At 37.3% G+C, this 72,089-nt stretch overlaps 1 protein-coding gene and 2 pseudogenes across 1 annotated transcript; 1 reads left to right on the top strand and 2 right to left on the bottom strand.

The window, feature by feature from the left end:
• The first annotated feature begins 244 nt into the window (after positions 1–244).
• LOC132283400 (small nucleolar RNA R71) lies at positions 245–343 on the top strand (annotated as a pseudogene).
• Positions 344–30,089: 29,746 nt separating this feature from the next.
• LOC132274029 (uncharacterized) lies at positions 30,090–32,180 on the bottom strand (the record flags this gene model as incomplete). Its single annotated transcript, XM_059775177.1, has 4 exons — positions 32,049–32,180; positions 31,127–31,322; positions 30,548–30,925; positions 30,090–30,313 (listed from the first exon to the last, which is right to left on the bottom strand). Coding segments are annotated over exons 1-4 (930 nt in total), but the record flags the coding sequence as incomplete, so codon positions are not given.
• A 5,512-nt stretch (positions 32,181–37,692) lies between these two features.
• On the bottom strand, positions 37,693–50,604 carry LOC132274019 (subtilisin-like protease SBT5.4; annotated as a pseudogene).
• Positions 50,605–72,089: the final 21,485 nt, after the last annotated feature.

Raw genomic sequence — 72,089 nt, 5'->3', positions numbered from 1 at the left:
TTCGGCGGCAATTTCATTGGAGTGGTTGACTTGATGTAAGCCAACACTCTTCCTACCACTAGAATTTCTACCATTCTTTGAAGATAAAGTACGATGCAAAGAATTTTCACTCATGCTCTCATACAGACGCCACACGTCATCCTCATGCCTATCAATACAAAAGCCACCCATGGAAGCATCAACCATACCCTTGTAATTATCCGATAAGCTCTTAAAGAAATATTGAACTAATTTCTATTTGGGCATGTCATGATGTGGACACTTCCTAAGTAATTCATTAAAGCGTTCCCATGCCTCATGAAATGTTTCCCCATCCCCATGTGAAAATTCTCGAATTGAGGTTCTCATGGCATTGGTCTTAGAAACCAGATAGTACTTCTTCAAGAACTCTTGTTGTATTTCCGCCCAAGAAGTTATTGAAAAAGGACTAAGATTATTAAACCAATATTTTGCCTTATCTTTAAAGGTGAATGGAAAAGGTTCAAGCTTGAAGACCTCTTCCGGCATGTCCGTGTATTTTATGATGGAACATACTTCAAGAAACTCATCCAAATGCTTGTAAGGTTCTTGACTTGGAAGTCCGTGATAGTTAGGAAGCATTTGAATGGTTTGTGGCTTGATTTCATAGTAGTGTGCTCTAAATGGTGGCAATTGAATGCATGTGGGTGCATTATATTCATTAGGCACATAGTGATCTCTTAAAGCGAGGGGAGGATTAGCAATTGGAGGTGCAACATGGGCACCTTGGTTGCCTTGAATGATGGTAGGTGGTGGAGTATAGATTGGCCTTGGCATTCTCAATGGAACTTGGCCTTGTTATTGTGGTGGATGAACAAATGGCCTTGGCATGCCTAATGGGACTTACATGTTATCATGACGCACATTGGGGTGGAGGATACCTTATTGGTTTATGTGACCAAGGTCCTCCAGATGGTCCTCATTGTGTCCTTCCATTGATGAAATGGATTAACTAGAACTACCTCTTCCCCTAGGGTTTCGAACAATGGATTCAAGATGAAAATTTAAAAGGACAAGAGTGGGTCTCAATGATCTACGACCATGCATGCACAATGCAACACAACAAGAATTAATTATAAACACTTCACCTTCATAACAAGTCAATATTCAACAAACTTCCTCCACATACAATGTTCCCATACTCCCATGCTTTAATAACAATATGCAATAAAAGTAAATTGCCTCCACGCGGGCTCACGATTTATCTAGGAATTGAATACAAGCCTCCATGCGAGCCGACGATTTAAGTAGAGATTGAGTAAGAAAAAGCTCAGAAAGGTCCTTTAGCACTTTAACTCCAAATTTTTAACTTTTAGCTTAGCAATTTTTTTATGATTTTAGCCTTTTTCTTTTGCTTGCTTAGCTCATTTGCTTCAAATACTCCTTTGCTCACTTTCTTAGCCCAATGCTCCCAGTCAAACAAGAACAAACACAATAAGTAACAAAAATTGAAAATAAAGTAAAGACACGATCAAAAGAGTACTAATTCCTAATTGATTCCAAAAATATGACGTTGCCAATCAATCAATCCCCGGCAACGGCGCCAAAAACTATGGTGGCTTCCCAAGCGTGGGCACAAAATAATGCACAACACTTTGACTTTGGAAATTAGTGTCAAGTGGGCACCATAATTTAAATTTATAAACCGCTTAATACCTATACTATGTAGTATGAGTGAGAAGGAATCGTTCCAAGGGATTGAGGTGTCGTACTAGGTTGAGGAATCAAGATTAGGGTTAGTAGGTCGAGTGATCAAAGTAGAGGTTGGTTGGTTGAATTAAACTAGATACCATTTAAACTAAAGTAAATAATAATGCAATAAGGCGAATAAAAGAGAGAGATCTTGGGGTTTAGAGATCACCACCAAGCATAGCTTTTCTACACCTTTAATGAATGATTAACGAGGGGAAGAACATGTATTGCAACAAAGTGTATGTGTGTGGTTGTTCCAACAAGCATGGATAACAAATTAAGTATATATATTGTCTAAACAACATGGTAGATAGCACAACATATCAAATTAAGCCATTAATCCTTTCTTTAAGCTCACAATCCAAACACATCACAAGGTTAGAGATATATGTTACTTGCTATCATAAGTATGGAACATCAACAACAAGCATAGATTGTCCTCCCATTTAACAACTACACTACAACTAAGCTAATGACATGAAATTAAACTAATTAAACTAAGGGAGAGGTACAATCCATCAAGAAATGAGTATGAACCATCAAATAAACCATAAGAACATGTCATTAAGCATTATGTCTTGACAATCTCTAGATTTATAGCATCAATACACATAGACATGCATCAATAACACAAGAAATAGAGACAAACATATGAACATCTATTCTAGCATACATAAACATATGGATAGAATGAAATGATCAATTGGAAGCATTAAACCACATAAATCATTGAATAAACAAGATCTATATATATAAAGTATCAAGACATGAATCACAATACAAATCCCCTCAAAAAAACATAAATCAAGAAGTAGAAATCATGTTTAGGGCTAACTCTAGCCCGAAGAGGATGTCTAGCCACTCAGGGATAATGTCCTCCAACCCTCAAGGGCAAGCTCCATAGAAGAAATCTGCTCCTTGGGTGATGAAGAGTCTCCAATGGTGTCTCTAGCCTCCTCATCTCCTTTGTTTCCTCACTAAGTATTATCTTTTCTAAGAATGTGTATATATGTAAAAGTGGCACATATTCCTTATATAGGTAGGTCAAAAATTACCCCAAATAAGCTGGGCTCATACACCAATAATCCGCTAATGATTGGATGTGAGAAAACTTTTAATGAGCTGGAATTTGGATTTTTCTCGGGATTTACGAAGTTCGATCGATCGAACTTGAGGTGAGATCGATCGAACATGGTTGAGATCTATCGAATTGGAGTTGGATCGATCCTCAATGGCGGCGTCTTTTTGGATAAAAACAAATCTGAGATATTTTCAAGATATTTTTGGGAAAAGGACAAAAGTGGTTGGTAGGGTGGTACAGCTAGATAAGATCTGACATATGGATAAGGACAAGAAAGTTCGATCGATCAGAGAATGATGTTGGATTGATCGAACTTTTGGGATCTCTGAAAATGACACCATGGCCTGGATCTGTCTTAAAGTGCTGAGATCGATGGAAGTTGGATTGATCGAACTTTTCTTGAGATCAATCGAAGTTGCTGAAATTCCACCTTTTGCTTCTTTTTACTCTAGTTTGCTTCTTTCTTTGATTTATCCCAGAATTGCTTCATTTCTGCTCCTATTTGGCTGAGTTAGCTTATTTTGGGGATTAGTACCTGAAAATGGAAATAACACGAAATCAATAAAAAATGGTAAAATAAGATAAATAAAAGTTCTAGAATACCTAAGCTTAAGGGGTTTAAATATGCACTTTTCAACGCTCATTATTTAGGTTAATAATTGAACGTTGAAAAAAATAAAAAAAAATAAATAAATAAAAGTTGCGAAAGTAATAAAAAGTGAAGACTTCTCCCAAAAGGTAAGAAGTAGGAAATGATTAGATGGCGGTTGTTTTGATTTGTAGCTTAGTTGATTTGAGCTTGTAAGTCTATAAGAGTGTTTGAACACCTGGTGCCCTAAAGTCGTCTGGTTTGGTAGTCATCGACCTAACGCTCGACCTTATGGATCGCTAGAAAGCTTAATAGATCACTACATTGTACCATGCTTCCATCTTTGATCCTATAAAAAAAAAAAAAAAAAAAAAAAAATTGAGTGCAAAGAATAAGTGCACCTAGATCAATAAAGCTTTAATAAAAGGTCCACTATTTGTTTTGATGATCGGGACTAAATTTGTGTGCTAGTTTGAGGGTAAGGATGTGATCATTTCTTTAGTTGGCTTAGATAGCAACATATTTTATGCCAGTCCACTCAAAAAGGATTCTAGTGTTGTTTTGATCATTTTCTTGATGTGTGGAGGACCATATTTGCTTGCTTGGTGTTCAAATTTTGGGAGATTGCTTGGAAATGGTTAAAAAATTGCATACTTGAGGTAGTTTTCTCCCGATACTTGTTTGTAATATTGGTGCCTTTTTAGTGAGAAAGAGCTTAATGTTTGTGGGTATCATTTCTGGAAATGCTCATGAGACTTCACTCGTCCACTAGGGGCAACCTAGGGGTTTAAAAAGCTTGTTGCATGCACTAAATGCAATCGTGTTCCCTACGAAAGTGGCGTTATCCATTTATTGCTTTCTAGCTTATACTCGTATAGATGTTCATTTCATTTCTTTACTTCATAGTTCATTGCTAGGGACTAGCAATATATAAGTTTGGGGGTGTGATGAGCGCGGAAAAGTGCGTTTTTAAACCCCTTAAGCTTGAGTGTTCTAAGATCTTTATCTATCTTATTTTTCCGTTTTAGACTAATTTCGTGTGATTTCCCTTTTTAGGTCAATAAAGTTAAAACGAGCTAAAAATGGCTTCTTAAGGCCTTTTTGGAGTCAAACTAAGTCTTGGAAAGAATCTGGAGCAAAATGAGGCTGATGCTGAAAACTGCCAAGTGAGATAGATCGCAAAAAAGTGAGTTCGATCAGAGTTAGCTAGATTGAACCCAGATCGATTAAAAGTTGGATTGATCGAACAAACTCTGATCGATCAAAGAAAAGTTGGATCGATCGAAAATGTGCTGGCAGTGAGCTATCTTATTCCCGAGCGCACCGATTTCTACCTACCAAAAAGTTGCTGGAATATATATTTTTGGGCTATATTTCCGACTTAGTGACTAAGGAAATGACCTTGTATTTAAAGGGAATTGAACCATTTTTGTAGAGAGCTTTTTCATCATTTTATTTTTACATTGTAACTTTTTATTTTTCTTTCTTTAGAAAAGTTAGAGATTAGGGTTAGAAGAAAAGAGAAGAGTGGAGGCTCCAAGAACACATCTCAACATCTACACATGCACTCTCTCTAGAATTCAACAAAGAATAAGAGGAAGAAGATGAAGCCATGTTTGGGGATTGCCTTTAAGGGTTCCAAGATCACATCTACCTCCTCCATGATTAACTAGACTTCTCCTTAGGGCTTGGATGAGTCCCAAGTTTATAATCTAAACCTCTATCTCTTTCATGCTTTTTGGGGAATAATATCTTGTGATTAGTGTTATAGCCTTGTGAATTTAATGAATCTTGGTATATTTCTTTGATTTCTATGGTTTAATTCTTCCTATTAATTCTCTAGTTTATTTACATGTCTATGTGTGATTAAATTGGGAATTATGTCTCACATGATTCATATGGATTAATTTTTTCTATTGATTCTCTATATGATTACATGTTGTCTTATATGTGATTATTTGGGAATTGATTTCTACACTAGTTTTTCTATATTAATTGCATGTCTATGTGTGGTTGATTAAGAATCTAGTGATGGCTAGACATGGTTTTTATTAGATGGGTTTGTCAATTAATTTGATAGATTATACTTATGCTTGATGGGTTATTCTATAATTTAATTCATGCTTGTAGGTAACTAGACAATCTTTACTTGCTTTGATATTTCATGGCTTATTATTGCAAATTCCATGATTCTCTAGATTGATGTGTGCTACAATTGTGACTAGTTTGATGGGTCATGCTTAGAATTGATGGGTTATGCTACACTTAATTTATTTGTCGGTTAGGTAGACAATTCATATATGAATTTGATAGACTATGCTTAATATTGCAATTGGTAGTCGCATTTTGTTCATAAGAAGGTTTTCCCCAAATTAGTTGAAAGTATGTGGTTTGGTGAACAAGCTTGGTGGCGATTCCAATGCACCCCAAGACCTCACTTTTCATCTCTTAAATCCCTATCTCAACTTAGTTTATATTAATTGCATTTTAATTTCTTTGCATCTTAGTTTAATCAATCAATCTCTTTTTTTTTTGCAATTAATTGATACATTAGAGTCGAAATTAAATTCCAATACGTATAATCTCTGCGGACGATCCCTACTCACTATACTTCATTAGTTGTAGTAGTGGTTTTATAAATGTAAATTTGACTTGAAAGGCTTCTTAAACCACAATCATATTTTGACCTTGCGAAGCGACCTCTCGCATTAAAAAGTCCATTTTCTAAACACTTGGAAAGGGGCCCGTCACATATTAATTCCAATGCAACATTCTATTAATTATCACTAAATGAAGATGGAAATATTAGTACACAAATACAATTGCAAATGATTTTAACAAGTGTGTGTTGCAATTACTCTTCAGGAAGCTCACGCGATGCCGCATAAGTCAATAATTTCTTCTCTTTAATGCCCAATCGAATCTTCTTACCTCCTTTATAAACAAATGGAGAGAAGTAAAATTTTGTTCGCTTTTTTTTTTTTTTTTTTTTTTTTTTCTCTTCCTAATTCATCTAAGATTTGCCAACAATTCCTCCTCCTGTGTCTGGAACATTCATTGCATTTTCAGGGCCTGTAACATTTATGTCTACCTGATTGTTGGAAGATGCAACTACTGTTGCACTTAAGTCCTACTCCACAGCCATGGCGACAGCCATTTCGACCTCTTCCCTTTGTTGGTCATTCATTTTAGGGTCAGTGGTAGGAGTAAGGTGGCTAACATCTCTCTTGAATAACTTACCATCAAATGTTTCCCCCTTACCAACTGTTGCAATATCCTCCCTATCCTCTTCATCTCTTACCTCAGTAGAGGGTTACTCCTTATCTCTACAATCCTTTCTTGACTTCTTATTCGTTAAAGTCTCTAGTTCCTTAACCTTGCTCTTCAATGTCTTTATATTTTCTGCATCTTTTCTTCTTTCCTTTTGCATAACCTTTCTCCTCAACGTCTTTAATTTTTCTTCATCTTTTCTTCTTTCCTTTTGCATATCTTTAATTCAACACTACCATACACATGTCATAATAGGTGAATACTAATCAAAATACAATTACAAGCCAGCCTATTCATACGTATATAATCATCTCCAACATTCACATATATATTTACCTCCATTGCAGCATTGGACGAGCCTAGCTAATATTTGGACGGACCACATTTAGTTGGGCCAACATTGACATTTCTCAAATATTCTCTGCCCAGAGTGTGATCAATTGTTCCAATTTCAAATTACACATAATGTGCAACTATTTTTGTTGCTGATGTTGGAATCATAAAATAAAGATACGCAACGACTTAAATTTGCAAAGTAGCTAACAAATACTACAATACTTGACCATTTCCAAAATCTCCCATCCATTCCTCCCATTTTAATTGATCACCTATGAGGTCATTGTCCTAATAAGCTAGGTTATTTCTATCTCCAGTAGGATAGCATGGGTACTTTACTTGACACCTCATCAAATAAAGTAGTTATTTTGTATGAAACAAAATAACAGATTAGATATGATACATATTATATACAAAACAAATTAATTTTATAAATTTCAATTTGCAAATGGACTTAAATTTAAACTTATATACCTGCAAGAAAAGCAAGCACCCAACATACTCTCTTTTCCGCTTCCTATCACCCAAAATATCCACCACATAGTCCAACACATACGTGCACCAGTTCTAAGAACTTATTGCTTTCACATTGTCAACGATTAATAACTCTTGTACATGGATATGATAATGACCGTTTGGGGTTAGTATAGTTATATATGCAAATAATACAAAGGCCCTTTTGAATTTATCTCTAGCTTCATATTCTTCAACCATTTTCATTAAATCGCCTAACGACAAGGCGTCCCAATATCCACCCTCGTCTATCCAGTCTGCATCATAATGACGGGATGTACGCACTGGCACTAAACCGACAGGTAACCCAAAAATGTTATGCACCTCAAAAGCATTTATGGGTAGAAACTGATTACCCTGTAGTTTTATGCCACATTTGTCAGCCTCAAATTGCTCTATCAAGTAGTTGAAGAGTGGAGTCGACAGATGCAAACACTTTAGGTCCAACAAAAATCCAAAACCAATATCCTCCACATCCTTCCTTTCTAAGACTTTAGTTTTGTAACTGTTTGTATGAATTTCGGAATGAAGCTTCTAGGGAAACTGGCCTTAATCTTGTATTCTGGCTTCTTCTAAACCATTCAAAAACTAATAACATTAACATTCAATTTTCAAGTGTATATCATATGCAATTAATACAAACACTTCAATTTAATACATTACCTTTTTTCTTGTTTTATTATTTACACCATTATATCCGGACCTTCGGAACTCCATTTTAAGTCTACTTTTTCCCTCATAATATGAGGTATTTTCTTCAGTGGACATTAATTTCCATGCATCCGGAGCTTCAGTCTCTATTTGTCTTTTTAGGGACATCTTATTTTTCCCGGCAAACTATGTTCTTCTCGGTATTTCCTCATATATGCAGGTCTAACAAACCATGAATAAACCAAGTATAAAGATTTAAATACATATACATCACAACTTACTTTTTATGTTCTCCACTGTGAAATACCATATATTACTTCCCAATTTATTCCTACATTTTCATTACTTTGAAATTCTAAATTAATCACCAATACTAATACGTAATTCATATAATTATTTAAAGTTGAGAATTATACATATACCAACTGTCCTGCTAACATAACCAAACTCTTCTCCTTTATTTTTGGTTACATTTTTTTGAAATTAGAAATTATACATATACATCACAGGTTTTCTTTTATGTTCTCCCGTGTGAAATTAATATAACTTCCCAATTTGTTCCTATATTTTCGTGATTTTACAATTCTAAATTAATGACCAATTCACATATTTATTTGAAGTTGGGGAATTCTGAAAAACTTACTGTAACCTAATATATTGCATTCCAACGAAAATTAATATAACTTCCTGATTTGTTCCTACATTTCCATTAATTTACAATTCCAAATTAATAATCAATTCATATCATTATTTGAAGTTGGGAATTATGAAAAACTAACTATCTAACATAATATATTGCATTCCAATGATAAGAAAAATGGAACTAAACTTTAAACCAAATTTCAATGACAAACTTAATACTAATACATACATACTTGAACAAAAGGAAGACTCCACTAGGACGATTCGGCATATTTTCTTTGCTATTCGCAGAAGTTGTAGTGTTTGCCTCGGGCTCAAAAATTTTCATCTTCATCAACTTTATCTACCTCTTCAACTAGCACATAATCAGAATCACTGTCAAAGGTCATTTTTGAACTCTCACCAACCTCACGACTACATTTTCGAATAAGAGAAGGAAGAGGGATTGTTTTCTTTCTTGGAACATGTACAATTTTCTTTTTCCCTTTCTAATGAGCTATACTCTTCAACCTACCCATTTCAGATTTCTACTAACAAAATTCAGACCAACCACAAAATTCAACTTAGCCTTAGACCTTCTTCTATTTTTCTTCGTTTGCCCTTCCCTTCTTCATCGTCTTCGTTTATTCAAAATTCAAACCCTAACCCTCAGACCTTCCTTCTTCCCTTCTTCTTTGTCTTCGTTTATTCAAAATTCAAACCCTAACCCTCAAACCTTCCTGCTTCCCTTCTTCTTTGCCTCAAACATTCCTTTTTCCCTTCTTCTTCTTCACCTCAGACTGCCGTTCTTCACTTCTTCTTCTTCGCCCGCCTCAAAGCCTCACATGTAAGTAAATGTAAAAAAAAGGGAAGATGTAAATGTCAAAATGAGAGAAATTACCACCAATATACGATATTATACACTATTTATTATATAATTTATTGTATAATATATAGCCCTACACCGTATTAGTTAAAAAAGTTTTAACCCAAATTTTAAATGACGTGGCCATTTCTAGGCCACTTATTCCAAAATGTAGGAAATAGGCAACTGTTGGACTGGAGGTGATTTTTACACCACTTATAATAGTAAGTGAGTATTTAGTAGGACCCGCGATTAACTTTGTGTATGGTTGATGTTACAACTAAACATATACATGAGTGTGTATGGATGAGAGAGACCAAACCCTGGTTCTAGCATCCTCTCTTTACCCATTGTTTCCATTTTCTCTTACCATTCAAAGTCCCATTTCCATTATCTTTCTTTGTGATTTTCAACTCGCCATAGAAGAAAAAAGTGATGAGGACATTAACGGTTTCATAACCCTTCTTTTTATTTTTGATTTGGAGTCGCTTGAACTTTGGAATGGGAGCTCGAATTTGGATTTTTAAGAGGCCACAAAAGAATTTTCTCCTCAATCTACTCTTTATTATCTTCAACCCTATGGAGTTTATTTTGCATTTGAAGTATTTTCACCCTCAGTCTATTTTGTGGTCGTTGCTCTTCTTAAGGTATGAGTGATTAACTTTCTTGATCTATTAATTTCAAGAAGTTCTATGTGATTATTTGATGTTAAACATACTTAATTTCTTTTAAAAAGAAATGGAAGGATATATATTCTGCCCAAAACAATTTTAATTGGAGATGAATCTTATTGAGATGAATTGATTGTTTGAATTATGGTCAATTAGCTTTCATTTAGTTTTGGTTTCATGTAATTCAGTTTTAAAATGAATTAGATATGAAAATTGAATGGTCTCGGTTTTAGTTGCTGAAAATTTAGTTTTGGTTTCATGTAATTCGGTTTTAGTTGCTGAAAATTGAAAATTTTCCATACCTTGTTCAGAAATTATTTTTTATATGGGGTTGTGGTACTCCAATGGCTATGTAATTTTTACCTAAACTTCCTCCACGAGCTCAGAATTGTTGTACAAATTTAGGACATTGGGAAATTTTATTAAAAATCCGACTCTAGCTGCTGTCCATATTTTTATTGCTTTTATAAAACAAATTTTGGATGATTTATTTCACTAACTTTTTGACATTGGAGCATGAAAAAAAAAATTCATTTTTATACTCTCATGTCTACATTCAAAATAAATTTAGCTTTCCCAATTTGAATGTCAAATGATTTTTCTACAAATTTCTTAAATTATGCTACCTAGATTTTCCTCAAAATTAGGATTGTTGTTTTACTTTTAAAAACTATTTTTCTCGGCAATGAATCTTGTCAAACTAAAATTATATAATGAAAATATATTTAATTAGCTTCCATTGAGCCTTGGTTTCATTCAATTTGGTTAAAAATGAATTTACTATGAATTTTCAAAATTGGAAGCTATTTGCTAAAAATATGTTTTTCGAGTAGAATTTTCTCCAAACTTTTGTTTCAAAACTATTTCAATCGGGAAAGGAATTGGTTAAAATAAACTTTTATTTTCAAATTATAGTGTTTAAGCTTTAAATGGAATTTGGAATCATTTAATTTTCTTAAGAACTAAATTTTCTATGAATTTTCGAAGTTGAAGTTAACAAGTTGAAAATTTTGTTTTGCGGATAGAAAATTTGGAGCGTTTTAATTTCGATGGTGGTTACACCCTTATCTTCGCCCATTGAAAGACAAACATGTGGAAGGAGTTTTGTGTCAAGCCAATTTCTGACACATGGAAGGAGTTTGGGTCAAGACCAATTTCAGGAACTTTAAGAGTTGGAAAGTTATTAAGAGTCCACCACTAAGAAAAACCACGTGTAAGGAGATTCACTCAATCAATGGAATGTGTCAGCTTTGGGGAATTTTAGCGTACAAATTGAAGTTCTTAAAATCATGCGATATAGTTTCTTCAGAAGCCACGATACAACAAAAGCTTTAAGAGTTCTAACGTGGGCCACTACTACCACCATCCCGGAAAAAAGAGTAATGGCCATTACTCAGACAAAAGAACAGCATCAAAGGCACGATTACATGTTTGGAACGTGGAAGCTTTAGAAGAATCAAAGAGAATAGTGGGACGCAAGGCACAGAGATATCCAGACGACTTGGGAATATTTGAAGGCATCAATGGAACTGCCTAGAACTACTATGCTAACTATTATATTTTCATTCTATAAATAGGTCATTATGTTGTAATGTGATAGGCCTGCTCAACACCAAATCAAACGCGCATTTCAATACAATCTTACTTTTCATTGCAATGCACTTTCAATATGATTAGTCTTAGTCCTATACTTTACTTTGTAGTAGATAATTTTACAGTTCTTCCTAGCCAGTTAAGTATCCCGAAGTCCTTTATCAAAGGCAAAAAGAACCCTGAGGTGTTCATTCCAGACCTCATCACAATAGCATGGTCTCGCAATCTTCCTTTTGGAATATTGTTTGGATCTCTCTTCAGAACTACTGTAGTTCCTGGCACGCCTATCCAGTTCTATCCGGTTCTATCGGAACCGACCAATTTTACAGGCCAAACAGATGGTAATTGGGATTTTCATTCCAATTGATATAGGGGTATCTAACCCATAATAGTTTGGTTCTTTATGAGTTTTCTTTACTTTAATTTCATATTAGAACATATTTGTTTTGAAAATCATGAAGTACTTACCCTAGGTTTATCCAGAAATGTAGATGCTATGTTTGATGATGGATGACAAACATATAAGTGCCCTACCATGTTGAGATTGAGAATTTTGCTATTGTTGTTCAATTTGCAATTAGTTCAATTTATGTCCACTAAATGCTTGATAAAATGCTTCAAAGAGTGTGTGTTGCATTAATTTAACAAGAATGATTATTTATAATGGAATTATTACACACCAAGCATATGCGATTATTTTAAAGTTAATTTTATTCATGGCATTGGCATGGTGGGAGAGTTGAGCTGGTGTGGTCAAGGAAGGGACTTGATTTTGAAAAGTTTTATGAATGGAAGGGTCGGAAGTCATGATCTAGTGACTAATTCAACCTAAAGGGAGCACGTGTCGGTTTTGGGCATGTATAATTGAATTAACTAGGCCCCAAATGGTCGTCAATTTTGAGGTCAGGGATAGTTAGTCAATTTCGCCTCAGTAAAGTTAATTAGCAATTTTCAGTCTGAGTAGTGTGAGTTGGGTTGGAGTCGTGATTGCATGGCATTGCATGATTTATTATCTTTGACATTAATTATCTTGTTGTATATGGATTGTTTAGAAAATTATATATTGTCCACGTTCTATATTTCCCCAAAGCATGATCCCTAATTCATCCTACCCTTTCCTTGGGTACTTAGCTCAAGGGAGCTCAAAGTATGTGTTTTATACATTTCCTACTGAGCTGACGTACTCAACCCTTATTTAATATTTTCAAGTGCCGGAAAGAAAGTAGTACAGGATCCGCCCTCACAAGCTTAGTGAAGAATGGATTAGCCTTGAAACTTTAGTTGCTTCATATGCACTACTATGTTAATTTGATATAATCTACGCTAGGATGGGTTATGTATATAATTGTGTCTTTAATGGTGTCATTCATGTATTTTGGGGTGAATTATAAGTACTACTTTCAGCCTTGTGACTTTGTTTTATTCATGGGGTTATTTATATCTAGAGGTGTTCATGGATATGTATTAAGGATTTAATTGTATCTATTATGTTTACTATGTGTGTGGGTATGTATTAATTAGTGTGGATATCATATTTGAGATGTTGGTATCAGCTTTTGAATGACACAAATGGTCATCTTTGAGTCCAAGAAACCAACCTTGGCATTTTGCATTGAAACAGGACCCGAATTGCATCTCTATAGTTCGTTACTTGGATTCTATGAATTTTGTATATTGAGGATGTTTGATGTAAATGGTATGACCCTGCTAGGATTTTTATTTATTTTTCATTATGTAAGTGAGATTATTAGTGCAATTGTTATGTAATGAATTTTCGGGTCACTATACGATGGAGTGCAATGCAATGTAATGTTAATGTCACTCCCCATTTTACAAAATTCCATCCAATGCCTCAATCATCAAACCGTTAATGTAACCCGGCTAGAGGTAACTCCCTGACACCATGGGAAGAGGATTGGCCATCTATCTCTGACCTAAGGTAACTCCTTAGTGTCATTTGGGGTTTAGTGACTCAAACACTCGTAAGGTAACTCATTGTGTCCCCTCTAGGTCCCATTAAAGACACAGACACATGGTAACTCCTTACCGCTGGTTTTTCACAAACAAGTTTTCAAAAAATTCCCCAAAATTCATTTGTATCATTTCAAAATTTCCTCCTTTGCAAAAATTTGTTTTGCCCATCAATACCTAATATAAATGCATGACTAGCACATGTTATTTCATGTCATGATGCCATAATATTTCCAACTCACATTTCTATTTAATAGTCATACATTTGTAACAACTAATACGGCAGCAAATAAGTCATATAATACATTCAATATTTACAAACTTGAACAACATAACAAGGTAAGGTAACCATACTCAACATGAATTGTTTCAATAATAATGCAACATTTGCTAATACTTGTAATCATGCAATCATCACATCCCAACCACATAGTTCATATGTAACATAAAGGAAGCTCAAACATCAGCCTTACAATGCCTAACACCCACATATAAAGAAGTTATAAAATTTAATTTTTAAAGTGCAAGATTTACAGAAAATGCTCGAGCACTAGGACTTGTGCTCGAGCACTGGGAACACGAAACCCAGTAATTATAGAAAATGCTAGAGCACTGGGATTTGTGCTCGAGCTCTGGGAACACAGTTTCAATTCTAAGCAACTTTATAGCTCAAAATGGAAAGAATTAATTCACTAAAAGTAAAGGGTGTGAGGGTTAGAGCAATCCTACCTTAGAGATGATGAAACCCTTACTGCCAACTAGCCTAAAAACACCAAATGATTGACTAAAACCACCAATAAAATGATGATTGCAAGAGGAATAAGAAATCCTCTTAGGGCATAAGCAAAATCCCACCTCCTAAGGGATTTTTGAAAATCCTTGAAGAAATGGGTTCAATTCTTGTATTAATGGATAACCCTCCCTTTAAGGAGCAAATTTCATTTATATAGTAGCCCCTAATTCTCACTACAAGATCCTCAAAATTGAGCTCAAAGAAGGGTTAACAATGGAGGTAGGTGATGGAGGATAAGAGAAGAAAATAGTAGAAGGAAACTAAGGTCAAGTGCATATAGTGAACATGCCATGTGTGTGTGTAGGTGTCACACACATAAGGGGTCAAAGGTGTGATTAAGTGCAATGACAATAATACCCCTCCACCTCCATTAAATCACTATAATGCCACATAAGGTCAAAAGGTCATTCTACCCTCATGTAAATGATAAATAATGTACAAAATAGATAAATACAATGTAATGATCCGGTCATTTTCCTTCCTTTCTTTTTTTTGTCAAATTTCTTTTTTCGTCTTTTTCCCTATTTCGTCTTTTTCTCGTTTACCATTTTGCTTGCATAACCTCACTTTTTATGCTCGAATTTGATTTTGGCCTTGCATACAGCTGTGATATTTAATTTCCATGATATCTACATTTTTACTTTTGTAGAAAAGCATGTTAGATGTTTACTTTTCTTGTAAAGGGCATGGATACATTACTTTTGGTAATTTTCTTAAACTTTTGGGGTTTTAGTGTAATTATGCAAAGTAATTATTTTTCGTCTTAGGGACTATTTTGTAACTTAATTTGGAAGATATTTTAAAAAATGACCTTTTTGCAATTTTCGAAAATGTGACAAATGTCACACTCTCATGGTGCCACTTGTTGATCTTGTGGTGGAAAGACTTGGAAGCATAATTTTGTGACACATGGAGGGTGGAGATTCACCCATTTGTTGGCCTAGGATTGGACCACATGTTGGCTTAGATGGTTGACAAGTGTAAGCTAGGGATTTAGTGTAGGAAGGAGCCTTAGATTCATAACAAGTGTAGGTCTCACCTTTAGTCTTACAAGTGTGTGTCTGAGAGAGGTAGTGCAAGAGCACCTAGTGAGTGGAGAACTCCATCATATTTAACTTAGGGTTTATATCTTATTCTTCTCATTTTATCTCTTTCCGCTCAAGAACCCTATCCTAGCCACCATTGAAGTAAAGCTTGGTTTAAAGCTTTAAGCTTTATTTTGGCCTCTTTCCACTCACCTTATACTTAAAACTTTGAAATACTTTTGCTTCCTCTCACTTTCCTCTACATAACCCTAGAAGGAAAATTTGAAATTTTTTTGCTTTCCTTGGATTCAAGAGGAACAATCCTCTTGTGAGGTAGGGGGTGTTATAGTTTATTTTTTTTTCAAGTGGTTTTAATTGTTTCTATAGTGAAATACAAGTTGTATGTATGTTTTATATCAGAATGAGAAATTAATGATTAATTATAGCTTGTATATAACTCACTTTAGACTTGATATATGGCATACCTATGACTTGATCTTTGTTGTATATTAATTTGATATAATTTAAATTAACTTTTAAATCTAGAGGAATTAATTAATTAATTTAAATAAATTTTCACTTATATGTTCTTATGACTTAAATCAAGTTTTGAAGTGATATATGTAATGATCATGATAGGTTCTTGAACATATATTAAATTGAGCATGTTTGGATGAGAAATGGAATCTAGATGAATTAATTGTTTTGTTGAATTAATTTCTATCCTTGTTGTATTAATGATTTGAGTATGTATTTTGTGCTAATTGCATGTTTAAATCATGATTCTAGACTTGTACTATAATTGTGGGATTGTATTCTTAATATTAAAGGACATTGTTATAAAGAGTAACAAGTTGCATAGTGATTATTCAACATTCTTCATGCCATTGTAGTTGTGAACGTAGGGCATGTATTGTGTTTCCAAAATTGGTTTGTGCATGGTAGATGGCTTTACATTGTATATATATGTTATGTTAATACATATATGTTATTGCACAAATTGTTGATTTTGGAAACTTGGAATGTCGTTGTTATGACTGAGGCTAGGGTATGGTTCTAGTACAGGGGATTGTCCCTCTACAAGTCTAGTGCGCATACAGGGAGGTTACCCATAGGCTAGTAACTCTAAAGTAACTATGGTGTCTGTTTAATCCGGCGTGATGTTCAAGTATCCACTTTTGTTTGATTTCGCATTTAAATTCCAAACTTGATAACCATGTGATATTGTATCTCTTTGTGTCATATTAAAAGTTCTAATGTCATTTTAATAGTATGGACTAAATTTTATTGAATTACAAACTTTGTAATAAGTTAAACTTATGCATGCTCATTCCCTACAAGTAAACTTGTTTACTCATCCCAAAGTTACCGGGTGTTTTACAGGTAAAGAGACTTTGCTTTGGGATGCATCACATCCCTAAATTGCTTTGACGCTTTGATGTATTTTATTGTATTTTTGAAAACATGCAAGTGTTAGCATGTAGCATCATTTTGGTGAAAAATGCTATTTTTGCCTTAAAATATGTAATGTGTACCTAAGTACACTTTTTGAAGCTTATATTGCATGCATGATATGAGGCCAAGGGTCAAGCATGTTTAATTTATCACTTGTACTCATATGGAACCATATTTTGCTTTAAGAATGTATTTTAACCAACCTTGGAGGTTTAGCATGTGAGATTCTTATGATTGATGTGTATGAGGCCATGAGCCATTGTTCTATGTACAAATAATTCATATTATGCTTATTGACATGAGCACATGCCTAATTTCCCCTAAAAAGAATCAGTTTTGACCTATGCATGTGGGTAGAATGAATTCTATAGGTCCAATTGCAAATCTCCCATGTTTAGTAAAGCTTCCAGTAGGTTTTGAGGTGTTTCGGTCGACCAAAACTCCATTTCAGTCGACCGGTGCCTTTTTGATTTGTAAAAACGCACATTCCAGTAGCCAAAAACACCTTTCAGGGCCATTTCGGTCGACCGATGGCTTATTTCGGTCAACTGATGACTTATTTTGGTTTACCGAAGTAATTACCCCTCAAAAACAAGACTTCAGAAAAGTTTCTGTGAGTTTCGGTTGTCCGAAACTCTATTTCGGTCGACTGAAATAGCCCTAATACCCTAGTCTTCCAGATTTAGTTTCAGCACTGATGTTCGAACTTCAAAATGCCATAACTCCCTCGTTCCTAACCCAAATGGGGTGATTCTTGAGCCTAAACTCAATGATTTTTAGTTAGCTTTCCAATGGTACCTATGCAATTCTCTGATTCAAATCACAGTAAGAGTTATTCATATTTTAGTGAGACAGTGTCAGTTTTTGCTTAAACAGGTAAAGGGCATATTGTGGGATTCTTGTCCAAAGTTCTTAGAACCTCTTGAAATGTTGTGAACTGATTAGTATATGTTGTGTGAACCTTATTTGACTTGATTAAGATCACATTTCCCTTCTTAATTGTGAATTGACCATTTTACCCTTAATTAGTGAATTTTGCTTGTTTTTTACTCTCGTTTGCTCCTTTCACTTTCTTTAAGTCCTGTGACTTCTTGGAAGGTCACATTGGAGTCCTAGGGATGATTTATATCGCTAGAAACCCTTGTTTCATCTTTTGCTTTCGCATTTCAGATCCATTACTAGGACAACTTCCGAATCATCATTGACAAATCGGGTTGAACAAAACTAGGGTCACAACATACAACTAAAAAAATAATGCCGAACCTGGCAATAAAATGAATAAATGCACAATTGCAAAAAATGTCCGGGAAAAAAAAAATCGAATAAATGAGAAACATCACATGAAATTCAAGTGTGATTATTATATTTGAAACTCGTACTTGGGAAAATTTAATCATTACCCTTGGAAGTTGATCTTTGGACTATTATGCCTCTCATAGTAGAACTCTGGACTATTTTGCCCTCCTAATGTTTTTTATATTATTTTGCCATTTGAGGTAGAACTCTATTATGCCATTGTAGTAATTCTTGGAGCATTTTTTCCTTTGAAGAAGAATTTTGACTGAATTGCCCTTTGTAGTAGTTCTTCGACTGAATTGCCCTTTGTTGAAGATCTTAGACCTTATTATCCTTTTGATGTATCCTTCTTCAAGCAATCTTTTCTTCAAACTTAAATCATTTACCATATTCTATTTTTTGTATCACTTACTAATTATATAATCGTGAGTTTTGTACTACAAAATTTACCAATTACAATATTAGAATTGCTAAATTCCTAACAATGTGCTATATCAAGAAAAACCCTGTATGCTATACAAGAAACCCTAGTACACATACATATAATGTTACAAGAGCAATTGCTCGTTGTTTTCCAAAATTGTCTTTATCAAATGGGTTTAAAAAATGAATTTATGCTAATTTAGATAATAAATAAAAAAATAAAAAAATAAAGTATATGATGATGCTGGTAGGTAATCAATTCCACATGGCAAAATTGACTGCTCTTGATGAGAAAGTTATACAAACAAGTAACTCTAATTAAGTAAAAATATTTAACATACAAATCATAAAAAGTTCAATCAAATACAAAGAAACCCACCCATAAATATTTTCCTTTTTTTAAATCCCAATCCATTAAAGATCATCCCTATACAAAACATGACAATTAAGTTGAATCCTCATGATAAGAGCATAATTGATCATTCATTTAAATAGGATTGATTGTGTTTTCTATTATGAAATAAGGATCGAATAGAAGTTTATGAGAACAATAGAAAATTAATGACAAGAAAAATAAATAGCGCACACACACAAACGAGATAAGGATTTACGTAGTTAGGCTATACCTACGTCCATAGGGAGAAGACAGAACAATATTTTACTATAGAAATAAAGAGATACAAGGCAAAATGGCTCACACCCAAAACCCAATTACACCCAAACTCTCTCACTTACTAACTCATATTATAAACACACAACTGAATTGATGATTTTGGATGATGATTAAGCATGAGAGATATGGCTATTTATAGCCAATAATGGGTCACCAAAATACATGTTGATGAGGCTACTTGGTGACCACGAAAAAGGCTTGCTGAGCACTCAAACTTGGAGACTAAGAAGATGAAGTTATAAGTGATGCAAGACTTGCTGAGTTGTCAATTTTAAGCCACAAAATTCAATAAATCCCCACCTTGGCGAAAAAATTCAAATGAACCATTGTATCTCTGCAAAACAAAACTGTTTTCTCCATAAAACAAATAAAATAAGAATTTTAGTTAAGTTTGAGTCATCCTCAAACTTAACCCTCGGTCTCTCATTCTTCAATCCATGCATGTCTTGCGTAACCATATGCATACCTCCAGTATTTATGTCAAACTCTAAATGCTCACCAAAAACAACCTCAGAAATTCCAAGTTTGACATCTCCTTCAGCAACCTTCTCCAACTGCCCACAAACTGCCAATTGGTAGTGAAAAGTCATCTTCTCACCCTTATGGAGAATAAGACATCCTTGAATTTTCCTCGCATCTCTATTTTGACCAACTACTTGCCTCCCACGCATCTTAATGGCACTCGAATGGACTATCTCATTGCCACCATGGTTATTGCAAGCCAATATCACACCTGTCCTCATGGGTCTGCCTCCCTATAAAGACTGCTACAATTTTGGTTGCCATCTAAAAATGGATTTCATTCTCCCACCATGTTGTGTAGTCCCCTCACAACCCTTTTGAGAACTAGGATCGTCACTCCTCTTTCTAACTCTTCTTTTGCCAAGACCTGAACGCAGATTTTTGCTGACTGTAGAAGACCCTGTAGAAGCTCCACCTGTTATTGTATTCCCTCGGAAAAGATACAAATTTTTCACCTTGGTGCCCTGTACGACCACAAGAGAATCCATCACGACCATCATTGCTCCACCTTCTTTTACAACGTTGTAACCTTTAGAGTCTAGCACACCTACTGAAATAAGAGTCATCTTCAGATCCAGTACATGTCGCACATTTGACAATGTTCTCACTAACTCATTGTGTATCTTGATCTTAACTGCTCTAATTCCCAAAATTTTAAAAGCTTTCATGTCCGCCTTTAAAATTTATAGGAATAAAAATAATCCCTATTGGGACATGTAAGAATGGAACAACAAGAATCAAGAATCCAACTGCCATTAAATGACATACCTAAATATAAGGTTGTCATGAGAACATATTCGTCACTTCCTGAATCACTCGTTGTAACAGTTGCGACAAAAGCTGCTTCTTAAACCTTTTCTTTGCCATTCCTAATTTTTGTCTTTAGTTTGGGACAATGCTTGATGATATGCCCTATCTCGGAATAGTAGTAACATTTCACACTTTTATGAGATATAGATTTGCCCCTAAAACAGAACCCTTTGTCTCACTTTTGCCTCTTACAAATAGACCCTTGGCCTGTTCATCTCCAATATTCCCAGATACCTTTTTCTCAACTCCTGAGAGTTCAATGAGGATTTAATATTCTCCATACTAATAGTGTCTTTTCCATAGAGCAATGTGGTAACAAAATGCTCATAGGAAGGAGGCAAAGAACACAATAAAATAATGGCTTGATCCTCGCCACCAATTTTAATATCAGTATTTTTCAAATCCATAATAATAGAATTAAAATTATCAATATGTTCCTTAAGAGGCATACCTTCCTTCATACGAATGGTGTAGAGTCTTTGTTTCAGGTAAAGTCTGTTGGTGAGAGATTTCGTCATATACAGACTCTCCAATTTCAGCCACAACTTTGCCGCCGTGTCTTCATCAATAACTTCATGCAGCACCTCATTAGCTAAATTCAAAATAATCGCATTACGCGTCTTTTCATCGACCTCACCCTTGTTTTCATTGGACATAGCTGTTGGCAACTTGTCCTTCCCGAACAGCACCTTCTTTAGACTTTATTGAGTCAGCAGGGCTTGCATTTTAATACGCCAAAGACTGAAGCTAATCTTGCCATCAAATTTCTCAATCTCGTATCTGGATGACATCTCAAAAAACTTCACAAAAAAATTTCTTGGTGAATAGTACTGCATTTGTAAACAGTACTCAAATAGTACGTATCTGTATACAATACACGAACCGAGCTCTGATACTAGTTTGTTATGAAATAAGAATCGAATAGGAGTTTATGAGAACAATAGAAAATTAATGACAAGAAAATAAATAGCGCACACACACAAATGAAATAAGGATTTACGTGATTCGGCTATGCCTACTGATCGGTTGATCAACTATACATCAACCTTCGCAATAGCACGAATCATTGTAAAATAGGGCTATTGGTCGGGTAAGTCGAACCACTGGGACTGCGCTAGTCTAAGGCAACCTAAGTGTCTAAAGTCATTCTTAGGATGATGAAGGGGTGTTCATAGAGGTTTTGCTTGTTGTCACTTAATTTAGGAATTCAAAGTGCATAAAACAATAATTTGCAAGGAATTTAGGATGAAAAGATTAAGAAGAGGAGACTAGGGAAGTGAATCCGCCTCCATCCCTATACATATGCTAGATTAGACCTAAATTGGGGGAAAACAACATATGATGGTCAAGACTTACATAGCAACACATGGTTGCCATATAAGTAATCAAGAGGTACATTAGGTCTCAAACAAGTATAATCCATCAAAAGATAAACATGCTTAGACTACCTAACTAAGGTGTAGCTTATACACATTTACTTAAATGAGAGACTATCAAGTTCTTGACAAAATGATAAAGCACATGGAGTTAGATATTAAGCATACACCATCAAAGGATTTCTTAAGCAATGGTCTATCAAAGTCACCTATCAACATTCCATGAAACCATTTCATAACCTTGCTTCCACTCTCACCATGGAAAACTCAAGCAATATGATTACTCTAAGACATCATCTAAGACAAGATAATCAACTTAAAGAAATCATCCATACATGTATCAACATTCATTACAACAAATGAGGTGCTCTTGGTTATGAAAAAACCATAAAATATACATGGCAAATCCCTAAAATAGACTATCCTAGGACATGCTTACAAGGGAGGGACTTCATCACCTCCCTAGAGAAAGAGTTAGTTACCCATTGCTAAGCTAGAAGAAGGAAGAAGCTCCATCCAAGACTCCATTTTCGTGCTCCTACTGTAGCACTCAAGAACACCCTCCTCCTTGCTCTCTTCTCTCTCCTCTATCTTGCTAGAATATAGGATAATGTTTTGTGTGCTCCTTCCTCTCTCTTATCAAGCTCAAGTCAAGGCTCTCTCTCTTCCAAGGAACACCTCCAACCACTTCATAAAGGAGGAAGATGGCATTGAGGAAACCAATGTGCAAGTGGCTGAAATTGAGCCATTTCCGAGTGCAATCTGCCTGATTTTTGAGCACTCGAAGAGTGGTCTCGAGCACTCTAAATTAGTGTAATGTGTAACATGCTCTTCTTGCTCAGCACTGACCTACTTTGGTAAAACTGCTATAACTTTGTGGCCCGAACTCTGAATGATGATTTGTTTAAAGATTTAGAGAGCTGATTCAGTGCTTTAAAAACTTCATGTTTTGATGAAGACCCAATTCTCAAGTCTGGTTGGTCCAAAATGGGGAGAAAGGCAGTACTTTGGTGCTGCCAGGCAGTTCTGCGCACCTCTGTTAAGAAGATCATAACTCTCTGCTCCGAACTCCGAATGATGAACCGCTTGAAGATTTGGAAAGCTGATTCAGAGCTCTAAATATGTCATGTTATGATGGAAGTCCAGTTCTTGAGTTTTCTAGGTCAAAATGGCGAGCAAAGTCCAGGATCCACTGCTGCCAGAAATTCAGCCTTGTGCCCTTTTGATGGTCTAAAATCCACAAAGTCTTATTTTTGCTCCTTTTTGGCAAAAGGACCTGAAAATACATAAAAACATAGAGATGAAGATAATCTACATAAATTAACATACAACGGACTTTACTAATGCAATTTAGGGCGCTTGAATATACAATATTCGGCGCTTATCACACCCCCAAACTTACATTTTGCTAGTCCCTTAGCAAAACCAAAATGTAAAGCTCAATGGAATGACAAACATGGGACTGCTACTACAAAAATATCTACCATGGTAAAATAAAATAGATACATAGCTCAAATACAACTTGAAACAGACAAAAACTGGAGATGGGGTCATTGGAAAAACTATCTTGCATATATGAAGCATTGATACAAAAATTTACAAAAACCATTTCGACATGCATGCATCAACATCATCGTCCATATAAATAACTCAATTGTCATCTCTTAAATGGAAATCAACTCTACTTCAGTGAAAGTGAATTGAATTCTCAACATGCGGCTTTTACTTTCTTTTCCAATTCCAAGGCACAAGTTTTCAAATCAATGAATTCCCTTTACATGAAGTCCCTAAGGCATGATTTTATTTTCAAGACAACTTTTGTTGCCTGTTGACAATTTATTGTAACTCATTAGCGAAACATAGAATGGTTGTGCAATGCTAAAGTCCCTTAAGCTTTCTAACCAACCTATGTAGCAAGCGTTAGGCCAACAACTCCCAAACCAGATGGCTTTAGGGTGTTAAGTGTAGAGACACTCCAAAGGGCTTAATAGCTCAAGTTGGAAAGGCTACGAACTCTAGCGAACCATGTTTATTACAAATTTTTTTTATTTTTTTATTTTTTTTATTTTTTTTAAATGACTGTGCAATGTTTAAGTCCCTTAAGCTTTCTAACCAACCCTTGTAGCAAGCGTTAGGGCAACAACTCCCAAACCAGATGGCTTTAGGGTGCTAAGTGTAGAGATACTCCTAGGGCTTAATAGCTTGAGTTGGAAAGGCTACGAACGTCAACTGGTCATCTTTTCAATTTTTTCAAATTTTTTTTTTTTTTTTTTTTTTTTTTTTTTTTTTTTTTTTTAGATTCATGCCAAAGGTATCCATCTATCAGGTTCATCAAATCAGATTAACTAGGCCAAGGTCAAGGTCAATCAAGTTACATGCCTCACAGTTAAGTTTCCAATGTGCATCTGTGCATTGTGAAGCTTATAAGAGTGTAAATCCAGCAAGAATCTAATTGAGGCATTTATACAGACTACATTGTATTTGCATGATCACTTCAATTTCAAATTTTTTTTTTTATTTTCAAAAATTTCTCAATTGCTTCTATACACAACGTATTAAACATATGCTTTGTCTCCGACAAGTTCCAAGTTACACTATCATTGCTTTTCAAAAATATAATACCAAAACTATGCCAAGAATGCTTTGGTGCACCCCCAAACTTAAACTACACAGTGTCCTCAATGTGGGACATGGATGTAAGTTAGAAACAAAAATGACAAAGAGTATAAAAAGGAACAAAAATACCCAGGGGGAGGAAACGGCAGGGGATACAAAACCCCCAAACTTGAATTGGACTGCGCAACCTGGAGAGTAGCACGAAGAACAAAAAGAAACAACCACAAAAAGCATTAATAGCACAAGCATAAATATAGAAAAATAATGTACATAAAGTTAACAGAAAAGAGAGAATTGCATTTCAAAAAGAGTTTTGACATGATTACAAAAGAGCTGTACATAGATCATGTCGACTAGAGCAACTTATACATAGCAAATTCCGGAAGTTCAAAAGGAAAACAAAAGATACAAAAGAAATATGTACATATGAAACAAAAAGATAAGGGCCAACACTCGCAACAAGCTACGGTCCAGAGGGTAAACGGGCGAGGATGGAATGGAGGAGAGATTGAGTCTTACGCCGTTCAGCGGAAGCCAAACAACGTTCCTCAGCTGCGACACGACGGTCTTCAGCAGCAAGACGATGATCTTCTTCGGCACGTGAAGAAGTCTCACACAAAGTCTGAGTGTACGCGGACAAAGAATTCTCAAAATGATCCAGTCGCTCATGAATACCGGCAATGCTAGCCCGGATGAAAGCCTGGTCTTGGTGAGAGTCGACCGGAGGCTCTACCCTTGCAGCGGCTACTGCTGTGGAAGCATCCTCAGAAGGAGGAGGAGGTGGAGCTTGGATGAACAGGGGGGGAGCAGGCTGAGGGGTACTAGAATGGCTAAGAACATTGATCCAACGGCGCTTGGTAAAAATTTTAATCTTTTCGCCTTTTGGTTCATGGGGAGGAACAATGAAACCCTTGTGCTGAAGGAGCCGAGTGATGAAAAACGGCAAAGGCAATTTCTGATTTTCAACTCGTGGAACCCGTGCATTATGAGCGTCATGCCAAAACTTCATAAATGTGGTCCAAATGAGCTCTAGGATGGAGAACCATTGGCCTTGGTCCATGGCATATAAGGCTTGCAAAAGGAGGCCCCTACGCTCGGTGCTATGCACCAAAGGGCAGACATTGTGCTTGAAGACAGTGTCAATGAACCAGAGGCGTTCCGGAAGATTGGTTTTGCGGATAAAAGACCGGGGCTTGGTAGGATCGTCAACAGTGCAAATGGTAGCGGCAATCTGCTCCACAGTTAATGTATCTGGCTTCTCATATAAAGGGAGATTTTCACGATTGACAATGTCATCGGGGCACTCAATGGGGCAACCAGAAACCTGAATGATGTCAGTCATAGTGAAAGCATAGGTGGTGCCATCAATGGATGTAGTGAGAGAAATGGGTGGCTCTTCAGGGCATTGGAGATTCTGATAGAAGAGGCGCATTACACGGGGGTAGGCAACTCGGGCAAGGGCGCGCAAATTTGCTGCAGACGCCGGTTAGTCAATTCGGCGACAGCCCACGAAGTAGTGGGTAGAATGTCAAAGGCAGCCGTGAGCGGAAATGAGAGTTCATAGTTGAGTTGTTTGCGATCCCAAGGATCACATGGTCGCTCACAATTGACAGCACGGGCACCCGAAGAAGGTCTAGGAGGGCGAGAAGGACCGGCATGAGACATTTAGAGAGGTGGACTTGGTTGAGGAATTTTAGCGAACACCTGGCGTGTACCATAAAAAGGAGAAGGTGAAAATGAGTGGGGTGGATGATGAAACCCAAAATTTTTGACAAGCAAACAAGCTCTATCATCAACAAATCAACAACAAAGCATCAACAGAACCAAACTCCAACATTACCAGCCCATCCTCCTTGTAAAACACCATGAATGAACAAAGGAAAAGAAAAACAAATGAAGAGGACACAGACCTGAATTTCAGTGTATCCGAGAGCAAGAAAGAAGGCAGGAAGAGAGAGGTGAGATGATGGGGTGGTGTGGATGAGAGAGAGAAGGGGTAGGTTGGTTTGGGTGTTGATGATGTGGGTTGAGAAAATGGTTGAGGTGGGTGATGTTGAAGAGAGAGAACCGAGAGGGGAATGCATGGGGTGGTTCATGCATTGTGGGTGTTGGAAAGTGAGAAACCGAGAGATGGTGAGGGTGGATGATGGAAGATGAGGGGGTTTTGAGGTGCATGCATGGGGCTTGCATGCAAGGGGAGTAAGGTGGTTGTGGGGATGGTGCCGAGAGGGGTGAGTGAGAGTGAGGGGGTTTGGTTTTAAAAGAGAGGGAGAGAGAGGCTTGGTTTGAGCACTCGAAGGGTGTCTTCGAGTGCTCGAAAATCCGGCAGTGGGCTCAGCTGTTGGGTGTGTTAGAGTTCGAGCATTGGCGAGCACTCGAAGCTTGGCTTCGAGTGCTCGAAATTATTACAGAGAGGTGAGGGTTAGTTTGGTTGAAAGGGGGTGATGGTGAGTTGGTGTTAGAGAGTGGTGAGGATAGAGAAATGGTGGGTTGTGGAAGTGGGTTGTTGTGCATGGTTGGCAAGCTATGGTTGAGAGAGAGAGGAGAAGGAAGGTTGGTGCATACATGCATGCATGGGGGTGTGGAGTTGGGTAGGCTCGAAGTTGGTTGGGGGAAGTGGGTTTGCCGAGAGGTGGGATGGAGGTGGTTAGTTTAGGTTGAGGGAGTGGTGCATGGTGTAGATGGTTGGGGTTGCATGGTAGTGGTGGTGAGGGTTGGAAGGTTGGGGTTTGTGGTCTATGCATGGTGGACTCGGCATGGTGGGTTGGTGGAGAGGTTTTGAGGTGACCGAGTGGTGGAGGGATGTGGGTGGGTTATGAGATGCAGAGGAGGTGTGTATTGGGGCATGCAAGGGGTTGGGAGTGGTTCGAGCATGGGTTTGGATATGTGGTGGTGTGCAGGGTGGTGAGGTTGATGGTTGAGTGTGGTTGAGGTTTGTTTGGTTTGAGTTGCCGAGAGTGAGGGTGGTGGATGGTGGGTTGGTGAGGATGATGTCGGGATGGTGAGGTGGGGTTGAGGTTGAGTTGGTGTGGTGTGTGAGGTTGGTGAGGTGGTTAGAGGTTGGGATGGGTTTGCATGCAAGATTTGCATGCTTGGTTGGGGAGGTGTGGGTGGTTTTGCATGCATGGGCATGCATGGGGCTTGTATGCTGGAGGTTTGAGGTTAGTTGATGCTTGGTTGGCATGGTTGAGGCTGGGTTGGTGAGGAGGTTGATTCGAGTGCTCGAACTGAGCCTGCGAGCACTCGAATTGAAGGCAGCCGAGAGAGGTTGGAAGATGGATGCAGGTTGGTGGGTTGTGGAAGTTGGTCTGCATGGGTTGGGGGGTGGTTTGTTGATGGAGGTCGAGCACTCGAAGCTTGGTCTTCGAGTGCTCGAAATTTGGGCAGTGAGTTGGGTTAAGAAGCTTGGGCACTCGGAATGGGGTTGGGATTGCTCGAAAGTAAGGTAGAGAGTTGGGGTCTTTGGGTGAGAGAAGTTCAAGCACTCGAAGTTCAACTTCGAGGGCTCGAAGCCTGGACAGTGAGCTCAACTGATGAGTGCATTTGAGTGCAAACTTTATGAGGGCATTTGAAGATCAATCAAGTTGTTGCATGCAGTGGCTTGAGTGTTGGGGAGGAGGAGTTCTGATGAATGAAGCTTGGGAGGAAAACTGGAGCACTCAAAGCTTGCATGAGGATTAAAACAATGCATGAATGCAATGCAATGGTGCTTTAATGCAACATGTGAACCTGAACTCTAACATTTCTTGACCATTTCATGCAATGCAAGTTCTTGAACCTGAACTTAATACAATGCAAGTTCCTTTGCATGCATGAATAAACTGTGCATCATGTTGGCATCAATTATGATTATGATAAAAATATGTATATATATAAAGAGGTGATTAATAATTATTTATTTATTTATTTATTATTATTATTTTTTTATTTTTTTATATATGCCAATGGAAAACTTGCCAAGCCTTGATACATTGCAACATGATGCAAAATGGATGGAATTTTTCAAAAAGAAAATTTGAAGCTTAAAACATTGCAACATGATGCAAAATGGATGGAATTCTCAAAAATGAATATTTCAAGCATAGAGAATTTTTGAAAATTTGCATGTCAGTCCTAAATTCAAGCCATGCATGGAAAATTTGAAACTTGGCACATTATTCCAATCCAATGCCTGGATGGATAATTTGTCAAACTTTGCAACATCTTGCTAATGCATTGATCAAATTGGAAAAAAAAAAAAAAAAAAAAAATTCAAACTTTGCACTTCACACAATGCATGGATGAGTTTAGGAACATTTCAACAATGCGTTGAAGATGAGAGGCTATGCATGTGAGTGCCATGTCGGAAGTCCGAGAAAATTGCCTGATAGAGCCGGAAACTTCCGGGAATGAAAACAAGAGTTGAGAAGGTCTAAGAAGCCAGTCTAAAAATGTGGAACACAACTTAAGATAGTTCCAGAGAAAGTTAAATTTTGGCATTTCTACACCATTTCCCAGAAAATTTGCAAGGCACGAGCAATTTCAAAGAGAAGGAAGCTTGGAAATTGAAAGAATTTCTTCCCTTGAGTTGCTAAATTTAATGTCGATAGCTAGACAAAGCTAGAGCAGGCACTAATCCTTATAAATTGGATCCGTCAAGAGGACTTCCTCAACTTTTCAGGTTAGAATTGTGCCGTCAATGCAAGGCTTAAGCCTTTGGCCATTTACCTTGAAGAGTGATCCACTTGCAGGATCATGAAGTTCAATTGCTCCATGAGGAAAGACGGTAGTGACAATGTATGGACCATCCCATCTTGACCGGAGTTTACCGGGAAAGAGTTTCAAGCGGGAATTGAAAAGCCAGACCTTTTGTCCCGCGGCAAAAGACTTTTTGACGATGTGTTTGTCATGAAAAGCTTTAGTCTTTGCCTTGTAAATTTTTGCGCTTTCATACGCGTCATTACGCAATTCCTTAAGTTCATTTAATTGCAACGCACGATTAGAGCCGGCTTGTTTGAGATCAAAATTGAACCTTTTTATGGCCCAATAAGCACGGTGCTCTTATTCTACCGGGAGATGACATGCTTTGCCAAAGACAAGTCGATATGGTGACATGCCAATGGGTGTCTTATAAGCTGTCCGGTAAGCCCAAAACGCATCGTTTAGCCTTACTGACCAATCTTTGCAGTCCGGTCTAACCGTTTTTTCCAAAATGTGCTTAATCTCCCGGTTAGAAATCTCTACTTGACCACTCGTTTGAGGGTGGTAAGGTGTAGCAACCTTATGAATGACGGAATACTTAGCAAGGACGGATTTTAGATAACGATTTCGGAAATGAGATCCGCCATCACTAATGATTGCTCGGGGCGTACCAAAACGACTAAAGATGTGAGACTGAATGAAATGGATCACGACTTTATGATCATCGGTTTTGGTAGCCTCGGCATCAACCCATTTAGACACATAATCCACCGCTACAAGGATGTACTCATAGCCATAAGAAGATGGAAATGGTCCCATGAAGTCAATCCCCCACACATCAAAAATTTCAACAATTAAAATGTTGGTGAGGGGCATCATATCTCTTCGAGACATGGATCCAAGTTTTTGACATCGTTCACACGATTTGCAAAAATTGTATGCATCCCGAAACAAGGTAGGCCAAAAGAATCCGCTTTGAAGGACTTTGTTAGCGGTCTTTTTGGCACTGAAATGGCCTCCACAAGCAAGAGTATGGCAAAAATTTAAAATGCTTGTAGCCTCGGTTTCAGGAATACATCGCCGGATGATTTGGTCTGGGCAATACTTGAATAGTTCCGGATCTTCCCAAAAGAAATGCTTCACTTGGGAGAAAAGCCGGTCCCTCTCTTGTTTGGACCAATGGGCTGGAATTTTGCCAACCGCAAGATAACTGACAATATCCGCAAACCATGGAAGAGTAGAATGTGAAACTTGAAGAAGTTGCTCATCCGGAAAGGAATCACGGATGGCTGCGAATTCTGAAGATTTCTCAATAAGTAAGCGAGAGAGATGGTCAGCGACAACATTGTCGGTCCCTTTTTTGTCTCGGATGTCAATGTCAAACTCTTGAAGTAAGAGGATCCATCGAATTAAACGGGGTTTTGTCTCTTTTTTCACTAACAAATGCCTAAGAGCGGCATGATCTGAAAAGACGATGACCTTGGAGCCAAGAAGATAAGAGCAAAATTTATCCAAGGCGTACACCACAGCTAGCAATTCTTTTTCAGTGGTGGTGTAGTTCAATTGGGCATTGCAGAAAGTTTTGCTAGCATAATAAATGACATGCGGAAGTTTATCCACACGTTGGCCCAAAACCGCCCCTAATGCATAGTCGGATGCATCACACATGATCTCAAAGGAAAGAGACCAATTAGGGGGTTTCATGATTGGGGCGGATGAGAGGAGAATGCGAAGTTTGATGAAAGCTTCCATGCAAGTGTCATCAAAATTGAACGGAACATCCTTGGCTAAGAGATTACACAAGGGCCGTGAGATTTTGCTAAAATCTTTGATGAAGCGACGATAGAATCCAGCATGGCCAAGAAAAGAACGGATTTGACGGATGGAATTCGGAGGAGGAAGATTAGAGATTAACTCAACTTTTGCCTTGTCTACCTCGATTCCCCGCTTAGAAATGACATGTCCTAAAACAATGCCTTATTGGACCATGAAGTGGCTTTTCTCCCAACTTAGAATGAGATTCGTCTCTTTGCATCTTTGGAGCACAAGAGATAAATTTTTGAGACACAAGTCAAAGGAGGAGCCAAATACGGAAAAATCGTCCATGAAAACTTCCAAGAACTTTTCAACCATATCGGAGAATATGGACATCATGCACCTTTGGAACGTTGCCGGTGCATTGCATAGACCAAAAGGCATGCGTCGATAGGCAAAAGTACCAAAGGGACATGTGAATGTTGTTTTCTCTTGATCTTGGGGGGCGATTGCCACTTGGTTATAGCCGGAATAACCATCAAGAAAACAATAGAAGCTTTGGCCGGCTAACCTTTCTAGGATTTGATCAATAAATGGGAGTGGGAAATGATCCTTCCTAGTTAATGAATTGAGCTTCCGGTAGTCAATGCACACACGCCACCCGGTGGTGGTTTGTTGTGGCACGAGCTCACCCGCTGAATTTTCAACAACGGTGAGACCGGATTTCTTGGGGACAACTTGTGTGGGGCTCACCCACTTGATATCAGAGATAAGGTAGATGATTCCCGCATCTAGCAATTTGATCACCTCTTTCATGACCACTTCCTTCATATTTGGATTTAACCGGCGCTGTACCTCTCTAATAGGCTTTGCGTCATCCTCCATATGAATGTGGTGCATACAAATGGAGGGGTCAATTCCTTTCAAATCTGCCACTGTCCAACCAATAGCTTCTTTATGCTCTTGGAGCACCGCTAAAAGGTTGGTCTCTTGGTCTTTTTGAAGGTCCGAGGCAATAATGACCGGAAGGGTTTGCTTTGGACCAAGGAACACATACTTGAGATGCGCCGGGAGCGGCTTAAGCTTAAGTTGTGGCGGAGATAACAATGATGGGACCGGAGGAGTGGTGGAAAGTTGGGGAAGTGGTTCTTTTGGAATTTTCCAAGGAGGTACATCCATGATAGCACTAATATCAAGCAAGGAATTGACTTCTTGAATGGCTTGATCAACATCAAAGTTTGAGAAGTCAAAATGGGACATGCAAGTTTCAAGAGGATCTTTGCTTAGAATGAAGGGGAGAGATTCTTCGACCACTTCATCAATGACATCCACAAGAAAACAATCATCCTCATTGGAGGGATGTTGAGTTGCATGAAAGATGTGGAGTTTGACTTGCATATTTCCAAAAGCAATGTCCATCACCCCGGTTCGGCAATTAATTGATGCATTAGCAGTGGCTAAAAATGGCCTACCAAGGATCACGGGAATGTGCTTTTTTGAGTCATGGACCGGTTCTGTATCAAGAACCACAAAATCTACCGGGAAGTAGAATTTGTCCACTTTGATGATAACGTCCTCGAGAATACCTCGTGGATGCTTGACCGATCTATCGGCAAGTTGCAAAACCACGGAAGTCGGCTTAAGATCTCCCAACCCAAGTTGTAGGTAGACTGAGTATGGAATTAAATTCACACTAGCTCCTAAGTCAAGGAGGGCCCTCTCGATTTTGCTGTCACCAATGACGCAAGAGATTATGGGGGCGCCCGGATCCTTATACTTCGGAGGAGTGCTGTGCTGAATGATAGCACTAACATTTTCAGTCAACCTCACCTTTTTTGGCAAATGATTTTTAGAAGTGTGCCTTTGGGTGCACAAATCTTTGAGAAATTTTGCATAGGGAGGGATTTGCTTGATAGCATCCAAGAGGGGCAAGTTAATCTTCACTTGCTTGAAAACTTCCCACATGTCTTGAATTTTACAATTCTTGTTCCCAAAATGTGTCGACTCTTGAAGACGTTGAGGAAACGGAGCTTTTGGCTCATAAGTAGTTTCCACATTTGGGGTGACGTGTGGGATTTCCGTGAATGGTATTTGGACAAGAATTTGGATTAGAAGAGCTTGAATTTGGATTAGAAGAGCTTGAATTTGGATTAGAAGAGCTTGGATTCGGATTTTTCAAAGGAGAAAATTCCTCACTTTTGTCTCCATCGACCTTGTTGTCAACCACTCTACCACTCTGAAGGGTGGTGATAGCTTGAACTTGTTCATGAGTCGGCCCACTCAGAGGAGGGGTTTCGTCAATCACATGCATTCCTCTAGGATTTTCAAAAGGTTGAGAGGGAAGCTTGCCCTTGTCCTTTTGAAGCAATTGATTCACCGAGTTAGCTATTTGGCCCACTTGATTTTCGAGATTAGCTATGGATTGAGTATGAGAGTGAACCATCTGGAGAGTAGGCTGCAAGGATGTCAAGAGTTGCTTGTTGGCATCCATTATTTGCTTATTTAATGATTCCATCATTTGCTTGTTTGCAGCTACTATCTCGTCAGTTGGACACACAGGAGGTTGATTGGAGACATTTGGATTGTAGGGAGGACGGTAGCTTGAAGAGGCTTGGAAAGGTCTACCTTGATATTGAGAAGAGGGCTGATTTTGCCGCCCTTGGTTTTGGAATTGGGAATTTTGTAGGGCTTGTTGCCGCCACGAGAAATTCGGATGATCTCGCCAACCTGGATTGTAGGTGTTGGAATATGGATTGTTCCCGGGCCGCGAGAACATGGCATTAGCTTGCTCTTGGTTGGGATTGGGAAATTGCTCCAGTGTGGGGCAATCTTCCGAGAGATGGAATGGACTAATACATGAAGCACAAACTGAACTTGCCGAATTTTGAGACAATGAAGGAGGAAGATGTGGTGCCATCAATTGGTAGAATTTATGAGTGATGGCATCCACTTGAGATGATTCCTCCCTTATTGATTTTGGTTGACAAGGGTTGGTGTTGTTTGGAGTGGTTGAGGTCGGAGCCCTACGAGAATTGTGTTGAAGTGAATTTTCACTCAAATTCTCAAGTAAGGTCCAAGCCTCATCCGCATTCTTGGACATGAACATCCCACCACACGAAGAGTCAACCATGAATCTATGGGTTTCGGTCAAGCCAGTATAGAAAGCTTACACTAATTGCCATTTTGGGATCAAATGATGAGGACATTTTCGAATAAGATCTTGTAGCCTTTCCCAAGTCTCGTGGAGTTGTTCTCCATCAACTTGAGAAAAGCTTAGAATGGAACGCCTCATTTGGTTGGTTTTACTCACCGGATAATACTTCTTAAGATATTCTTGTTGCAATTGAGCCCAAGAAGTAATAGAGTTGGGAGCGAGGGAGTTCAACCAATATTTTGCCCTATCCTTGAGGGAGAATGGGAAAAGATGGAGATGAAGTGCATTGTCCGGAAAACCTTTCAACCGGATGGTCGAGCAGATTTCAAGGAACTCATCAAGATGCTTGTATGGATCTTCATTATCAAAGCCATGAAATGATGGAAGCATTTGAATGGTACTAGACTCGATCTCATATTGAGCTGCATCGATGTTTGGCATCACTATACAAGAAGGAGAAGCATAGGTGGTAGGACTGAAATGATCTCTAAGAGTCATTGGTTCTACATTAGGAATTTCAGCCCTGTCATTCCCCGGATTGCTTATGTTATCCCCCATTATATTGAATTCAGTTTCAAGATCCCTTGTAAGAGTGGGTTCCCTAAGGTTCCGTCTAAGAGTTTTTTCAAGTGAATTTATATCAATAGGCGAGTCAAGTGTGGGTAGAGAGAGTGACCTACGGCCGAACATCAACAATTCACAACAACATCATCACAACAAATCTTTATCATCAACTCCACATACGATGTTCCCTTTCTCCTCAATTATCAAGACAGAAAATAAATGGCCACGACAAGGACCGATGCTTGGAATTGAAAATACACAATTGAAATAGCCTCGACAAGGGCTTACAATTTATCTACTTCTAAGCTTAACACATGCACGATATTCACAATTCGAAACTAGAAGTCACGAGACTTACCTGGGGTCCTCTAGACTTACAATTTGCTAGCAATCCCACGGCGAGCTTCGAGTCCCTAGAATCTTACAACACGAAGATGATCAAAACACACAAGGAATATTCACAAGACACAATATGCACAATCAAACTAAATTTAACCCTAAACTTTGGTTGCTAAACCATTTGCAAGTCCCCGGCAACGGCGCCAAAAATTGATCGGTTTATCAATTATACATCAACCTTCGCAATAGCACGAATCATTGTAAAATAGGGCTATTGGTCGGGTAAGTCGAACCACTGGGACTGCGCTAGTCTAAGGCAACCTAAGTGTCTAAAGTCATTCTTAGGATGATGAAGGGGTGTTCATAGAGGTTTTGTTTGTTGTCACTTAATTTAGGAATTCAAAGTGCATAAAACACTAATTTGCAAGGAATTTAGGATGAAAAGATTAAGAAGAGGAGACTAGGGAAGTGAATCCGCCTCCATCCCTATACATATGCTAGATTAGACCTAAATTGGGGGAAAAACAACATATGATGGTCAAGACTTACATAGCAACACATGGTTGCCATATAAGTAATCAAGAGGTACATTAGGTCTCAAACAAGTATAATCCATCAAAAGATAAACATGCTTAGACTACCTAACTAAGGTGTAGCTTATACACATTTACTTAAATGAGAGACTATCAAGTTCTTGACAAAATGATAAAGCACATGGAGTTAGATATTAAGCATACACCATCAAAGGATTTCCTAAGCAATGGTCTATCAAAGTCACCTATCAACATGCCATGAAACCATTTAATAACCTTGCTTCCACTCTCACCATGGAAAACTCAAGTAATATGATTACTCTAAGACATCATCTAAGACAAGATAATCAACTTAAAGAAATCATCCATACATGTATCAACATTCATTACAACAAATGAGGTGCTCTTGGTTATGAAAAAACCATAAAATATACATGGCAAATCCCCAAAATAGACTATCCTAGGACATTCTTACAAGGGAGGGACTTCATCACCTCCCTAGAGAAAGAGTTAGTTACCCATTGCTAAGCTAGAAGAAGGAAGAAGCTCCATCCAAGACTCCATTTTCGTGCTCCTACTGTAGCACTCAAGAACACCCTCCTCCTTGCTCTCTTCTCTCTCCTCTATCTTGCCAGAATATAGGATAATGTTTTGTGTGCTCCTTCCTCTCTCTTATCAAGCTCAAGTCAAGGCTCTCTCTCTTCCAAGGAACACCTCCAACCACTTCATAAAGAAGGAAGATGGCATTGAGGAAACCAATGTGCAAGTGGCTGAAATTGAGCCATTTCCGAGTGCAATCTGCCTGATTTTCGAGCACTCGAAGAGTGGTCTCGAGCACTCTAAATTAGTGTAATGTGTAACATGCTCTTCTTGCTCAGCACTGACCTACTTTGGTAAAACTGCTATCACTTTGTGCCCCGAACTCCGAATGATGATCTGTTTGAAGATTTGGAGAGCTGATTCAGTGCTTTAAAAACTTCATGTTTTGATGAAGACCCAATTCTCAAGTCTGGTTGGTCGAAAATGGGGAGAAAGGCAGTACTTCAGTGCTGCCAGGCAATTCTGCGTACCTCTGTTAAGAAGATCATAACTCTCTGCTCCGAACTCCGAATGATGAACCGCTTGAAGATTTGTAAAGCTGATTCAGAGCTCTAAATATGTCATGTTATGATGGAAGTCCAGTTCTTGAGTTTTCTAGGTCAAAATGGCGAGCAAAGTCCAGGATCCACTGCTGCTAGAAATTCAGCCTTGTGCCCTTTTGATGGTCTAAAATCCACAAAGTCTTATTTTTGCTCCTTTTTGGCAAAAGGACCTGAAAATACATAAAAACATAGAGATGAAGATAATCTACATAAATTAACATACAACGGACTTTACTAATGCAATTTAGGGCGCTTGAATATACAATATTCGGCGCTTATCACCTACGTCTATGGGGAGAAGATAGAACAATATTTCACTATGGAAATAAAAAGGTACAAGGCAAAGTGGCTCACACCCAAAGTCCAATTACACCCACACTCTCTCACTCAGTAACTGATATTACAAACATACAACTGAATTGATGATTTTGGATGATGATCAAGCATGAGAGACATGGCTATTTATAACAAATAATGGGTCACCAAAACACATGTGATAAGGCTACTTGGTGACCACGAAAAAGGCTTGCTGAGCACTCAAACTTGGAGGCCAAGAAGATGAAGTCAATGGGTGATGCAAGACTTGCTGAGTTGTCAATTTCAAGCCACAAAATTCAACATTTAAATTTCGTGCAGATTTGGCGGCTGTAGCAACTGTAAATTGACTAGCATTGATCATCGTCACCGTGCTCCTTTCTCTTTATTGGTATGGGATCAGTAGCAACCGTGATTGGACTCCTGACATTATGTACACCATCTGACCATAATACCTCTCCGAATGCATAGCCTTTTGAAAGACCAGTTTTCTTACTTTTCTTAGCTTTCAAACTCAAGTAAAAGGTTTTCTTTTCACCGGTCCTCGTAAATTTCAGAACATTAGGCTCAACGGTAATTGAAAATCCCGGTGGTGGCCGAACACGAGCTGTATAACTGCTCACTAAGCCAACGTTCTTCACTGTTCGAGCCACAGTGATTGAGCCAGAGAGTTTAGGGACAGTAATTGAAGGGTAGTTAAGGTTCAAGATACTCAAAGGATTGGTGGACTTGGGACATACGTGACTCCTAGAAAAGAGATCCATAATAGTTTTATTATAGCCAACTGCACAAAGGAAGTCTTTGTAATCCTTAACTTTTAAGTCATAGACCAAGCCAGGATCTGCTGCTAAAGTTGGCCGTATAAGCCCAGCACCATAAGTGAACGGTGTTGCCTTAACAAAGGATCCATTCTATGATCGATCCAGCATTGGATGGCCAGTATTATCTCTCGTTCTTGCTGAACATAGAAAACGTAATTAGTTTTAAAACAAATGTGCTCTAAGTATTAACCAAGGTGGTACAAACCCTCTTAGGGAGATTGGGTGTTTGAAACCTCTATGGAGATATGGGTCTGTGTTTGCTTAACCTTCCAAAAAAAAATTTTGCTCCAAGTATAACTAATATAAGTAGATCAATTTTATTAGTACAAGTGATTATAGATGTATTACCGGTTGTCATGATTGCAGATTTAATGGCTGCAGGACTCCAATCTGGGTGAATTGCCTTGAGAATACCGACAATTCCAGCTACGTGAGGAGTAGCCATGGATGTTCCACTCATATGAACAAAGGGTGTCGTGGGCATAACGGAATCTTCTGTTATTGTAGCTCCAGTGTACGAAGCTATGACATCTACTCCCGGTGCAGTAATATCAGGCTGAGTATATAATTAATGGGATAAAAAATGGATATTAGTTAGTTAAAAGATTAAAAAAAATTAAAAAGAAGAAGAAGAAGAAGAAAGAGAATAGAAAAGTAAAATGGTAATGGGTTCCTTGGCCAAACCTTGAGGATTTCCGGTGTTACAATGTTTGGACCCCTAGAGGTGAAAGAATGCATGAGCGGAGCAGGCTTTGTGTGCAGTTCTTCCATGGGCTTAATCACAGCCAGTGGATTACTGTTGAAATTTTGGTAACGAGTACAAGAAAAGTGATAGTAAAATAGATGTATACAAAATGTGAAAGACGGCAAAAAGAAAGATACTTGGTAGAGTTGATGTAGGCAAAAAGGCTAAGACAATCTGTGTAACCGATATGTGATGCTGCCAAAACTGGGATGGTGTTCCTGTCATTTGCTGTGGTGGTATTGTCACAAAGTATCATCCCCACGGCACCAGCCAAACTAGCCTGGTGTCCTTCTAAAACTTCATCGGAAACCTCTTCAACAAGACAAACCAAGATCTTACCATTCACCTTTTGGGGGTCGAGAGTTCCATTCCCGCATAGTAAACTACATTAAACAAGCAAATTACACAGATTGTCTTAACAACAACAGCAACACTTCATTAGTAGCACTCCAGTGAAGATTGTTCTTACGCGTCTGTAGCAAGTGCATTGGCAACTTTAGCTTGTGCACCGGTAAAAAGTGGGTAGAATCTATCTCCTGGCAATTGTTTGAAGTTATTATCTTTTCCCTAGAATCATATAGTTTCTATTAGAAAATTATTAGAATTTCAAACAAATATAAGACATACAGGGCCAAATTTAATGATAGAATTTGAATTGAACCTTGAGGCGCATTCCATTACTAAGGTCAACGTAAGCACAAAGTTCACGATCCATAGTGCTTGCTGCAACAGTTAGAAGCCATGGCGCAACATTGTTGACAGTACCAGCCGCCGGACCTTCATTCCCGGCTGCGGCCACCACCGCAATGCCATGCTTAGGACCATGGAATGACCCTATTGACGTGGCATCACTGAAGTAGTCAGTGGGATCACTACCAAGAGATACAGAAAGCACATCAACACCATCATGTATGGCTTGATCGAAGGCTTTGAGGATGTCAGCCTCGAAGCATTCTTGCTTAGTTTGCTGCCAACACACCTTATAAGCAGCCACTCTAGCTCTAGGTGCACCACCTTTTGCAGTTCCATTGCCAACGCCAAACGCACTTGCTCTTGGCACAAAGTTCCCACCTGCGGTTGATAGTGTGCGAGTTCCGTGGCCATCATAGTCTCGGGCAGAAAAACTGGAATGGTCTTTAATGTCAGATGTGGAAGTATATCCTTTGTAGTAGTACCTAACTCCAATAAGTTTCCTGAAAATTTTAATGGTTATTAGTAAGAAGTTTTTACTTGTTATTATATTATTTTCTAGAACAACATAAAAAATAAATAATCAACCAGTACATCAATAGCTAAACAGATCAAGCCAATTTAGTGAAATAAGAGCATTAAACAAGTCCCCTTTCATATATTGTTCTTGCTAGAAGAAGTCTCTCTTTATTTATATCTAAGATCCTTTTTCAATCGCGAAGAAAAAAAAAAAAATAAATAGTTATTACCTAATAATTATAAAGTCTGGACTTAATGAGAATTTGAGATATATAGTCAGGGCATCAGACACCTACACAGAAAGGGAAGGCTAAGGAAGACGATGAACATCCCTCAACACAGAACTAGAAAGGTTCAAGGCAGAGGCGATGTCTCGATAGAAGGCATTGCAAACGCTATCCTCAACTAGTATCTTTACTTGATAGGAAGGAGCAATTTTCCCATCGAAGCTACGATAGTTCTTTACCGTACGATAGTTTTATCTATGATTTTGCATTTTTGTTGATTTAATTTGATATTCATTAATCTGGTGAAATAATGATTTGAAAGAAAATGGAACATATTTGTTGCAAGGGAATCCATTTTTGGTGTCATTCTGACGTATTCCTGTAACGACTCGAATAATTACCAAAATAATAATAAAAATTTATAAAAATTTCGGCATGACTTCCGCGGAAAATGTCCCTTAACAACCTGTAGAAATACAAAAATAAATGCAATAGTCTCACTGGGCCTTAAATCTAACTTATCTTGTCCCAACGCACAATTCAAATATTATACTACATTCCCAAAATGGTTACATACATAAAAAAAGTTCCATTCCTCTATCTCATCCAAACATGGAACCCACTTAAGTTACATCAAATTACAGTCCATAAAATGTAGCTAGAATTAAAAGTCTATAACCTACAACATTATACTAATTAAACTAAAGTGTCACAAGGTAGTTAATATTACATTTACAAAATATTAGAGTCTAATACAAAAGATAACAAAATAGAATGGGTCTTCAAGCTCATCTAAACCTGTGGTGGACCGTCGTCCGCCACCTCTTTTCCATATCCTGAAAAAATATTAAAAATAAGGGGGTGAGCATAAGCTCAGTAGGAAGTGTCTAAGACACACTTCTTATGTCCCCGTGAATCCATACAATGAATAAATAAAAAGTGAACGGGATCATGCCATCGAAAAACACCCATTCTTAACCGCAATAACAAGTATATAACAAATATCAACCAATCACAAATTTACCACGATGTCATGAAGTGCAATGTTATGCAAATGTCACTCCCCATTTCCGAAATAATTCCGTTTCAACAACCAAACCGTTAGTGTAGTCCGGCCCAAGGCACCTCCATGGCGTCACGAAAGGAAGGTTGGTTAACTATCCACGACCACAAGGCACCTCCAAGGCGTCGCATCCGGCCTAGTTAACTCAACTATATTCCCCTCTAGACTACACCAACATCACGGACCACTAGGCGCCTCCTAGGCGTCCGGTTTTCGCAACACTTTTAGAAAATATTTTCCCCAAAACAATTTTATTTATTCTAACAATTATTTTTCCCCCTTTCTCTTTCCCAATGGATGCATGAATACTTCATGCTTCAAATCATTAATTTAACTATATGTTTTCACACATTTCCATTTACATTATCATCACAATTTAATGAAAATTTCTAAACATTCCTTTTATTTATTTATTTATTTATTTATAACCATAGCATCCATTTTTCTTCAAGACAATAATTAAATAAATAATCATGGAAACATACAACACATCAAACACTAAGCATGCTCATTTACCATAATAAAAATAGACATGTATATGAACTCAAATAACACAAGGAGTACAATTATCATTGTAATTACAAAGAACTACAACAATAACAAGTTAAGTAATTAAAATTTAGCATGCTTAGAATCAAATTTAAGGGGAAAAATTCACCAAAGGCCAAGAAATTGTAGATTAGAACACCCCTACCTCAAATTGATGAAAACCCCCAATTTGATCCCAAGAACCCTAGAATTTTGAACTCCCTAGAGAGCACTAAAGTTGAAATTGCTGGTACCCATGCGTAGATCTCGCCGTACTCTGCGACTTTGCTTCACAAGGTTCTATCAAATTCCAATTGAGTGAAGCTAGATCAAGTCTTTAACTTGCACAAAGAAAAAAGAAAAAGAAACTGCCGAGGTGAGAATGATGCAGCAGAGAGAGATAGAGAAGCTAATGATCTGCGAAATGGCCTTATGGCCTTTTTGATGTTTTAATATAGTGATGGTGCCCACTTGTTTTATTTCTTTTACTTTTAACATTAATTATATATATATATACACATATATATCACAACATTATATTCTCCCCAACTTTAAAAGATTTCGTCCCCGAAATCAGGCCATACCTGAGGGAGAAAACAATTCTGGATACTTGGAGCGAATCTCCTGTTCGAGCTCCCAAGTAACTACCTCAACTCCATGATGCTTCCAAAGAACCTTTACCAATGATATCATCTTTTTCATCAACACCTTCTGTTGTGTGTCAAGAATCTGAACTGGTCCATCTTCGTAGGAAACATCCTCATCAATGTCCACATCAACTCAACTCAAAATATGAGACAGATCTGGCTCGTACTTCCGTAGCATCGACACATGAAAGACATTATGAACCCTGTCCATCAGTGGTGGCAATGCTAGTCTGTAGGCAACCTCTCCTACGCGATCCAAGATCTCAAAAGGTCCAATAAATCGTGGCGACAACTTGCCACTCTTCCCGAACCTCATCAACCCCTTCTTTGGAGAAACCCGAAGAAAAACATGGTCTCCCACCTCAAAGGATAGCGGTCGTCTCCGCCTATCTGCATAACTCTTCTGTCGGCTCTGAGCTATAAGCAATCTCTGTCTGATCAGTTTAATCTTCTCGGTAGTCTCGAGTACAATGTCGGGTCCTAAGGCGGTTGTCTCGCCCACCTCAGTCCAACAGACAGGAGACCTACAAGGTCTACCATACAACGCCTCAAATGGAGCCATCTGAATACTCGCCTGATAACTATTGTTGTAGGCAAACTCAATAAGTGGAAGGTGATCCTCCCAACTACCACCCAAGTCAAGTACACAGGCTCGAAGCATATCCTCCAAGATCTGGATGGTATGCTCCGACTGGCCTTCCTTCTGTGGATGAAATGCAATACTAAGGTGCAACGCTAAGCCAAACGCTACTTGAAGTCCTTCCCAGAACTTCGAGGTGAGCTTAGTATCCCTATCCGACACAATAGCCACCGGAACTCCGTGCAATCTCACAATCTCTTTCACATAAAGTACACCGAGTGTCTCTGCGTCATCTGTTACTTTAATAGGCAAGAAGTGAGCCGTCTTGGTCAATCTATCGATAATGACCCATACGGCTTCATTTCCCCTCCGTGACCTAGGAAGACCTGTCACAAAATCCATTGCAATCTCCTCCCATTTCCACTGCGCTACCGGCAACGGCTGCAATAAACCAGCTGGTCTCTAGTGCTCGGCCTTCACCTGCTGACAGGTAAGGCACTTAGCTACAAACTGTGTAACATCATTCTTCATTCCATTCCACCAATACTGACGTCTTAAATTGTGATACATTTTGGTACCACCCGGATGAACTGCAAAGCGGGAAGTGTAAAACTCCCGTAAGACGTCTTCACGACAAACTGTGGAAACAACCAACAAACCCCTAAACCGTAGACTTCCATGTGCATGTAAGGTCCAATCCTTCATGGTCTCGCTACTGGAAATCAGAATGTAAATGGCATCCAAATCTGAATCATATCTCTGTGACTCAATCACCCGTCTAACAAGAGTGGGTTGAGCCACGAGACTAAACAAGAATGCTGACTCACTACCATCATCATCATCATCAAAACAATACAATCCCATTTCAGCCAAATTTTCCAGCATTTTCCATTTCCGAATGGCTAAACTAGCCAAAGTCCCATGAGATTTCCGGCTTAAAGCATCAGCTACCACATTTTCCTTGCCAGGATGATACTGCAAATCAAAGTTATAGTCTTCTAAGAATTCAACCCATCGCCTCTGTCTGTTGTTCAAGTCCTTTTGGGAGAAAAGGTACTTGAGACTCTTGTGGTCCGAGAACATCTCAAATCTCTCACCATATAAATAGTATCTCTAACACTTCAAAGCAAATACAACTGCCGCTAACTCTAAGTCATGAGTAGGGTAGTTAAGCTCGTGAGTCTTCAACTGTCGAGACCCATAAGCCACTACTCTATCGTCTTGCATCAGTACACAACCCAAACCATCACCTGAGGCGTCACAATAGATCACATAACCCAAGCCACGCTCAGGTATCACCAACACCGGAGCCGTAGTCAACCTTGTTTTCAACTCTTGAAAGGATGACTCACAGGCCTCATTCCATGCAAACTTGATCCCTTTCCTACTCAATCTGGTCATAGGAGCTGCCAAACCGGAAAAATCCTTCACAAATCTCCGATAATAACCCGCTAGGCCAAGGAAACTCCGGATCTCAAAGACATTCTTGGGTTGCTCCCAACTCAAAACTGCCTCTATTTTTGAAGGATCAACTGAAACCCCACCTTCCGAGACAACATGTCCCAAAAATTTCACCTCTTGCAGCCAAAACTCACACTTTTCATACTTGACGTACAAACGGTGCTCCCGTAGAATCTGCAACACTATACTCAAATGGACCTCGTGCTCCTCCCGAGTCCGTGAATACACAAGAATATCATCCACGAAAACTACCACAAACTGATCCAAGTAATCGTGGAAGACACGGTTCATTAAATCCATGAATGCCGCCGGCGCATTGGTTAAATCAAAAGGCATAACAAGAAACTCGTAATGTTCATACCACGTACGAAATGCGGTCTTTGGAGTATCCTCCTCTCTAACCCGTAACTGATAATAGCTTGACCTCAAGTCAATCTTCGAAAAACAACTGGCTCCCCTCAACTGATTAAATAAATCATCTACCTTTGGTAAAGGATACTTGTTCTTGATGGTGGCATGATTCAACTTTCGGTAATCAATGCACAACCTCAAAGAACCATCTTTCTTCTTAGCGAACAAGACCGGTGCACCCCACAGTGACACACTCGGTTGGATAAAGCCTTTCATCCTCAAATCATCAAGTTGCTTCTTCAATTCTTCTAATTCAATCGGTGCCATACGATACGGTGCCATAGAGATTGGCCGGTACCAGGCATCAAATCAATAGCAAATTCCACCTCTCGATGTGGAGGCAACTCAGTCAAGTCCTCCGGAAACACATCCAGAAAATCACGCACAACTACTGGATAATCAACCCCAAAAAACTCAACATCATCATCGGCGAAAAGACTAGCCAAGAAGAATGTCTGCTGATCTCGACCTCTAACACCATAAAATGAATGAGTGAGAGGATCACACCGATCTCCCACAAAAAAGAAACAATCCCCATCCGGGGTACACACTGAAACTCTGCCCCTGAAACAATCAATGACAGCTCTGAAGGATGACAACCAGTCCATCCCAAGAATGACGTCAAATCCCGTCATCTCGAGAAGGATGAGATCGAACTCAAGAACACGTCCGGCAATTGTGATGGAACAACTCCTACAAACTCTACTAAGAGCAACTGAACCCCCGATAGGCGTGTCAACACAAAGCGGTCTGTCTAACTGACTGACCTCTAAACCCAATGCCCGTGCAAATGATGAAGCAATGAATGAATAAGAAGCACCGGAATCAAACAATACACGAGCCCAAGAATGGGACACAAGAAATATACCCCTGACAATTGAAGGACTGGATGGTGACTCGGCTGGAGTGAGTGCAAACACGCGACCCTAGGTCCTCTTCCCCAGGGAACTGCCTGCCTGATAGCCAGACTGCTGACTAGGTGTACTCGAAGAAGCTCCCCTACCAGGTCGAGAACTCTGGGCTGACATAGCTGGCTGAGACGGCTGAGGTGGTGGTGGTGGTCGAAACCCTAACTGAACTGTGGCAGACTGCATCTGCCTCTACTGTGAACCTCCACCTCTACCCAAACCACTGCCCCACTGTGGACAATCTTTCACCCTATGGCCCTGCTGGCCACACCCGAAACATCCACCAGACGCCACCTGAATCTGAGTACACTGGGACTTGTGATGCCCTGGCTGCCCACACTTGAAACAAATCATCTGAGCTACCTGTGTCTGAGTGCATTGGGACTTGTAATGTCCCAACTGCCCGCATCTGAAATAAGTAACATTCGGTCTAGAAGACCCCATGGACACTGAAGCTGTGGGTGCAGATCTGACTGGCTACTGTCCCCTGAACCCTGACTGCTCATGCTTCTGCTTCTTACTTGATTGACCTTCGGAGAAAGTACTCATACCCCTGTTGTGCTTGTAGGACTCCATGATAGCCTTGTTGTCCTTACTCTCAGCCTCAACCACTAAAGCCTTGCGCACTGCTTTTGCATACTCTGTCGGTTCTGAAGCAACTACAATTGGCCTAATGGTAAGATCAAGGCCATCAACAAATTTCTCTATCTTTCCTTCTTCATCATTAGCAATTCCCGGTGCAAATCTCAAAAGTGATGTAAACTTGTTTTCATACTCTGTAACTGTCATACTTCCTTGCTTTAACCCATCAAACTCCTTCTTTAGTTCCCTCCGCTTAGGCGCTGGAAAGTACTTCTCATAATACAACTTCTTGAATGTAACATATGTCATAGTATCCAGATTATGGGTGTGAGAAACGGTCTTCCACCAAATCTCAGCATCGCCAACAAAATTGTAAGTAGCCAATGTAATCTTCAACTTGTCCGTTGCCAAATTCATGGCATTAATATGCTTCTCCACCCTATCCATGAAACTATTCGCAACAAGCGGATCTGGACCGCCCTCAAACAGAGTTGGCATCAATTTCACAAACTTTGCAATGTGGTAAAGAGTATCATCTAACTCATTTTTCTTTAGAGGTGGTGGTGGTGGTGTCAGTGGTGGCACAAACTATGACGATGACGCACCTGTCGGTCGATATGCATCAAAAATAGCCTCCTGAATGGCTAACCTCAACTACTCCCTATTTATCTGAAAAGGTGGGTCAACGGTCCCCCTCATTTGTCCCTCTCTTGGTGGGACCAAATCACGCAATAAGATATCTTCCTCAACTTGCTCCTGATCCCTTTCCACGGGATTGGAGCTAGAACTTTCCCCGGGATCCCTTCGTGTTGCCATGAAGCTATAAGAAAAGGAAACGGATTAATTACGATGACACTAAAATACGCACGAGAACGGAGTCCTCACACGAATGACTTGACAAGAATGGAAATACATAAACACCTTCCATACTTCCAAAATACCCAACTAAGGATAAACATAATCATAATAATATACAACAACATTAACCACTTAACACGTAATGATATAAGCATTTAAACAATTAAGCATGTCTTTCAAATAATTAAACACCTTAACACATAAACATATAAGCATGCAATCATGTAAGCAACTAAACAAGTAAGCAAATAACTCAACTCCCCATGCAATCCTAGGTAGGCCTCTACCCGTCGTCCTAATGGTATTCGAACCATCGCTCTGATACCAAATTCGTAACGACTCGAATAATTACCAAAATAATAATAAAAATCTATAAAAATTTCAGCATGACTTCCGCAAAAAATGTCCCTCAACAACCGGTAGAAATACAAAAATAAATGCAATGGCCTCACTGGGCCTTAAATCTAACTTATCCTGTCCCAACGCACAATTCAAATATTATACTACATTCCCAAAATGGTTACATACATACAAAACTCCCATTCCTTTATCTCATCCAAACATGGAACCCACTTAAGTTACATCAAATTACAGTCCATAAAATGTAGATAGAATTAAAAGTCCATAACTTACAACATTATACTAATTAAACTAAAGTGTCACAAGGTAGTTAATATTACATTTACAAAATATTAGAGTCTAATACAAAAGATAACAAAATAGAATAGGTCGTCAAGCTCATCTAAACTTGTGGTGGACCGTCGTCCGCCACCTCTTTTCCATATCCTGAAAAAATGTTAAAAATAAGGGGGTGAGCATAAGCTCAGTAGGAAGTGTCTAAGACACACTTCTTATGTCCCCGTGAATCCATATAATGAATAAATATAAAGTGAACGGGATCATGTCATCGGAAAACACCCATTCTTAACCGCAATAACAAGTATATAACAAATATCAACCAATCACAAATTTACCACGATGTCATGAAGTGCAATGTTATGCAAATGTCACTCCCTATTTCCGAAACAATTCCATTCCAAAAACCAAACCGTTAGTGCAGTCCAAACCAAGGCACCTCCATGGCGTCACGAAAGGAAGGTTGGTTAACTATCCACAACCATAAGGCACCTCCAAGGCGTCGCATCCGGCCTAGTTAACTCAACTATATTCCCCTCTAGACTACACTAACATCACGGACCACTAGGCGCCTCCTAGGCGTCCGATTTTCGCAACACTTTTAGAAAATATTTTCCCCAAAACAATTTTATTTATTCTAACAATTATTTTTCCCCCTTTCTCTTTTCCAATAGATGCATGAATACTTCATGCTTCAAATCATTAATTTAACTATATGTTTTCACACATTTCCATTTACATTATCATCACAATTTAATGAAAATTTGTAAACATTCCTTTCCTTTATTTATTTATAATCATAGCATCCATTTTTCTTCAAGACAATAATTAAATAAATAATCATGGAAACATACAACACATCAAACACTAAGCATGCTCATTTACCATAATAAAAATAGACATGTATATGAACTCAAATAATACAAGGAGTACAATTATCATTGTAATTACAAAGAACTACAACAATAACAAGTTAAGTAATTAAAATTTAGCATGCTTAGAATCAAATTTAAGGGGAAAAATTCACCAAAGGCCAAGAAATTGTAGATTAGAACACCTCTACCTCAAATTGATGAAAACCCCCAATTTGATTCCAAGAACCCTAGAATTTCGAACTCCCTAGAGAGCAGTAAAGTTGAAATTGCTGGTACCCACGCGTAGATCTCGCCATGCTCTCCAACTTTGTTTCACAAGGTTCTATCAAATTCCAATTGAGTGAAGCTAGATCAAGTCTTGAACTTGCAAAAAGAAAAAAGAAAAAGAAACTGCCGAGGTGAGAATGATGCAGCAGAGAGAGATAGAGAAGCTAATGATCTGCGAAATGGCCTTATGGCCTTTTTGATGTTTTAATATAGTGGTGGGGCCCACTTGTTTTATTTCTTTTTCTTTTAACATTAATTATATATATATATATATATATATATATATATATATATATATATATATATATATATCACAACATTACAATTCCATTCCACCTTGATGGAACTGGTCCATATTCTTCGTCGCTAAAGCTCTCTGATTCAGGCCAGACGCCTAATGAAGTCACAATAAATTATGAATTTCAAATTTAAATATCTGAAATTACGAGAATAAAACAAACTAATTTGAAAGCAAGCAATATATATAGTGAGGTCCCTTAGCACTATCAATATGTCCAATGATGACATCTTCTCCATAGTTGGCTTTCGTCCACAAGGAATTCGAGTCAACAACACCGTTATTATTTTCTAGGGAAAGAAAATTCCACGAATGGGTTGTGTGCAATTTTACCCTTTTATTTAAGAAAACAGACACAACATTTGGATCCTCTGCGTAAATATATATTGCGAAACATTGCTAATTTTAGTACACCAAATATTACTGATCAAACATAAACGAGACGAAGGATTGAGGAAAAGTATTTATATCTACAGAGGATGTGGTACTTGAAATATTAGCTGCCTGGTTCTCATCAAGCACCGCAGCAAAGCCGTTGATGTGAGCCCTGTAGGAGTAAAATATGGCATCTTTGGCCTCTTTTTTACTGCATAAAACCATATATACCATGAGCAAAAGAAGAATTGAACAATGTGCTACACGAATTATTTCTTTGCAAAAAGAGAATTCATGAGTTGACCGCACAAATTCTCTTTTTTAATTTTTTTTTTTTTTTTTCTATGGAAAGATTATTTATCGAGCGAACTCCATATATTTTCTTAGGTTTAATAGAATGATGATAATAATGGAAAAGTGAAAAAATTATTAATCATAATATGTGTCAAATCTCATACCTTCCCAAGAATGATCCAAGGAACTCGTAATGAGAATCTGAGACCTTGCCGAGAGCTGCCTCTGTCATTTTTCTGCCATGTGAATGACCTCCCATGTACACAATATATGACTATTAAAGACACCACACAAGAAAAAATAAATAAATAAATAAAGGAGAATAATCAATAACTTTGTGGGATAGAAACTTCCAGCATACATGTAGAGAAAATGTTGTACCTTTTTGGCCGCAAAAGCTGACGTTGGGGACAGAGAGAAAAGAATGAGGAGTGCAAGAAAAATTGGAAGTTTCCAAAGCAACATTTTGCTTCTCATCGTGGCTAAATGCTGTAATCGACAATGGTATATATTTTCAGAAGTACTGTGCTTACAAAATATATATCAACTGCATGTTTGCATAGAGAAAGAGAAGAGAAGGCAGCTCTTTTCCCTCCTCTTTTGTCTGGAGAAGGAAGAAGATGGGTTTATTTATTTATACCTAATTGATATCTCTATATACAAGAGAATTAAATCTGAAAAACTATTCCTTTAATACTCTTTAAGGATCTTCTCTGATATAGTAATTCTAAAAATGAATTGACTAAAAGTATGCATTTACTATTTTAAATTAGAAAGAATCTAGTGGGCATTAGGATTGATAGAAATGTATATATATAGACATCCTTGATATAAGAAGAATACCCAGATATTTGATCTGCCAAAAATAAAAGGTAAATGGATATCTGTGAAGATATCCAAATTAAATAGATAAGGATAAGGAAAAGCAATTGCTTAGTTGACACCAAATCACGTTAGTAATCATTTCCAAGAAACTCAAGTATATATGCAACAACCTTTTATTTCAACAATGAATAATTTAGACTGTGACATTAATTTCCAAAGCATCCTTAACGTCATAAATTTTCACTATGACATCAAAATCAGCTGTCAACATGCATAACAATCTAATGCAAAATTATAACATAAAAAAATTGTTTTTCGAAAACCTTTTAGTCCGCAAAAAGTGATGAAAACTTTCTCTTTAGGACGTTAAGTGTATTTTCTGCTCAAAGATTTGTCTATTGTTGTACTTGCATTGCAGATGTGCCTGTTCTTGGCATTAATATCCCATTTCTTTGATAGTTTTAGTTTTTTATTTTGGTCGCTAGGTCGTTTCCTTAATATTTTGAAATTCCAAATTCATCACTATTCTCCTCATTTAAGAGTAATGATGGGAACGCGAACTAAAAACATTAAAGAGTCCCGGAACCTAATGCGGCATGGCAAGTCAGACTCTTTAAAAAAAAAAAAAAAAAAAAGTAATGTAAGCATCCCCTCTTACACAATCAGAAGTATGTGCCCACTAATAAATTTCTCTTCAGTTCATAAATAACATTTACATACCCAAATAATAACACCAATCCACTAATAACAACAATAACACCAGCCTAATTCAAATAAGTTTTTCAGATCACAGGACTGGACACCGGTTCGTGTCGAACACGTGTACAACGACCCTTGGGAGGTGCTTCATAGCTAATAAAGTAATATGTATGTGTTGATTTTAAGGATGTTGTATATTATTGTATTGTGCATTGGGACATGATAGATTAGTTTTGAGGCCATTGCATTTTATATGTATTTTAGCAAGTCGCAGTAGGACTTTTTCTGTAGAGGTCATACCGATTTTTTTTTATTTTTTTATTTTGGGTTGTTACAAATTTGGTATCAGAGCATTTTATAAGAAAATTTGGGTTGTGACAAAATTTGGTATCAGAGCGTTAGGTTTGAAAACCTAAGGACAACGGGTAGGGTTAACCTAGAGTAGTTAGAATTGAGTTTGACGGTGTTGCATGTTTATGCGGTTATTACTTGTTTAAATTGAAAGAATGATTTATCACTATGTGTTTACATGCATGCTAAATGATAACGTGATTATTGATATTAAGATATGAAAACATGTTTATTTGCTAAATGTTTATGTGTAGCTGATTATATGATTAAGTTGCCTAATACATGCTTGATTTGTTACATGTTTAATTGTCACCGTAGATGAAAACATGTTTAATTGACTATGTATCTAATTATTAAGTGTTTATTATTTATGAAAGCATGAATTATGTGATGTGATGACATTTATTTCAGCAAGCTATATATAATCTTGTTTTAGGTTCATGTTGTGGTCGTTCATCCACTAAGGAGTGGATGTATGCATGACTTGTTGGTTTTGTTGTTGACTGGTTTGAGTGTTTATGGCAGTGCTGTGTGTTGGGTTATGGATGGTTTTGACCCACGTATATGAGGAGCTTGCTCATTATTACGTTTATAAATGTTGTAGTTCTTATCGAACGAATAATGTGATCACCGTAACTCGTAGATTGAGCTACTTCATGTATTCCTATTTTGATCGTATAGTTGTTTTTATAGTACCGTGCTTGAGGACTACGTGAAGAGATGGATCCGAATGGTGTTGGAGAGCGAGCAGGTGAAGGGCCATCCCAACCGAATAAGGTTTTACTGGGACAGGGCCAAGTTAGAGAAGTGGATGATAATTCACAAGTATCGGAGGACGATGTTCTATTAGAGAGGGTTGTAGCCTCAGCCTTTCAGAATTTAGCTAGTGCCACAACTCCTCAAGTGGTACCACGACCGGCTATTCAGCCACAGGAGAGCAGAACCTCAGGTACCTGCTCTAGTTTAACAAACTCATAAAAGTAGTATTTGAGGGAGGTCTAGACCCGTTGGTAGTGGATAATTGGTTAGATGAAGTTAAAAAGCATTTTAGAGCAATAGCAATGCTCGACGATCAGTTCAAGATTATTTTAGCTACGTATAAGTTTGTTAGCAAAGCGGCAGTGTGGTGGAAGACCATAACTAGCGTGCATAACATTGATAGTATGAGTTGGGATGCATTCAAGAGTCTTTTCTTTGATAAGTATTTCCCACATACTACGAGACGGGAATTTAGGATGCAGTTTGACAGACTTGAACAAGGTGATATGTCAGTGACAGAGTGTGAGAACAAGTTCACTTCTCGTCATGGGTTGGTTAGAAAGCTTAATGAATTCTCGACATTGCACGACCATAGTAGGTGATCTTTTGAGTTGATTAATAAAATTGTCAATAAGTAACAAAAGTTGTTCAGTTAATAAAGTTATGCCTTGGAAAACTCATTTAGAAGGAGATTTAAGGATGTGAAAATGTGTTCTTGAGATTGGAAAAAAAATAAGGTAAAAGCCATATATTAGGAATCCGGTTCACTTTCAATGAAGCTTGAGATGATTTCTATTATAGATATAACAATTGAAGTATTTATATAGACTATGATATTGATACTTGAGAATTGAAAGATGATTAACCAATTTGTTCTATCAATGCTTCATATACACAAGGTAGTCTTCATAATGATTCCATCTCCAATGTTCTCTATGTTCCAAGTTTGAAAATGAGCTTTGTGCATCTTCATGCACCATGTTTGATGTTTGTGGGTAACGTTCCTGTTAAACCCTCACGAGACTTCACTCGTCCTCTAGGGACGCCTAGGGGTTTAAAAGACTTGTTGCATATGCTAAATGCAATCGTCGCTCTCACGAAAGAGGAGATTTGTTGTCATTTCATTAAGTGTTTTCATTCTAGTTTTGCTAAGGGACAAGCAAAATGTAAGTTTGGGGGTGTGATAAGCGCCGAATATTGCATATTCAAGCACCCTTATTTGCATTAGTTAAGTCCATTATTTGATTATTTTATATAGATTATCTTCATTTGCATGTTTTTATATATTTTCAAGTTTGTTTCCCAAAAAGGAATAAAAATGATGTTTTGATGCATTCTTGAATATCAAAGTGTGCAATGCTGAAGTTTACAGCCTGGCAGGAGTGGAGTTTGACTTTTCTCATCAGTTTTGACCTAATAAACTTGAGAACTGGACTTCTATTAAAACATAGCATACTTAGAGCTTTGAATTAGCTTTCCAAATCATCAAACGGTTTGTCATTTGGAGTTTGGAGCAGGGAGTTATGGCCTTTTTTACCAAAAGTACGCAGAGTTGAGGATAATCCGTGAGCGCCTGCGAGAAACCCGCAGGTGCCCGCCAAAAGGGCCAGTAGCTTCGTGCATCCGCGGGCGCTCGCCGTTCTGTGGACTAGTAGGCATGGGCCTCCATTTTCTTCACCAAATATTATCCCCTTTTTTAGGGGATTGCTCTAATCTTGTCTAGGACTTTTAGGACCACGAATTTGGAGTGGATAAGAGGCTTAGGTGATATATAAAAGGCATGTATGGTTGCAAAGGAGGATATCTCTTATTTTGCAAGGTTTTAGAGAGAGAAATATTGTAAAAAGTAGGTTTATGTGTTCTTGGAGCTCTAAGCACGAAAATGGAGGGGGTTTTCATCCTTTCTCCTTCTTCTCTTGCATCCATGAGCAACTAACTCCCTATCATAGGGAGGTGATGAAGCCATTCTTTGTAAGCATGCTATAAATTTGTTTTGATTTGGGGAATGAAGTGTTTATGCAATCTTTTCATATTCTAAAGACTTACACATATTGTAAATGTTCTTCAATTCAATAAATGATTGTGTTAAATGTATTATCTTGTCTTAGATTATATGTTTTCATGATTATAGGGCTTACATCTCCTTAGTGAGAATGGAGATGAGAATATGAAATGATTTTAATGGCATGTTGTATGGAAGATTTGATAGCCCATAGCTTAGGGTCTCCCTTTTGATGGATTATTCTTAGCTCTTGACTTCATGTGCACTTATCACACAAATTGAGGACTTTGATGGTTCATACCTTAGGAAGGATATTTCATGCTATTCCTTAGTTTAGATGGATGAATTATACCAACCTTTAATGGATTATACTTAATTCTTGAATGTGTGAACTTCTTGAAGATATTGTAGTTGTCTTGCATTTCATCATATTATGGTTACATGTATATTTTGTCCCCCAAGTTATTTGCAAGCAAGCATGTTTACATAGTTGATAGTGAATTCACTTCCCTAGACCTCTTTCTAGGTTTCTTCCTCTTAAATTCCTTACATTTATTACTTTAAGCACATTTCAATTCTAGTGACTAAGTGACAAACCAACAAAACTCTATATCCCACTTTCATCAAACTAAAACTGATTTTAAACACCTTAGTTGCCATAAGCTAGCAGTCCTAGTGGTTCAACCTACCCGACCAATAGCCATATTTTACAATGATTTGTGCTATTGCAAAGGGATGATTTATTAATTGAGATCGGTTCAACCGATCAGTCAGTTATTGGATGTTAAAGAACACCTGTTGCTTTACGAAACATACGAGTCCATATGCATGTAGGAGAATAATATAACCGTAATTGATTTGAAGTAAATTTGGAAAGTCATTATTTATAGGACTCCATAAATAGTAATGCCAATCAAAGTACAGAAACGATAACAATTTAAAATTTTGAATTTAAAACTTAATCTAATATTTTGCAATAAAATATTTACAAAAGATATACGAAGGTTAAATTGTCAAGATAATTCATACATAACATCCCAAGACTTACGTACATTAAATCCGAATATGTATGTACATAACATCCCATGGCTTACATATATAAAATCCCAATATATACGTACACAATATCCCAAGACTTACGGACTATCAACTAATGTGAGAAACTGAAATGTATAGTTATGTGACAACCAAATACAAATAAACTAGTTATTCCTCATCCAAACCATAGTACTACCGAACTAACCAAATAAGCCATCAATGTAATTTGTTAAAAGTTTTTCTTACAACAACATCTCATTTAAATCACAACAACAACGATGGCAAGTTATGAGATCCTCATTTAGAATCCAGCATTGCCAGTTAATGTGGTTGCCTTGCAGACAATATTGAGGAACATATTCAAAGAATCTAGCATTTCAACGATCTTATTTCTTAATTAATGTAAGAATTTTTTTCCGAGCACTCTTTAATGCTGTTCACAAATGCTCATTTGTCCACAACAAATTTAATAATTAAATTCCGACCTCCTTGTCGTCGTCATCAGAAAAGAGTAATGTAATGCACATGGCATATAACGACTCTACCCTATTTCGACGCAGGAATGCCAAGCCTCTACATTTGTTGAAGACAATCCAATCTACCTGTGGTAATGCGAATATAAGTTGCCATAAAAAAAATTGTACCCAACTTTGCTTTTGAAATAATTAAAAATTAGAATCTTATGACACCGACCATTCCTCTTATAAACCTTGCATCATAATTCTTAGACTGAAAGCTATGTTTTAAGTACGTGCACCTATCTCTTATTACATTGTCTGGCCTCTCACTTCCAAGTACGTGCTCTGCTATACCGTAACTTTCCCATGTCGTCATCCATGGTGCATTTCCAAGTTCTTCCATTTCCCTTCAAAATGGTATGTATTTTTAGTGTACTGTATTGAAATATATATTCTGTCAAGCATGGATAGTGAAACATAAGAATATTTGTAATACTAACCACTCATGCTTGTCGTTGAAATGGTTAAAACATAAAACATCAACTCTGCGAATGACATCGTCAATCCAATATTGCGTTTCTGTATCCATTGGATCACTGCTTTGTAAACGTAATAGTTTCCAATTCTTATTTATATTTTTGGGTGGCTTCTTATTAATAGGTCACCTATTTAAATACAATTTTAAACAATAGTTCATACCTTTATAAATCGGCATATTCAAAATTAACTGCTACTGAATGGCTTCTTATCCAAAGTACTAGGTGGTTTCTTATTAATATGACACCTATTTAAATAGGTTTTTAAACAACATTCATACCTTTATGAATTGGCGTATACAAAATTAACTGTTATATATATTGTTTATTATATATGAACTGCTATATATATTGTTTATTATTCTACTAAAGAAGTCAATAAATTGTGAATGGCTCAGACCTAATCAATCAATCTATACCTTTATGAATCGGCATATACAAAATTAACTGCTATATGTATATTGCTATGTCTACTAAAGAAGTCAAACTAGTTAATATGAATTAATAGTTCAATAAATTGTGAATGACCCAGACCTAATCAATCAAGCCAGTAAAGAAGTAAAAAAACTTAGTCGTAATTAATACTTCAATAAATTATCAATCAGTTCTCAACTGCTATATATATTGTAAGTGGGTGTTATATATATTGTACCCTATGGCCAATCCAACGAAACCCATACACTAATTTTGTTAAAATTAATGGCTAGACGTCGATATTACACTATTTTTGTTGGTCAGAAAGTAAGGATATACACGAAACGAGCAAAAGTTATAGCACAAACGCGATGGTTTCCTAATGGCAAGTATTATCCTTACCATAGACATGCAGAGGCCGTTGAAGCAGTTCATCAATGGAATATGCATGAGCTTGGGTCTACGTCAAACTCTCAAGGTGAAGCAATAGACATCAATCAACTTGTTCAACCTCAATAGTGTATCAGGTATAACAAGTTAACATATTCAAGGAGTGTCATTATGGGAGAGTGCAGACGACTCGCAGTTACCATTCCTAGAGCACGACATTTTGAAATGCAAAAGTCGAATGCAGCAGATATGGAATCCATCATTGTCTAACTTAAACGTGAGATCCATCAATTAAATGTAAAATGGCATAAGATAAAGAAATTGACAAAGGCAGTGAACACATATGAGGATTCAGATGAAGAGGTTGAAAAAATTATGATTGAGCTGGACCTAAAACCGGATTCCGATTTGTCAAAGTTTTTCGACTCCGGAGATGATGACTTTGAAATTCCATCACCAAGAAGTAATAGTTCCAGAAGAAAGTGAAATATTGTTGGGGTTGCTGGGAATTATGATATATTAGACAGACTATTATATGTCTGTAGTTTTCATTTCAGACGGATCTATATATGTTACAAATTTATGTTGGTTACCTTAATAGGATTTGGACTGGGATTATGTTGGGATATTTAGTACTAATTATATTGATTAAAGTACGTATTTATTGGGATGTAATGCACAATACATCTGTATATGTTCGAATGATTATGTTGGATGTTTAATACTACTTCTACTGACAAAATTTACGTACTTTTTGGGATGTTGTGTACAATATATATGTATATTTTCAGGCAAAATTATAGTTGCCTTGTTGGTCTCATATCCTAAATATATAGTCCTAATTATATATCAATTAAAATTTTATATCTAAATTTGAAATAAATAATTTTACAGAAAATTTATTAATTAATATGAATTATATAAGATTATAAACTTATATCCTTGCCTTTAATTGACCAAACAAAATCAAGTAAAATGAGTTATATACATTGTTTATGAATTATATATATTGTTCTAAATATTATTGTACACCTATGTACTAAAGAAGTAAAACTAGTTAATAGGAATTAATAGTTCAAAGAAAGACCCGGACCTAATCAATCATTCCATAAAAGAAGCAAAATGAGTTAAATGTAATTAATACTTCAATAAATTGTCAATCAATTCTCAACTGCTATATATATTATACCCTAATGGGTCGGGATTTGGAGTCACTGTGAATGGACAGCCATTTTCGATCAATTTAAGTCGGAATTAGTCACCATTTAACTACCAATTTATAGTAGTTAAGTTACAGTTTAAGCCATCTCGTATCTGTAATTTTTCTTTCTTTTTTTCTCTTCTACTATAAAATATGATCTTATTCTTTATTTTTATTCACACTGCCCCCATGTGTATATATATTTTTACGTCAATTTATAAATATATATGACTTCATATTTCACTCAACAGCAGACATCATACATATATATCTTATAGAAAAAAGAAAAGATAATAAAAAAACCATAATATAAACATATATACAAGGTTCAAACCCAACCCATCAAAATAGGTTCCAACCATTCCAAAAACTCCTTCACACCTAACTTCTGCACATATAAAAGGGGTCATTCATAACCGGCCACCTCTAAAACATTCCTTTACAACTAGGCAGAAAGGGTCCTCCCAAATCTTTTGTCCTTCTTCAAGTTCCATCGTCGCTTGTGGCGTCAGAAGAGTTAAGAACTTAGATGACCATGTCATCATCAAACTCGAAGTTCTACAGCTCTTCAAGCCTCCTCACGCGCCGTTCCACCCTTCTCACCAACTTCCAGAGGCGAGTGAGGTCACTCCCGAAATTGTCAATTCGCATTATAAGGTATTATAGCGTATGGGGAGGATTTGGAACAGAGGGTGCTTGACGAACAGAGAAAGGACTGAAAATGGGGTAATTGGGGCTGGGTTTGCGTCTGTGTGGTCTGTGGTTTGGTAGTCCTGTAACGACCCGGTCATTTGCCTTCCTTTCCTTTTTCCTGAAATTTTACGAATGAATTTTTTTCGTTTAATTTTCCTTTCTGAGCTTTGTTTCGTGTCACTTAGTGTCATCTCGAGTGCTCGGAATTGGTTTCTGAGACTCTTTCATGTGAATTGACAACTTCCTTTGAGGACCGAGTCATTTTCGCATTTTTCGTTTTTGGACACTATGCGCTATTTCGTCTTTTCCCTATTCTGTCATTTTTCCTATTTCGTCTTATCTCCGTTTGTCAGTTTTTGGCACAACCTCACTTTTCATGCTCAGAGTTAGTTTTTAACTTCACGTGTCTTCATCTTGAGTGGTTTCCTTGAAATACGTATCTTCACTTTTGCAAGAAAGTACTCTGGTTGCTCTCGGTGTCTATAGGGGCATGGATGTACAATTCTTCAGAATCTTTTTCATTTCTTGGAGTGTTTTTCATAAGTATCTTTTGAAGATATTTTATTTCAGGGGTATCTAAGAAAATATCTTTTGGAAGATATTTTCATTCTAGGGTAGTTTCGTAGTTAACCCTTTTTGTAGAGGTCATTGTGCATTAATGAAAGTTATTGCAAAATAACTCGTCTGGAGCTTAGATCCTCGTACGGGATTCATTTTCACATTTCGTCGAGTCGTGGACTCTTAGAATTCTGTTCTGATCGTTTTTCTCCAGTTTCAGAGTTTCTGGACCTAGTTGCCACTAAACTTGTTCGGGCCATAACTTTCTGCTCGGGACTCAGTTTTTGACGCCGTTTCTTCCGTTGTATATATTTTCTTATTTTAAATCTTTTTTGTTCACAGAGTTTTGCTGTTTGAGCACGTTTGCTCAAAATTCACTTTTCCGGACCCGGCAAGGCCCTTTCGGAGCACTTTTTGAGATTTCTATAAATAGGTTACCCTAATTTTTAAAATCAGATTTTCAAACCTTCTTCCTCCTCTTGTCTAGAAGCCATGAGAGCCCAAGGGGCTGCCTTCACTCTTTCTTCTCCTCCACTTGATTTCCTTGGTAGAAATCCTTCGGCCTTAGCATTTGTTGTTCGTCTCGTCGTGCTCTACCATTACCCCTTATTAGAAACCATTTCTGACCAAATTTCAAGTTCGGGATTGAGGTCAAGTTTGGATTCTCATGGGGCTTCTTGGGGATTCATATAGATCGTGTTGTCCCCGACAAAACGTAGGAGTTTCGTCGGATTCGGAGCCGTTTCAATTCGGTGGGGATTTGGGATTTTCATCTCAAATTGAGGTAGGAGGCGTTATAGGTTTAATTCTTGTTATATAACATGCTATTGATGCTTATACAACTTGATTGCATGCTTAAATATAAAATCTAGAGATTTTATTATTTAATTTTCTTGTATTGGATTTGATTTTCCCGGTTGCTTATGACTTGTTTTAAACATGTAGCATGGTAATATAATACTCTATAATATGGTCATTGACGTATATTAAATTGAGGGAATTTGAACAAGTAATAAAGATTTTATTTAATATTTATCTTGAATAAAATATTAAATCATGTGGCCTTAACTAGCTCAAAATCAATATGTGTTAGCATATTAAATTAGGCCTTAACATGCTCTCCAACATAGTTGAATTTAAAGTAATTGGAGGTGTTTTGAAAATTAGTAATTTTTAATTAATTTGATTAATTAATTTGCCCCGAGTGCACTATTCACTCCATTTGAATTCCGACTTGATATTCTTGATCTACATGCCATATAACTTAACATATATTTGATTTAGAATCTTCGGTGAGGTTTTGAAACCTTTCATTTAATTAATTTCCTTGTTTAAGATTTAATCCTCATAGTGATATACAACTTGGAATTGAATTGTGGCATGCTAGAAAATTAAGCTTTGGTGTGATTGTTCACATATATTAAATTGGAATTAATTGCATGAGAATTGCAACCTTTATTTTATATTTAACTTTAGTGAAAGTTTAATTTACATAGGTGTAACTTGCATGAAATAAGCTTGTAATGTGATATTACATTAGTCTTTAGCTTAATTAAGATTTTAACTTGATATTTGTACTGGCCATGACTTGTTTACTAGTATATATTAATTGTGGACCATTTGAAGTTGCTTTAGAACCTTGGTAATTAAATTAGCATGATTTAATTAGAGTTCTACTTTATTGTTCCAATAACCTAATTGAGTTTTAGAATGGATATAAGTGATGACCATGCCATATTCTTTAATATGTATTAATTTGAGGTTATTTGGAATTGAATTAGAATCTAGGGTATTTAATTATTTTTACTTACTTAAATTCTATCGATTTGAGCCATGGATTCAATTGTGTTTGAAAGTCATTTCTATATCAAAATCCTGGACATGGACTTGTTGTATATTCATTTGGTTATGTTTTGAGTATTGGATAACATAGTTGATATGTTTATACTCATGAGAATATGTTTTCCTTATTGAATATATTGTTGCCTTGTGTAATGATTTGCACATTTCGTATTTAACATCATTCATGCATAGCGTGTAACGAATCGCACACTGAAGATTCGACATTCATCACATCATATTAGTTGTGGACTTAGAGCATGTATTGTATACGTTTCCAAATTTGGGTGTGCTTGGTAGATAGTTGATTATCTTGCATATTCCTATTGATATATGCGTTGTTGCACAACTTGTTGATTTTGGAAACTTGGGGATGTCGTTGTTTGACTATGGCTAGGACGTGGTTCTAGTACGGGGGATAGTCCCTCTATATAGTCTAGTGCGCACATAGGGAGGTTACCCATGGGCTAGTAACCCTAAAGTAACTATGTTGTCGGTCTGATCCGACGTGACGTCCGAGTATCCACTTTGTTTGATTTCGCATTTCATTTTCAAGTTGATAACTAGATGATGTTGTAACTTATTGTTTCTTATTTGTTGTTCCATTTTAAGTTATAGATGTTAACTTTGCGAAATTGTGCTTTATACGTTGTGTTGGAAGTTCCAATGTTGGTTAAATTGCATCGATATTGAAAATCGTGTTTTGACATTCTAATAAAGCTTAGGATTGATCCTATTGATTCATTTATAACATAGAAGTTAGGTGGCATGACCCACTTCTGTTGTTTTCGTGCTTTAGATTCCAAACTGATAGCTTTAAGAAATTGTATTTTGTTGCCTTGTATAATATACTTTTATGTGGTTAGACTGCATTAAAGTTGTAATTTGCGTTTTGATTGTTCAGCATGGCCTAGGTTGATTTCTTAGACTTATTTAGAACATAGACGTTAGGTGACATGATCACTTTAGTTGTTTCTGTATTCGAGATTACAAGTTAATACCTTTAAGAACTTATATCTTGTTGCTTTATATAACGTGCTTCCATATTGTTTAAATGACATAGATGATGTGATTTATGTTGAAAACACTCTAAGATAGTTTAGGATGCTCCCTGAGTCTCATTTCGATATAGACGTTAGGTGGTATGAACCCCTTTAACATGTTTCACCTTAAGGTGATAAATTTGTAAAATGCTAGGTCGATGCATGCTCATCTCCTACGAGTAGCTTTATGTTACTCACCCCTACGATACTGGGGCATATTTCAGGTATGAAAACTTGGTTCGTGAAGCCTAGCATTCCTTGGATGTCGTGTAGTTTTCAAATTTCCATTTCATGCAAATGTTAGCATGAAATGTCATTTTGTAGACTTATATGTCAAAATATGTATATTTGATTCCATGTATGTAATGTTTACTTAAGTACACTCCTTTCAATGTATTTGATATGTATGAGATGAGGCCAGAGGCCAATGACATGTATATTGTATTCTATGCAACGTTTTAACTTCATAAAATGTTATGAAAACCTTGAAAAATCGCAAGTCAATGCTTCTCCATGGTTGCATCGGGTGTGGGAATTCTATTCTCATTCTTTCATAGGGTCTTATTAATCTTGTATGAAGTGTGGCCAAGGGCCAAATGGTCATTTGACTCCATTTTACATTTTTGGATTCCGAGTTTTCATTCTAAGTTCCATTTTTGCCTTTTTGCCCGTTGGGGGGTCGAATTTGGCATCGGTGATATTTTTAAGTCGTGAACCATTGTAGCACGTTCAAATAGGTAAGTTACATTTGTGTGCATGGTCGTTTCCGGGCAAAACCTTATCGTTTGTGTTTTGAGCTTCCTAATTTTGAAGTTTTGTTGCATAATATGATTTTAGGGCACTTTGGGGTTTTCCTTCGGGAAATAAATTCCGTTCTTGACATGGTCACTTAGAAAACGTGATTTTAGGGGGGGTTTCTTCTTTATGTTTTTCCAGAAAATGTCGTCTTGGTACTAGAAATCCCGTGCAAAGTTCGGTTTTTCTAGTATACTATAGTAGCTTTTTTTATAACTTCTTGCCCTTTCCTGATCTAGGGGCATTCTGGGTACTTCATAGTGTATATTTTTCATTTTCGTTCATTACTCTGATAGAAAACGTGATTTTAGGGGGGGCTTCTTCTTCGTGTTTTTATAAAAAAAATCATCTTGATGCCGAAAACAACTCGCAGATCTGGAAAATCTGGTCGTTCCAGGTTTTTTTCGGGAAAAAGTGCTGATCTGAGGGGCATTTTAGGTATTTCACTTGTAAAATAAAATCTTTTCTTGACCTAGTCATGTAGAAAACATGATTTTGGGAGGGATTTGTTCACAACTTTTTGCCAAAAAATGTCATTTAATCCCTCAAAATCCCATTTGAATTCGGAAAATGTGTGCAAGCCATGCTCATACTTGAAACCTAGAAAGTCTAACTTTTTGAAACTTTGAGGCTTTATATCTTCATCATCCGGACTCTAAATCAAGTGATTTTTGAGTTTAAGTTTATTAGCTTTTGCTGGTCTATAAACAGTATGCACGGTTGCATCAAATTATATCTAAAAAGAGCATTTTACCCCTTGTAAAGTACCCTTGCCGCATTGATTTTAAACCCAAAAGTTGGTTTTTATGAAACTTTGACGTTTCATATCTTCTTCGTCTGGACTCCGAATCAAGTGATTCTTGAGTCTAGATTCATTAATTTTTCCCGTTCTATCTAACGGTATGCTCATTTGTATCCAACTTTGTCTGAAAAGACCTTTTTATCCCTTGCGAAGTACCCTTGCTGCGTTGATTTCAAACCCAAAAATGTGATTTTTATGAAACTTTGGAGTTTCATATCTTTTTCATCCAGATTCCGAATCAAGTGATTCTTAGATCTAATTTGATTAAATTTTTGTTGTCTTTCTAGTGGTGTGCTCAGTAGCACCAGATTTTATATTTTCAGAAATGACCATTTTGCCCTTGGGGGCCTGTTCGGTCTTTTTCTGATCATTCGGTCCCGCATTAATTCTTATTGAGTTCCACGACCTCATGGAAGGTCACTTTGACTTCTTAGAGTCTTGTTTTCTATTTTTGCTTCCGTATTCGGATCCGTTATCGGGTCAACATTCAGTTCATCACAAGACACGCTAGCCTAAAAACCAGGGTCGTCACAAGTAGTATCAAAGCGTCCGGGTTCGAATACCTTGGATGACGGGTTTTAGGTGCATATCATGCTCACATTTTTTTTGCTTTGATGTGTCATTTATATCTTGATAACATGCTTTGTTTGATAACATGTCTTATATGATAACATGTTCACATGCTTAGGTGTTTTGAGACATCTATTATTTGTTAAGCATACTTTATGTGTATATATGCTCTTGATAACATGTTTTGATTTGTTAACATGTCTGTTTGCTTATGTGGCACCTTGAGTAGATAGTCCATTGCTATGATGCATGCTAGATGTTTACTTTTATGTCTGGTTTTGACAGTGTCTCTTAGGATCTGTCGTATCCCTTGGATGCATTCTTGTTTCATGAGTTTCTTTCTTGGATAGGAGAAATTCATTCCGTAAGGACCCATGTAGGGAACCTTTTTGTCTGTTCTGTCAATCGATGTGAGTAAGGCTCATGTGAGTGTAGAATCGCAGTTCTTGTCTGGTGGACTGAGACGTGGGCCAGGGAGGCACCATTTCATTTCCTTTTCCTTCGTGGCTTCTAGATCTAAGGCCTTAAGCGTAATGGTGCCAGTGTCATTGTTGTCAGAGTTTTGGGATTAGCTACCCCAACTCTCGCAGATACCTAGTTTCCGTAGTTCCTTTGGTAATGATCATTTTCGACATTGATATCATTAGTATCGAAAAGTTCCCCTCTAGGGCATGTTACGAACTAGTGCCTTATACTGTCATGCTACCTTGCTGACGAGTAAGTGTGGGCGGGTTCTGGTCACTGTTCGTACTGCCTTGTCACTCTCTTCTTCTATCATGTTTCAACGTTTCTTTGTCTTGGGATTCTCTCGGTAGTTAACGTTGAGTTAATGTGCCGATTCGTATGAGGTGTTGCCTCAGTTCTTGGTTTCGCGTTCCTTCAGTTGATCTTTAGACTTCAGGATTTGTCTTCAGTGCGTTGTGAGCTGTCCTTTGATTTGACCTTTTGTTCGGTCATTATTTTGTTCTCTCTGGTGTGTTCCTAATTTCGGGGACGAAATTCCTTTAAGGAGGGTAGGTTGTAACGACCCGGTCATTTGCCTTCCTTTCCTTTTTCCTGAAATTTTACGAATGAATTTTTTTCGTTTAATTTTCCTTTCTGAGCTCTGTTTCGTGTCGATCAGTGTCATCTCGAGTACTCGGAATTGGTTTCTGAGACTCTTTCATGTGAATTGACAACTTCCTTTGAGGACCGAGTCATTTTCGCATTTTTCATTTTTGGACACTATGTGTTATTTCGTCTTTTCCCTATTCTGTCATTTTTCCTATTTCGTCTTATCTCCGTTTGTCAGTTTTTGGCACAACCTCACTTTTCGTACTCGGAGTTAGTTTTTGACTTCACATGTCTTCATCTTGAGTGGTTTTCTCAAAATACGTATCTTCACTTTTGCAAGAAAGTACTCTGGTTGCTCTCGGTGTCTATAGGGGCATGGATATACAATTCTTTAGAATCTTTTTCATTTCTTGGGGTGTTTTTCATAAGTATCTTTTGAAGATATTTTATTTCAGGGGTATCTAAGAAAATATCTTTTGGAAGATATTTTCATTCTGGGGCAGTTTCGCAGTTAACTCTTTTTGTAGTGGTTATTGTGCAATTAATGAAAGTTATTGCAAAATACCTCGTCTGGAGCCTGGATCCTTGTACGATATTCATTTTCACATTTTGTCGAGTCGTGGACTCTAAGAATTCTGTTCTGGTCGTTTTTCTCCAGTTTCAAAGTTTCTGGATCCGGTTGCCACCGAAATTGTTCGGCGCATAACTTTCTACTCGGGACTTGGTTTTTGACGCCGTTTCTTCATGTAGTTTGGCCGTTTGAGCGCGTTTTCTCAAAATCCACTTTTCCAGACCCGGCGGGGCCCTTTCGGGGCTCTTTTTGAGATTTCTATAAATAGGTTGCCCTAATTTTTAAAATCAGATTTTCAGACCTTCCTCCTCCTCTTGTCTAGCAGCCATGGGAGCCCAAGGGGCTGCCTTCACTCTTTCTTCTCCTCCACTTGATTTCCTTGGTAGAAATCCTTTGGCCTTAGCATTTGTTGTTCATCTCGTCGTGCTCTACCATTACCCCTTATTAGAAACCATTTTTGACCAAATTTCAAGTTCGGGATTGAGGTCAAGTTTGGATTCTCATGGGGCTTCTTGGGGATTCATATAGATCGTGTTGTTCCCGTCAAAACCTAGGAGTTTCGTTGGATTCAAAGCTGTTTCAATTCGGTAGGGATTTGGGATTTTCATCTCAAATTGAGGTAAGAGGTGTTATAGGTTTAATTCTTGTTATATAACACGCTATTGATGCTTATACAACTTGATTGCATGCTTAAATATGAAATCTAGAGATTTTATTATTTAAATTTCTTGTATTGGATTTGATTTTCCCGGTTGCTTATAACTTGTTTTAAACATGTAGCATGGTAATATAATACTCTATAATATGGTCATTGACATATATTAAATTGAGGGAATTTGAACAAGTAATAAAGATTTTATTTAATATTTATCTTGAATAAAATATTAAATCATGTGGCCTTCACTAGCTCAAAATCAATATGTGTTAGCATATTAAATTAGGCCTTAACATGCTCTCCAACATAGTTGAATTTAAAGTAATTGGAGGTGTTTTGAAAATTAGTAATTTTTTATTAATTTGATTAATTAATTTGCCCCGAGTGCACTATTCACTCCATTTGAATTCCGACTTGATATTCTTGATCTACATGCCATATAACTTCACATATATTTGATTTAGAATATTCGGTGAGGTTTTGAAACCTTTCATTTAATTAATTTCCTTATTTAAGATTTAATCCTCATGGTGGTATACAACTTGGAATTGAATTGTGGCATGCTAGAAAATTAAGCTTTGGTGTGGTTGTTCACATATATTAAATTGGGATTAATTGCATGAGATTTGCAACCTTTATTTTATATTTAACTTTAGTGAAAGTTTAATTTACATAGGTGTAACTTGCATGAAATAAGCTTGTAATGTGATATTACATTAGTCCTTGGCATGTTCTCTAAGATATGTTAAATTGAGAGCATTTGGTTAAGTTTGAAAATTTAGAAATTTTAATTAAAAGAATTAATTAAAATTAATTTTGTGGTCCCATTAGCTTAATTAAGATTTTAACTTGATATTTGTATTGGCCATGACTTATTTACTAGTATATATTAATTGTGGACCATTTAAAGTTGCTTTAGAACCTTGGTAATTAAATTAGCATGATTTAATTAGAGTTCTACTTTGTTATTCCAATAACCTAATTGAGTTTTAGAATGTATATAGGTGATGACCATGCCATGTTTTTTAATATATATTAATTTGAGGTTATTTGGAATTGAATTAGAATCTAGGGAATTTAATTATTTTTATTTAATTAAATTCTATCGAATTGAGCTATGGATTTAATTGTGTTTGAAAGTCGTTTCTATATCAAAATCCTGGACATGGACTTGTTGTATATTCATTTGGTTATGTTTTGAGTATTGGATAACATAGTTGATATGTTTATACTCATGATAATATATTTTCCTTATTGAATATATTGTTGCCTTGTATAATGATTTGCACATTTCGTATTTAACATCATTCATGCATAGTGTGTAACGAATCGCACACTGAAGATTCGACATTCATCACATCATATTAGTTGTGGACTTAGAGCATGTATTGTATAGGTTTCCAAATTTGGTTGTACTTGGTAGATAGTTAATTATCTTGCATATTCCTGTTGATATATGCGTTGTTACACAACTTGTTGATTTTGGAAACTTGGGGATGTCGTTGTTTGACTATGGCTAGGACGTGGTTCTAGTACGGGGGATAGTCCCTCTATATAGTCTAGTGCGCACATAGGGAGGTTACCCATGGGCTAGTAACCCTAAAGTAACTATGTTGTCGGTCTGATCCGGCGTGATGTCCGAGTATCTACTTTGTTTGATTTCGCATTTCATTTTCAAGTTGATAACTAGATGATGTTGTAACTTGTTGTTTCTTATTTGTCGTTCCATTTTAAGTTACAGATGTTAACTTTGCGAAATTGTGCTTTATGCGTTGTATTAGAAGTTCCAATGTTAGTTAAATTGCATCGATATTGAAAATCGTGTTTTGACGTTCTAATAAAGCTTAGGATTGATCCTATTGATTCATTTATAACATAGACGTTAGGTGGCATGACCAACTTCTGTTGTTTTCGTGCTTTAGATTCCAAACTGATAGCTTTAAGAAATTGTATTTTGTTGCCCTGTATAATTTGCTTTTATGTGGTTAGACTGCATTGGAGTTGTAATTTGCGTTCTGATTGTTCAGCATGGCCTAGGTTGATTTCTTAGACTTATTTAGAACATAGACGTTAGGTGAAATGATCACTTTAGTTATTTCTGTATTCGAGATTACAAGTTAATACGTTTAAGAACCTATATCTTGTTGCTTTATATAACGTGCTTCCATATTATTTAAATGGCATAGATGATGTGATTTATGTTAGAAACACTCTAAGATAGTTTAAGATGCTCCTTGAGTCTCATTTCGATATAGACGTTAGGTGGCATGAACCCCTTTAACTTGTTTCACCTTAAGGTGATAAATTTGTAAAATGCTAGGTCGATGCATGCTCATCTCCTATGAGTAGCTTTATGTTACTCACCCCTACAATACTGGGGCATATTTCAGGTATGAAGACTTGGTTCGTGAAGTCTAGCATTGCTTGGATGTCGTGTAGCTTTCAAGTTTCCATTTCATGCAAATGTTAGCATGAAATGTCATTTTGTAGACTTATATGTCAAAATATGTATATTTGATTCCATGTGTGTAATGTTTACTTAAGTACACTCCTTTCAATGTATTTGATATGTATGAGATGAGGCCGGAGGCCAATGACATGTATATTGTATTCTATGCAACGTTTTAACTTCATGAAATGCTATGAAAACCTTGAAAAATCGCAAGTCAATGCTTCTCCATGGTTGCATCGGGTGTGAGAATTCTATTTTCATTCTTTCATAGGGTCTTATTAATCTTGTATGAAGTGTGGCCACGGGCCAAATGGTCATTTGACTCCATTTTACATTTTTGGATTCCGAGTTTTCATTCCAAGTTCCATTTTTGCCTTTTTGCCCGTTGGGGGGTCGAATTTTGCATCGGTGGTATTTTTAAGTCGTGGACCATTGTAGCACGTCCAAATAGGTAAGTTACATTTGCGTACATAGTCGTTTCCGAGCAAAACCTTATCGTTTGTGTTTTAAGCTTCCTAATTTTGAAATTTTGTTGCATAATCTGATTTTAGGGCACTTTGGGGTTTTCCTTCGTGAAATAAATTCCGTTCTTGACATGGTCACTTAGAAAACGTGATTTTAGGGGGGATTTCTTCTTCGTGTTTTTCCAGAAAATGTCGTCTTGGTACCAGAAATCTCATGCAAGTTTCGGTTTTTCTACTATGCTATACCAGCTTTTTTTATAACTTCTTGCCCTTTCCTGATCTAGGGGCATTCTGGGTACTTCATAGTGTTTATTTTTAATTTTTGTCTACTATCCAGGTAGAAAATGTGATTTTAGGGGGGGTTTATTGTTCGTGTTTTTACAAAAAAAAAATCATCTTGATGCCGAAAACAACTCGCAGATCTGGAAAATCTGGTCGTTCCAGGTTTTTTCGGGAAAAAGTGCTGATCTAAGGGGCATTTCGGGTATTTCACTTGTAAAATAAAATCTTCTCTTTACATGGTCATGTAGAAAACATGATTTGGGGGGGGGGGGGGTGGTTTGTGCACAACTTTTTGCTAAAAAATGTCATTTTAGCCTTCAAAATCCCATTTGAATTTGGAAAATGTGTGCAGGCCCTGCTCATACTTGAAACCCAGAAAGTCTAATTTTTTGAAACTTTGAGGCTTCATATCTTCATCATTCAGACTCCAAATCAAGTGATTTTTGAGTCTAAGTTTATTAGCTTTTGCTGGTCTATATAACATTATGCACGGTTGCATCAAATTATATCTGAAAAGACCATTTTACCCTTTGTAAAGTACCCTTGCCGCACTGATTTTAAACCCAAAAGTTGGTTTTTATGAAACTTTGACGTTACATATCTTCTTCGTCCGGACTCCGAATCAAGTGATTCTTGAGTCTAGATTCATTAATTTTTCCCGTTCTATCTAATGGTATACTCAATTGCATCCAATTTTATTTGAAAAGACCTTTTTACCCCTTGCGAAGTACCCTTGCTGCGTTGATTTCAAACCCAAAAATGTGATTTTTATGAAACATTGGAGTTTCATATCTTCTTCATCCGGATTCCGAATCAAGTGATTCTTGGGTCTAATTTGATTAAATTTTTATTGTCTTTCTAGTGGTGTGCTCAGTAGCACCCGATTTTATATTTTCAGAAATGACCATTTTGCCCTTGGGGGATTATTCGGTCTTTTTCTGATCATTCGTTCCCGCATTAGTTCCTATTGAGTTCCAAGACCTCATGGATGGTCACTTTGATTTCTTAGAGTCTTGTTTTCTATTTTCGCTTCCGCATTCGGATCCGTTATCGGGTCAACCTTCGGTTCATCACAGGACACGCTGGCCTAAAAACCAGGGTCGTCATAAGTCCACCATTGCTTGCCCTAGAGGAAGACATAATATGGGTTCTTGGAGCACTACTCAGCATATATATTTACAGCATAAGTGGTGGCACTTTGAGTGGGACTGGTTATTGAACCAATTTATGTTTATAAACCAATCCATGAATAAATATTCAACTACCCCAGTTCTTGGGATTTATAATACAAATTAAATTGATTTTATGTACATATGTCTTCAGATCTTATATATGAACTTCTTGGGATGTTATGTACGTACTTATTAGGATGTTATGTACGTACTTATTAGGATATTATGTACCATACATGTTGGATTTTATGTACGTACGTCTTGGGATGTTATGTACGTACGTCTTCATACGATTATGTTGAGATATTTAGTACGAATTATATTGACAAAAGTACATATT

The sequence above is a fragment of the Cornus florida genome, unplaced genomic scaffold (genome assembly GCF_030987335.1).
Source record: "Cornus florida cultivar Cherokee Brave unplaced genomic scaffold, ASM3098733v1 CherokeeBrave_3.0.0_Hap2_Chr01, whole genome shotgun sequence".
In the NCBI taxonomy this organism is placed as follows: Eukaryota; Viridiplantae; Streptophyta; class Magnoliopsida; order Cornales; family Cornaceae; genus Cornus; species Cornus florida.
Note: the sequence above shows the minus strand (reverse complement) of the source record. Positions and strands in the feature narration are given on the sequence as shown.